This window comes from Hydra vulgaris, chromosome 13 (genome assembly GCF_038396675.1).
Source record: "Hydra vulgaris chromosome 13, alternate assembly HydraT2T_AEP".
In the NCBI taxonomy this organism is placed as follows: Eukaryota; Metazoa; Cnidaria; class Hydrozoa; order Anthoathecata; family Hydridae; genus Hydra; species Hydra vulgaris.
The window spans coordinates 30,948,162-31,018,085 of record NC_088932.1 but is presented as its reverse complement, the minus strand read 5'-3'; the positions used below and the strand labels follow the sequence as shown (position 1 = coordinate 31,018,085).

Sequence of the window (69,924 nt, the reverse complement as noted above, 5' to 3'; positions counted from 1 at the left end):
CATTTTTTTTTTCTTACTCATAAGTAGTGGCCAAATTAAGTCGGATTAACTTCAAATTTAATTTATTCATTTCAAACATTTTGTTTTGCTTTTTATATACTCTTAAGTTTCGGTGAACTCTTTTATTGCAACATAGTATCCAATTTTTAATAAATGGATGATAAGTTGTTTTATTTTCAGTGCAATGATCACGATGTTTTATTGCTTAAAAAAAACAAAAATATTATACCATTAACAAAAAAAAGATCACAACCTTCTGAGGTTTTCTTACCTCCTTCATTAAACGTGTGGATTTTATATCTTCATGATATCACACAAAAGTATTCATCCTATGATGATGATTCTATGAAAATTATTCTATGGGATAATAAGGGAAAAATAACAGAGGCTGACCTAAATATAGAAAAAATCATAAATGAAAAGCTAACTTAATCAAATAACTATCATTGTATTAGTAAAACATGCTATACAAATGTAAAAAGAATATTAGCAAAAATACAAAAAAATATAAATGCCATATCAAGAGGTCGTGAAATTCTTAAAGAAAACTCACAAAGAATATTGATATCTATACCAAAAGCAGAAGAAACGGATTGTAGAATATTTTCGAACAAACAAATGAAGCTTGATCAAAGAATATTTTTGAACAAACAAATTGAAGCTTGATCTTTGTACTATTATATTTTTCATCATTAAAATCATCATCTGTTTTGGAATGAAATTGACCATATTGTCTATCAGCTTTTATATTTTTCTCCTAGTTCTTTGTGAAAATACCAATAAATTGATCTCACATTAGTCATAGTTGTAGAAAAGACTAAAGTTCTTTTAGCTGAATAAGTATTCAAAAGAATATGTTGAACAACTGGGTTGAAAAATTTCTCTGGACCTCTTGAGTCAATACGTATTAGGCTGCATTTAATATTTCTTCTTTTTGGTGTAGATGATATAATAACCAAATTATGCATACAAAGATTATCAATAATAAAGTCAGCAGTACTTTTAGCTGCAACTGCTGTCGATGTTAATACTGGAATTCTTTTAGGGACAAGTGATAGCAACTCGAGAGTCTATTATAATGAGACCGAAATGCATCTGATTGTGTACTTGAACATCCCATATAACAATCACAGACAAATAAGGTATAAGTAAAATCATGTAAATGACAAGATTTTACTTATATAATGCTATAGGTAATGCATTTATCTTTTCTTACATTGAGTAAAATTTTTTTAATTTTAATTAAATTTAATGTATTACAAGAAGGGCTGACATTAAAGTTGTAAATATCAATGTTTACTTTAGGTAGAAAATTTATCTATATAACAAAATCACTTACCACTTTTTCGCACAATAATTTTCATCAATTGCAACTGCAACAAGTTTCTGATTAAAGGCAGAGTCATTGACAATTGATCTATAAGTTGTTAGAATGGCTTCAGGTGAACAAAATATTACATTTGCTTCATTGTAATTTATCTAAAAAAAACAGTATACTTTTAAACAATAAACAACACTCCACAATTCAAAAAAAAAAATTACTTGAAGCATGTCTATATTCAATATCAGAATAATATAATATTTTATAATAAATGCTTAACACATTTAGAATTAATGAAATATAATAATGCATTTCTAATCTTCAATGCAATTTCAATCTAAATGCATTTAGCATTAAAAATTTCTCAATAAATGATTAATTATTTGCATTTATTAAAAAATATTTTACGTTTTCTACAGAAAAATGAAATCAAAATTCCAAGATTTATGAACAATAATTCAGAAAAAAAATTTCTCAGGGTAATTACCAAGCAAAAACTAGACCTCTAGAGAAATGAAAAACTTTTTTTGGTGACTAAAATAATGTATAATAATGATAATTATTACCTCTGTTTGATCATTTTTTTTGATCATATTTTTTCTTTGTTAATTATGCTTTAAAAAAGCTACTTTGATTCCTTTTTTACTAAGTGTGTATATGTAACCCTAAATTATCTATCCCAAATCATTCTTCGGTTAAGTACGGTCATAAATCAATCACAAACCAATGCGTAAAATCTTGGAATAAATTACCTCTTCACCTTAAATCACTAAACTCTATTATACAATTTAAAACCTGTCTTCATGCTTTTTTTTTGGAGAGGTATTGTTGGTAAAATGTTGGAATTATTGTGGGTCTTTATTATTATTGCCTCTGTATTTCTATATGTGATATAAATATTATTATAACATTATTCTATATGTGTGTATGTATATGTATATGTATGTATATGCGCGTTTATATGTGTGTGTACATATATATGTAGGTGTCTATTTGTATATATGTATGTGAGTGCGTGTGTATGTGTGTATATGTATGTATGTATATATGTGTGTATGTGTATGTATTTATGTATGTGTATATGGGTATGTTGTATGTATGTGTATTTATATGTGTATGTGTGTGTGTGTGTGTTTATGTATATGTGTATGTCTGTGTGTATATGTATGTATGTATATGTGTATATATGTATATGTATACATATGTATATGTATGTGTATGAATATATATGTATATATAAATATGTGCGTGCATGTGTGTTTTTTTTTTGTGTATGTGTGTGTATATATATATATATATGTATATGTGTGTATGCATTTATGTGTATGTATGTATGTGTGTATATGTATATGTTTGTGTGTATGCACACATACATAAATATATATATGTGTGTGTGTGTGTGTGCATGTGTATATATATGTGTATGTATATATTTATATATATATATATATATATATATATATATATATATATATTTATATATATATATTTATATATATATGTATGTGTATATATATATATATATATATATATATATATATATATATATATATATATATATATATATATATATATATATATATATATATAAATGTGTGAGTGTATGTGTATATATGTGTATGTGTTTATGTATATGTGTGTATGTGTATATATTTATATATGTATGTATGCGTTCATGTGTTCGTATACATACGAACACATGAACTTTTTTTGGTGACTAAAATAATGTATAATAATGATAATTATTACCTCTGTTTGATCATTTTTTTTGATCATATTTTTTCTTTGTTAATTATGCTTTAAAAAAGCTACTTTGATTCCTTTTTTACTAAGTGTGTATATGTAACCCTAAATTATCTATCCCAAATCATTCTTCGGTTAAGTACGGTCATAAATCAATCACAAACCAATGCGTAAAATCTTGGAACAAATTACCTCTTCACCTTAAATCACTAAACTCTATTATACAATTTAAAACCTGTCTTCATGCTTTTTTTTTGGAGAGGTATTGTTGGTAAAATGTTGGAATTATTGTGGGTCTTTATTATTATTGCCTCTGTATTTCTATATGTGATATAAATATTATTATAACATTATTCTATATGTGTGTATGTATATGTATATGTATGTATATGCGCGTTTATATGTGTGTGTACATATATATGTAGGTGTCTATTTGTATATATGTGTGTGAGTGCGTGTGTATGTGTGTATATGTATGTATGTATATATGTGTGTATGTGTATGTATTTATGTATGTGTATATGGGTATGTTGTATGTATGTGTATTTATATGTGTATGTGTGTGTGTGTGTGTTTATGTATATGTGTATGTCTGTGTGTATATGTATGTATGTATATGTGTATATATGTATATGTATACATATGTATATGTATGTGTATGAATATATATGTATATATAAATATGTGCGTGCATGTGTGTTTTTTTTTGTGTATGTGTGTGTATATATATATATATGTATATGTGTGTATGCATTTATGTGTATGTATGTATGTGTGTATATGTATATGTTTGTGTGTATGCACACATACATAAATATATATATGTGTGTGTGTGTGTGTGCATGTGTATATATATGTGTATGTATATATTTATATATATATATATATATATATATATATATATATATTTATATATATATTTATGTGTATATATATATATATATATATATATATATATATATAAATGTGTGAGTGTATGTGTATATATGTGTATGTGTTTATGTATATGTGTGTATGTGTATATATTTATATATGTATGTATGCGTTCATGTGTTCGTATACATATATATATATATATATATATATATATATATATATATATATATATATATATATATATATATATATATATGTTATACATTTTTTGTAACAATGACTTTTATTATTATTATTATTGTTAAATTTTGATAAATACTAGTGTTGTTACTTATTATTATTGTTTTATATCATTTTATAAATTTATTCCTAATAATTACTACTATCATTCATATTTTATTACTATTAATATCAATTTAATTTGTATTTACTTTATACTATTATAATATCAGTTATTACTAATATTATTTTTATATTATTACTAATATTATTATTAACCTGTTATTATTACTGAAATTATTTTTATTTATAGTTATTATTTATATTATTGATGTTGGTATTTTTTTTGTGGTTAACATCGTTATACAACTTTTATTCAAAATAAATTTGATTTGATAAGAATGTCAGACCTTCCAACCTTTTTTTTTTAAAACCTTGAGATTCATTAAAAAAAACCTTGAGATTTACACAAAAACCTTGGGAAGCATAAAATTAAAAAAAAAGGGCTTTTTTTCAAACAAGAAAAATTAAAATAGAACGAAAAGTTGCATTTTATAAATAAATAAATAATATTTATTCATTATAATTAGCATTGTACATTTTTGTTGCTTTTTTTGATGTTTTTAACAGCTGTTCAGATGGTTTCCATTGAAAACACGGTATAGTAGCCTCGGGAAACATTGTTTTCATAGCTAAAATACTTGATAATGTCCCATTCAACTTTAATGCTGATCTCTCAAGACATTTGTTTTTTTTTACAATACTAAACAATCGTTCTAACTCAGCGTTACTGTGGGGAATAATGAGAACAATTTCAGCTAATTTTGGTAGCAGTTTAAAACGTTTAACTAAAGTGTTGGGAATAACCATTTTTGAAATATGGTACCATAAAATGTCAATTCTGTAGTGAAACAAAGGTTCACCTCCAATATCATCAAGAACCATTTCAGGTATCTTAGCTTCCTCAAAAACATTATCATCAAAATCATTGTTCTTTAAAATCTGATAATCGCTAAACTCCTCATACAATTCATCAGGTTTGATACCATTCATCAAGTGTGGGAACCGGTCATAAAAATAGTGAACTTGCTCCCACTTTGAGTTTTCACGGTCTAAAACATCCACCCAACCAGCATTAACAATTAAATTGTCATTAAGAGGAAATTTGTGCTTAATATATTTAAGAGACGACTTGAAAACATAGTAAGCAGCATCATGAAATTCTTTATATTGTTTTTGTGAAATATCTCCTGTTTCAAAGAGTTGCTTGAGTTTTTGTTTTGTTAGAACTCCAAGATAAATATCTTGAGTATCAATATAATTTTTTGAATCTTCTAAGTCTATTTCTAAAACCGTTGAAATGTTTTTCAGTTTGTTTGGTAGAATAATGCGCTTAGCCAGCTTTTTGCCTAGACTTTCCATTGCTTATTTTAGACAATGAATTGTTGGCTCTTCTCGCTGCAATAGTAGATTGAAATGTAAAAACAAAGGTAATGTTGAAGTTGGAAAAAGCATTGCTGGTTCCAAAATTGGATTATGAAATTTGTCATATAAACGTTTAAACCTTTCATCAGCAAAACTTTCACTTGAAAAATAAGCTTTCAGGCTTGTATACTTGACAATAGCTCTTGAAATACATTTCTCTAAAGATAGCCATCTAACTGATAGATGCTTTAGAATGCCTTGATATTCTTGATTACAAAATTCAAAGTACTCTCTCAATTTGCCTTTTCGTTTTGCACTCTTATCAAATCAATAGTACAAGTCAATCATAACATTTTCGACATTTAATGCAATATAATCACAAAAAACATCATGTGCTTTACCAGCAGCTAAGTGTGCAAGATGACAAGGGCAGCCACCAATAAAGATATTATTATTTTTTTCTAAAAACCTTGATGCAACTGAATTTCTTTTTCCAATCATAGAGTTTGTATTATCAACACTTAAACTTATGCAATTTTCCCATGGAATTTCATATACTTCAAATTTTTTTTCTATAGAAGAAAAGATAACAGCAGCCTTTGCACAATCAACTCCAGATGTTAAGCACATATCAAAGAAATTACATGTTATTGTTTTTGAGCCGTTAGCATCAAATATTTTGATACATATAGGATTCATTTTATCAAGGCCAGAGTCATTCGATCCATCTGTGGCTAAGGAATATGGATGAAATGTTCTACAATGTAATTTCGACAATGTGGAGCAAATGATTCGTTTATAATAGCCATTGTTTTAGTTCGACTTGCTGCATACCTCTTGGCAATTTTACTGTCTGGAAAACCTCTTTAAAAAGAGATGTAAGATGATCGGAGGTGGCTAAAGAAATGTTGTGCTGAACCAAAAAATTTGTTACCATGACCTCAGCATTAATTACTTGATTATCTAATGTTGTGTCAGTTTTTAAAAAGTTATTTAAAGAAGTTTGCTTTTTTAATGCAATAACATTTGCTTTGTGACTGTTTTTTTTGCAATGATCAGATACATCTTTAACTCCTTGATGATGACAAGTTAGTTTTTTAACACACGGAACACAGTAAAATTGGTAAATATTACTTTAACAGCCCTAACAGGGTAATCTTGGCACCATGTTGAGTTAAATTTGCATTTATATGTTAGCTTTGACGCCATTTTTGAAAATTCGGATTTGATTTATAATATAAAAAAACCACTGATCTCAAAATATAACTGGATAGCTGGTTCTATTTTTCTGGCTAAAATTGGCCTCCCAAGATGGCGGCGATTTTAGTTCCTAGCGGTGAAACCGATATACATTTTAAATGGCTATATCAAATTACAAAAAAAAATAATTAAATAAGCTTATAAATTTGTTAAAAATGAAAGAAAACAAATGAATTTTATAAATATTAGAGAAAAAAAGAAATTATTTTTTTGTATAATTGAATTTATTATTAAATGGCATTTACAAATTTAGTTAAGTCTTATGTATAAGTATTGGGAACTAAAAACTATAAGTCTTATAGTTTTTAGTTCCCAATGATGTATGCTAGAAGGTTAATAACATAACAGTATGATAAACGGCAATCATTTCTACCCTCTATATTCTCTATTTTTTGTAGCAAGATGCCATTTTGTACAAATTCTACATGAATTGTTAACTGAGTGCTGTGAGTATACAAAAACTTAGGGGTTCCTTCTATAATTATATTATACTTGAATTCTATTATTGCATAACCTATTTGAATAAAATAATATTAAGTGTCACTTATACTGGTAAAAAAAAACCAGGTCTGAATTATAGTTAATTATAACAACTTTTAAAACAAATAAAAAGTAAATAATAGTTTCTTATAGTTTGAAGGATAATCACTCAATACAATTGAAGAAACAAATGTATATAAAAATACATTTGTTTGAAAAAAATTTATTTATATCTTTATATAGAAATGTTCAAAACATTTCCTTCTCTTTGAAATATCTCCTTAACTTTAATTAAATATCCTGCTTGCCTTCTGTTAAGTATTATGGTTATATATTACAGCTTGCTGACTTTTTTATATTAATGAACTGTAAATAGCTGTTAAATAATTTTATAAATATGTTGTTGAGTTTATTTGCATAATAGATTGATTATATGACATTAAATTCAAGAAAATGATTTGCTAAAGAATATCATTAGTCTTAAAGAGATTACTGCTACACAAATGATCTTATATAATCGAAAAACATTGATCTTGTATAATCGAAAAACATTTCATTGGATATTTGGCAGCAATTAGATCTGCTAAAGGTATTTCTTGACTGGGTTGAAAAAGAAGGTTCACCATTATATTATTTATTATCATATAAGCTCAGTCAAAACCATCTAGAGCTCTTTTTTGGTGCTGTGAGATCTGCAGAAATGTTTAACAGCAATATCAATTGCCAACAATTCACATATAAATAACTTTTTACGCAAAGTACCGTTTAATTTTCAAATGAAAACTGCAGCATCAGAGATAAAACTCATATATATGTTTTAGATGATTCTTTTGGTGATTTTAGTTCTAAAATATCTTTTACTGAAATTGAATTAATAAGAAAATATGATTTGTTGGAGAGAGAACCAACAGTTAGTGATCACGATAATGCAGATATTCCAAACTGCAACAATCTATTTGAATACAAAAAAACTTTGATCCCATATATTGCTGGATAATATCCTCATTAAATGTCAGAATGCACTAGTACTCCCTTTTCATTTAAAACAAAATAGCTTTTTAAAATTCAAAGACATAGGAGGTTTGATTAAACCAACCATAAGTGTTATATGCAAAGAAACAGAAAGGTGTTTCCAAATTAATTGGTTGTTTTAATAGATTGCCTCTTTCCAAATGAAATTGGAATTCTAAATGCATTAGCAAGTGCTGCTTTGAGATCAGTCGATTTCTTGAAAATAATAATTGATCTAGCTCCTCATGTTTGACTCAACTATAAGTGATAACAATATATTTTCCTTGTTTCTTAGCTCATTTGGCAGTTTGGCTACCAAATTAACTAGAAAAATAAATAAATAAATAAATATATATATATATATATATATATATATATATATATATATATATATATATATATATATATATATATATATATATAATAATAATAATATAAGACACAAATAACTAAATTAAAAAATTCTAAAAGGAACCCCTGAGTTGTGTGTACTCACAGTGCTCAGCTAATAGTTCATGCAGCATTTGTAAATTTGTGATATCTATTTGAAAAACTAATTTCAAAATAGTTTATTTTAAAAAGATATTTAGCTGCCTACCATGCAGTTATGTTATTAACCTTCTAGCACACAGCATTGGGTAGTTAAGAACTAAAAGGTGCATAAAGTGTATTATAAACAATATTAAACAAATAATTTATAGTAAAACTAAAATTAAAAGAAAGTAGTTAAATGAAAAATAAACAAAATATGAATAAAATTATTTCAGTTTTTCAGACTTAAAATAATTATTCGAAAGTTGTTTGGAAATTGTTAACTTGTATAACTACTAGTTCCTTATTTGTTCTTACTAATGTTAAATAAACTAATTCTTAATTAAAAAAAACTAAAAATTTTTATCTTATTTAATAACATTTATTTATCTTTAAAAAAGCAAGATATTATTATAATATCTTATTTTTTTAATAATAATAATTATACAAACTTATTGTTTAGAATATATTTTGTTAAACAATAGAGAAATTTGCGTAAATATGTAATATTGCCTTTTTTTTTTAATTATAGTTATGTAAAACCAAAAATTATATTTGAGACATGTACATTTCATAATATTTATATATGTAAATGACATATAAGTTCGTAACAAAAATTTCTTCATTTGTAATCAACCGAAACCATCGCCATCTTGGGAGGCCAAAACTGGCTTCAAAAAATTTGCCGCATACGCTATCCAGTTATATTTTAAGATCAGTGAAAAAAACACATGTTTAAAGCTATTTATAAGTCGGAGCCGGTTTTATGATCTGTTTTGTTCACTTAATATTCATTAGTTTTTGATGTAATCACAATCTTTTTCAGAATATATATTGTTATTATTTTAAGCTAAAATATTAAGAGTAAATTGAAAAAAAAGTTCTTCGGAAAATTTTTAAAATTTACCGTGAGAATTTGGATCAACCGTGAGACCGTGAGGTTCGTTATAAAACCGTGAGTCTCTCGGTAAAACCGTGAGAGTTGGAAGGTCTGGAATGTTTTCTTGATCTTTCATTCAACTCAAAAGCGGAGAAACAACTAAAACTTTATTATTGCACATCTTAATACATATTCATATCGAATACTATCAGGTCCTTGCCTTTCTCTTAACAAGTTTAAAATGAAGGTAAAAAAGGATAGACATTGAAACACAATTGATTTTTCACTGCCTGTTGGTTGGCAAACGAAACAATCTACGCAATTGCTGAGAGCTATTAAAGATTATTTTTGGTAATCCTTCAAAGATTTAATACAAAATAACTCACGAACTATTTAAATGCATACTCTAAATTATCCTTTTCGCTTGTCATATAGCTTCTGAATAGCACTGATAACTTAATAAAATAAATTTTAGCGCATTTTTAAAATAAAACCCCCCAAAACATGACGATATTTCATAAAGATCAACGCAAAGCTGCAGGAACATATTTGTTCCAGTAGATGATAAATTGCATTAGCGCAAAAACCAAAGTTTTCTCGTCTGACTTCCCAAAGTTCAGTGGAAAAAAAAAGTCAGACGAAACATTGTCTAGTATTATCACTGTTCAAACTCCAGATTATATTTTATTTCAAAAAGGCTTTGAACAATTTGATCGCGTTACTTCTCCTGAGTGAGGCAATTTAGTAATTTCATTTCGTGTGAATTTAAAGCATGTTATTTAAATGATGCTATTTAGTGAAGTGCAGGGGCTTCAAGCCTTTTTGATTGGATGACTAAAGTTCAATTTTTGCAATTTTTCCATAATTTTGTCAATTATGCTAGAAATACATGTCTCTATTTAATAATTCTCACCTTTCAACGAAAGCTTTAGACTATTTTAAAGAAAAAAGTATAATGAGGTATTGGTTTGTTTATTACCTTATCATTGCAGTCGCAATGAGGTTTTAAAAAAACTGAACCAAGAAAAAATTTTAAATTAAAAAAATAAAACCACATTCCTGACAGATTTGCCAAATTTGAATGTGTTAAAAATAAGTTAGAAATGGAAGAAAGAAAAAAAAGCAAAAAATTGAAAGATAATATTATGTTGAAACTAGCAAAAGTTTATACGCAATAAAAGTTTGTACGCATTGAAAGTGAAACTAGCAAAAGTTTCTACGCAATAGAAAAAAGTTTAAATTGTGGAAATAGTTCCGCCAGTTTTTTTTTTGTTCGATTTGTGTCGAAATGTTTTCGAAAAGTAAACTAGAGGAAGCCAGGATTTAAAGCACCTAGTGTCAAATTGTAACTATTCATATAGTATAACTGTTAATGATTGCTTAAAAAATTTTTTTCGCTTTTATTTTTAATTACGATATTAAAATTTTTTTTAAATATAGTAATTAAAAGTAATTGAGAAAAAACAACATAAAAAATATTCGTTTTGAGTTCACAAAATATGATTTAAGTTTATTAGGCTCACTAACACGTAAATAATGGTCATTTTTCTTTTTAGTGCCGGCTGGTGCCTCAATAATATTTTTTTAATATAATGAATGGGACTTGAATATGCTACCTTCACTCATTTATTCAAATTAGCTGATATTTACACACAAAAAAAGTGTGCCATATTTGCAACAGAGCTCAAGAGTAATATAGCCAATTAGCCCCCGTCTCCCTTTAGTTTAAAAAGGTAGAGACTATGGTAGAATTTTGTAAATAGATAATTGGTTCATAAAACCAACGCCATCGTATATACATGATAGAAGGAAACGATTTCTCGTTATTGTAAAAAAATATACTTGTAAACAAAAGGAATATTTTTATCAATGGATTTATTATAATAAAGATGTCGATATTTTTCAAGTTTAAAAAAATAAAAATATAGTACTGCATTGTTCTCTTTTTATTTTTTGAATGTTATACAAATACTTTAGATAAGTAAAAGACTTTCATATGCCCAATTATAGCTAAAAAGAAAAAGAGAAATGGAAGTATTTAACAAACGCCTAAGCCTTTGATTGTAAAAAGATTATATTGCGAACTCGTATATTGTGTATCATAAAATGTAAACCATTCTAAAAATATTAAAAAAAAAGAAACTAAAAACAGCCTCACAAAAATAATAAATAAAAAATTCATAATTTAAATTCTTGACATTAAAGAAATCTAAAGATTTGAACTAAATAAACTATTACACATAGTAAAAGGTGAGAAAACTCAATACGTTCATATTCACATGTTTACTTCTTACAAATATCATTTAATTGAATTCTTGAAGCGAACGTCACTCAATAAAGGAAACTATTTGAAAACTCAATTGTCGTTTTTATAGTTGATTTCGAACAATAATCAGCATTTTAGCAACTACTACAGCCTAGAAAAAGCTTTATGAACCCAAAATTTGTCATTCAAAAATTACTTTCCATAGAACTTTTTATTTATTAAAAAAATTAGCAAATTGACGTTAATTTTGGCTTTTCCAAACATTTTCATAACAGCAACACCATCATACTGAAGCTGAAGTAAGTCCTAAACAAACAAAAATAATAAAAAAACAACACTTACACGAAGTGTTACTTTTATAAATATCACACACAAAAATTTTACAATAAAAACCATCTGATTAAAACTTACCATATATTATTTACATAAAATAAATTGTTTATAATTGTTATAAAAATTAAGTAAGTTCAAAAACATTTCCAACCTGAAAAACTAGTTCTACTTTTTCCATGGCAACACCCATAAATTTTGCTGAAACTTCAAAAACACCAACATCTTCAGATGATGTAATTTCAAACATAACATTTTTAAACCTAAAAAAAAAATAAAAAAAAAAAATTTAAGTACTATAATAGATACTACGAAATGCATTCTTATTTGTAAATAAAATCTTACTGAGGCTGTGGCAATCCCTCTATTTCCAAAACAACTTTCTTTTCAAACAACTTTTGTGCGCTATACTTTATTGTTCCAACAACAATGTTATCTGATTTCTTACCTTTCTTTACTTTACCTACTTTTCTGTAAAAATATAAACAAATTAATACAATAGCTCCAGTATAAGATTACAATAACCAGTGAAAAAACAACACATACTTCTTAGTAAGGTTATCAAGACAAACTTTAGTGTATTGATTGTAATAATTGACTTGTTCTTCATAAAATTTAGCCTTTCTATTTAAATTATCTAATGTTTGTTTCAATTTCTGCAACTCTTGTTTTCTTCTTTGACGATACTTGCGTTGATTTCGAATGTCCTAACATTACAAAGAAACAAAGAATTAAACTAAAATTAAGACATGAAATATTTAATTAAACTTGATTATTATATTAAAGAATTCATTTTATAGTAGTAGTTAAAGAGAATCCTAAATGAAAAAAAAAAAGTAAAAATAAAATAATTTTATGCATATAACCATTTTTTTTGGGTAACTTTTTTTTTTCAAGTAAAGAAAACACTATCAGCAACAAATATGAAAAATTGACTGTACAGTAGCTTCAATAAATATTAAATTAAAAGATTGTTATTTTCAAGAACAATTAAAATTTCTTTTCAAACTACAAAGAAAATCTAACGGTTTGAAATAACTATGAACTAAATGTTTAAATTAATAACTTCAGTTATTTGTTTATTTAAATTAATAACTTCAATTATTTGTATGTTGTTTATGAAAAATGTCTAAAGAGAATAAAAAAACAAAAAGAAAACAAGAAACAAAAAAAGAAAACAACAACTCAAAAAACCTGTTAAAACGTCCATAATAAACAATCGCTGACATTGTTTAGAGGTATTGCTTTAAAATAACTAATGATATAGAGAAATATGCTTATGACATAATAAACACTTGCTAAAGTAACTTTCATTAAATTCTAAAAATTTTTTTTTTTACTTTTTTGAAAAGTAAACTTTTTTGAAAGTAGACAAAAATAACAAAACATCAAGTCAATTATAGATATAAACTGCACATTCATTTCATTCAATATTTCATTCATTCATTTAGAATCAATATATTTAATACAAATTCAAAATATAAAATCAAATATTTAATAGCATATTTAATATATTATTTATTGTACTTTTTTTCTTTTAAATAAAACATTAAAAAAATGCTTCTAAAAAATCAAAAACCTTTTAAACACTTTTAATACTGTGTTTAATTGTAAACATATAAGCATTTAAGTTACTTTTTATCTACTTAGTCTTTTATGACATACCATCTTATTTATTTTAAGAGTATTTTAAGAATAAATAAACTTTTAAACCAAGAAACATTTTTAGATGATAAAAAGATGCTTATTTTTGAATACAAATTTAATAAACTTATAACTTTTTAAATATTCTTTTAAATAAATTTTTTTTTTTGTAACCCCATTTAGTAAACCCATTAAAAAACGTAATAAAACATTTTTAACACAAAATTCGCAAAGAATACCTTTGCAATGGCATTTACAATATCTTGGTAACGATTCTTAGAAGAAACAAGCCCTTGCTGCTCAAGAGTTTTTAAATTATGATAAATCTTCTTTTTAATTTCTTTTAAGGACATCCTGTTGAGAAAAAAAAGTGTTACATAAATATAAAAAATGAGGTAATCAGGATTCAAACAATAACATAGAGGATACAAGTTACCTGGATAAAAACTACCTGTATACCAAATTAATTTAAATTAACACAAAATAGTTTAAACTTACTTGCTATCACCAAGTGAAGATGCTGATCTTTTTACTCCACTAGACTTTTGTTTTCCTTCATGTTCATGCCTTTGTTTAACAATACGCGCGTGTTCACTTTCCTGCAATATCACAAAATTTACTAATATTTACTATTAAATATTTTGATTAAAAAGCTGCTGCAAAAATACAGCATCTTTGTAGAAAACAAAACACACAACTACCTGTTGTTTTGTAGCGGGTGTTTCTAATATTTGAATTAAATGTTCTCCTTGTTGCACGCGCATAATGTCAACTATAAGTTTTTTTGTTCTACAATGAAAAAAAAGTTTTCATTACATCAATGAAATAAATAAATGTAAAAAAGTGTTTTAAAAGAAAATAAATAATACTTCAAATCTATATATACACCTATATTTATGGACATATTTTTACAGTATTTTAGATGCATAGCACCTCCATTAGATTGATTTTTACAAGAACTAGAATAAATATTTTGTTTTAGCTAAAAACTCCTAAAATTTTTACCTACATACTTTTATTGTTAGATTTTATTTTCATTGCTTTAAGTAAAAGATGGTTGGAAATAAAGAGTTCACAAAAAAATATGTTCAAATAAAAATGCAAAATTATCACACTGAACCAATAAGAAACATTTCACCTAATTAACAAAATATATCTCACCTAACAAACAAAGCTTTCATATCTGAATCATCATCATCTGGAACTTCGAATTTATTTGTTAATGTTAGTGAAATTTCAGTTTGAGCCATTTTAGCAATTTGTTGTTCTTGCTCTTCTTTTACATCAGACTTAGGTATACCAACAACTTCTTCAACTGTAGGTACATCTCCAAGGTCATCCAATAGTTCTTTAAGAGGATCATGTTCATCACTTGTAATTTCATGTACATGTTCACTTAAAAGCTAGAATTTATTGTATTTCATTTTTATTTATTATTTTAATTGTATTTCAATTTATTTAAATTGTACAATTAATGAAGTGTTATTCAACTAATTTTAAATTAAAAAAATGCGTGCTTATCAATATAAACGATTATTAACAGGATAGTTATTTAATAACTATTATTATTACATCAATAATAGTAACTGAATATTTAAAAAACATTGCAATACTTGATGTGTATCAATGATTTCTTGAACAGTCATGTAAACAACTGGCTTTGTAACCATAGTAACATCAGAATATTGGTCAATATTAAAATGTGATTCAGCATCTTCAACGGTAGAAGCATCAGTAAAAAATTTTCTAAAAAGAAACTTAAATGTGAAAAGAAAATATATATTTCTAAATTTAAATGCACATATGTATATCACATTTATAAACATTAAATAAACTTTTATAGTTAAAATATTTTTGTTAAACTTGAACAGTTTAACAAAAATATTTTAACTATAAAAGAACCTATAATAAAATAAATTATAATAAAAAAAACTTCATAAAATTAAAATCTTATTTACTTAAGTCTAGCAAAAGATTCTGATATATAAGGGTTCAGTGAACTCATGTGAGCATTCTCAAGATCAAACTAAATATTAACAAAAAATTGTAGTAATATTAACAATAATAATCAGAATTATAATTAATAACAATAAGTCATAAGAGAAAAAATAAAACATAAAAAAATAGTAAACAAAAAATTTTTTTCTTTGCATAAAAAATACCATTTTATTTGAGGCTGCATACTGCAAAACTTTAGCTATCAATCCAAGATTTCGTCTCTAAACCAATTATTAATAATTTTTATTAAAACTTAGTTTATTTGTCCGTTTTTCAAAAGCAACAAATATATTTTACTATATAAATAAAAGAACTACCTGATCTTGAGAGAGACCTTTATCAATAGCTATATCTACAATATCAAAAGCATCTGGAGCAACAATAGCAGGATTCATATATCGATAGTATATAAGATTACCAACAACCTATTAGATTTTTCCAAAATAAAAATATCTTTAAATCAATGTTACCCCTCACAAAAAAAACAAGCCTAATATTGCAAAAAACACACACACATATATATATATATTTTTGCAATATTATATATATATATATATATATATGTATATATATATATATATATATATATATATATATATATATATATATATATATATATATATACACATATATACCTATTAGATTTTTCCAAAATAAAAATATCTTTAAATCAATGTGTTACCCTTCACAAAAAAAACAAGCCTAATATTGCAAAAAATACACACACACACACACACACACACACACACACACACACACACACACACACACACACACACACACACACACACACACACACACATATATATATATATTCATTGGCTACATAAAAAATTAAAGAAACTTTCTTAAAATTGAAATTTTATTACTTAAAATGCTTGGATCAAAAATTATCAGGAAACTAAAATAAAAGCACATGCAACCAAGGTTTCATTGTTTCATGTACATGCAACTAAGGTTTCATTGTAGGAAAAAGTTAATTTAATATGCTGGCTAACTCAATAAACAGATTGGAAAACAAGTCTATTAAAGTTTGTTCAGTTAAAGTTATTTAAAAATTTATCTACATTCCAGCTTTGATGAAAAAGAATTATTCATAATCTCTCAAATTTTCGAAAGTTCTACAAATAGGCTTAAATATTTGAAAAAAAAATTTACATTTCCTCCGGTCTGTTTAAAAAAGTTTGTATTTAACATTTTGAAAAAAAATAAACTACCTTTTTTGTGCACACTTATTACAAAAAAACATAGGAAGTATCTTTATTTTTTTGGATTGGTTTAATAAATCATTTGCTCATAATATATTTGTTGTAAAAAGCATAGAACAATAAATTGAACTCTTTTAACTCATATAAACAGTAAATACATATAAAAAGAAAAAGAGAAAAGAAGGTGATAAATGTTTGACATTTTGTAAACTAAAACTTTTTGTTTTGAAGTATCTATTGACAAATGACAGATAAAATTCATTCAAATTTCAAAGGTGACACTAAAAATTTTATACTTATTTTAAGCATAAAAAAAAACATATTAATATATTTCCATTCAGTAGATTCAAGCTATTATTTATTTATTTCGGCATTAAAAAAGAACACAATGTTGTTTTATATAAATAAAATCTACATGCCCGGGGCTAAAAAAAGACAATATTTGCCTTGTCACTATGCCCCGAACTTATTACAGATAAAACATTAACAAAAAAAGTTAGAGTCATCATTGAGTACAATTAAAACTTTCAGGTTATTTACAAGCTTACTAAGAGTTTAAAGTAAAAAAAAAGATATTTATTAATCGACTTTTACAATGAACTCATTTTACCATTTACAAACCAAGGAAGAACTTGCGTGATTCATGTCAAAAGTAAAAAAACAAAAAAGGTAAAAAAATTTTGCAGCATAGAAAGAGTAAGTTATAGGCAAGAAAAGAAAAAAAAATCTGCTGTACTTATGTAAGGACCCACTGTTAATTTAATAACAAAACTTATTGCAGAAAAAATGCATAAAAAAATGCATTAAAAAATTTCAAAAAAAAAGGCCTTTTTTAAAAGTAAAAATTATTAGCCATGAAAAACACCTCTACCTATTTGTAGCAAATTCAAACAATTTTTTTGAAGTCTGTTTTTTTTTTAATAGGATTTTAATTAATTTCTGTACTTTTCACAGACAAATTTGTTGGATGTATAAAATGATGCTCTTAAATAGTAAAATTTTAAATTAAACAATATGACACCTGTATGCTGGGCTAATGATTTGTAAAAAATTAAATAACAATTTTAAAACAAAACTAATTATGGATTATTCCCACTCACCTTCAAAATTTCATCATCCTTTGCATTAGGGAATTTTTCTCTTAGAGATTCCTTGAGTGTCATTGCAATATATCTCATCCCATAACTGAAGAAGAATATAATTAATAATAAAGTAAGTTTAAACAATAAATCTCAGTTTACGAAACTTATAAACAACTTACGGAATTTTGTCAATAGATTTGATAAAGTGATTTAAAAATTTGTCAGAAGCAACTTCAAGGGCTTTAACTGAAGCCTCAATGCGTCTTGCTACTTCTGGTTGTTTCATAGCAAACTCATTATCAACATCATAAGGAAGTTCACTTGGTTTACCAGTTTCACTCTCCATCTGATTTATCCATTGCTTGTACACTTCTGTTGGGTTAGTGTTAATAACTAGATTTTTGTCTGTAATAACTTCTTTCACAAGAGGACTTAAAATATCTCGAAGTGAAGTTTGACCTTTTGAACCTCTAAAAATATTTTAAATATAGTTATTAGTTTGATAAAGAAAATCTAAAGTGTAAAACTATGTAATAAACATCTCTCATTTAAAAGAGCATTTAAAATTATAAAGTGTCTATTATTAAGTTATTTATTATTCTTATCAAACTGTAATTTAAGTCTTCATACTAACAACAACTGTTACAGAAATAACTAAGAAGTGACACCATTTTTAATGGGTTTTTGATGAGTTAATATAACACATTAAAAAGTTAATAAAATAATTAAGAAACATACACAGTTTAATTTACAACTTTAAAACCTTTGAAACTTTTTTTTTTATCTTTTTATCAAAATAGAAACATTTATTTATAGTGAAATTGACAGAATATTTTTTTGCATGTACATTATTTATGAATAAATTTCTCAAGAGAATAAAAATAGTAAACATTAGATAAACTTAAAAACTTGTTTAAATTTCTTTAAGATTACATTTAGGACTTTATGCCAGTATTTAGTAAATAGGGAAAGATACAGTAAAAGGATGCAACTTGTTGAATAAGAAGCCAAGCAAGAACGAGTTTTAGTTTATTGTGATAAAGATGGTAGCTTGTTTGAGCATTGGCCGTGTTTAGAGAAATAGCATAAAAAAAGAAAGGCTAAAGCCTGCTGCTGCTGATGATGGAAATGATGATGGCAATGATGATGATGACAACAATGATGATGATGACAATAATGATGATAATGATGACAATTATTATGATGGTTATAATGATGATGATCATGTTGATCATAATGATGTTTATAAATGCATATATATACAAAATTAAACATAAGTTTTGAAAAAAAAAGTACTTTAGGATGTATAAATAATTATGCAGCCCCAGTCACAAACCTGGCTCTGACTATATTTTATCAAACCTGGCCCTGGTCAAATATCAACCTGGGTCATTTACCAATGCCTCATGACATTAACACAACTGTAATTTCAGCATTTTTTTATGACATTTTATCTTTCATATTTTTAGATAATCAATTGAATAAACTTTTTTACGACATTTTATCTTTCATATTTTGAGATAATCAATTGAATAAGCTTTTGGACAACAAGACACATTTATTATTGATTAAAAACAAGCTTTTTTTTTTGTTTTTGTTAGTATATCAACTTTCCTTACAAAAAGATTTGACTAATATAAATTAAACATGTTTCTTAAATATTTTTTAGATGAAAAAAATCTTTATTATGCATAAAAACCCTTTTGATATATATTTTTTCTTTTTAGATGCTGTTATTCAACAAAACTATGTCATAAAGGGATGCCTAACGGACGAAACATGTTGTCTTCATATGAAAGAAAATGTTTAAAAAAAAACAGGCTAAACCTATTTTCATTAAAACTAAATAATAAATGCATATCAATACAACAATAAAATTATTGTTTTAGTTAAAACTTTCCATTTTTTGTTGGTTCTCAGTGACAAAATTGCAATGATTATGGGTGAAAATAGAAAAAAGATTATTAATGTACAATTCCTATGTTGATAAAAATTTTATTGTTTTTATATACATTTTAAATATTATTTGCGCCTAACCCTATTTGAGTCTGTCTGAATATGTACACTTGACTGCTACTACCTAAATAAACTATAATTAACAACAATATAATGTAACTACAAATAAACAACAATTTAGTTAAAAAAACATACAACTACTTTGAATAAAACATTTAAAATCAAATAAAGTAGTTTCTATAGAGGATTCAAACCCGCTACTTAGACAGCAGCGCCTAAAATTAGAGCAATAAAACATCCACTGCACTACACTAATACAATGCCTAATAGGAAAAATTAATGTATTTAAACATATTTCAAACAATCAACAAATAATGCTTATTTTAAAAAAGACAAAGCAAATATATAAACTTATATATTCTTATAAAATCTTTTTCCTTATTTTTTATAAAATATCTTTTGTAAAAGATATATTAATTTAAAAATAATTCTAATGATTGACAAACCAAATATATTGTTTTATTTTTAATTGCATTTCAAAATGTTTTTGAAATTTAGTTAAAGATTATACAAATAAATATGATTTTTTTATTGTCAGAAAAAAATACTTCAATATCTTAAATGAAAAAAAAAATGAAGTCATGAACTGTTATAAATAAAATACACATGAAATAAACTATAAAGTCTGCAGCGTATATTATAAAAACTATGAGAACCAAGAAAAAATGGAGAAAGCTTCAACTAAAACAACAATTTTAGTTTTGTTGATATCCATTCATTATTCAGTTTTAATCAAAAAAATTTAGCCCAAATATTTTTTTAAAACATTTTCTTTAATAAAAATACAACTTTTCTTGGCAGTTGGGGATACCTTTAAGTCATTTAGTGCTTTTTTTTATTAAACTCATTGTTTAAGAAAAGATTACATAGCTTAAAAAACCATCAGTGTTTTTAAAGAAACTTTAATTTAAACAACTAGACTATTCACAAACAAAGTAAAAGAAAAAAAAATGTGGCTAACAAAAGCTAATGTAAAACTGGTTGTCCAACCTGACATCAAGGATTGGATTTAAATAATTACAGCCTGCAAAACTATTAAAATTAGACATTAAAAACAAATTATTTTTTAGTAATTTTTCTTTATATTCTTATTACGATTGTAAAAGCAATTGATACTGACATTTTATTTTATATTGATACAAGCAATCAATACAGGAAATTGATTTGAGTGTTTTCTTCTATTGCAAAATCTAAATACCTTGCCTAAAAACTATTTACCAGACAATATTTATTGTCTGCAAAAGTTTCATACTCACATTTATAGCATAAAGAATAACTGTATATAAATCATTTACCTATTAAAATGAACTATCATTTTAATTACAGTAGGGTTGCCTGTAACAATTTCAACAATTTGATCAATCTTATCTCTAAAAAAGAAAAAAATTAAAAATTAAATACAACAAAGATAATAAAATACTATATCTAATATCTAAAAACACTTACCCTATTTCTTCACGTAGAGCAGTTTCAAACATCTTTAATAGAAGATACTCTTCCCTTGCATTAGCTGCATAATTATATAGGGTTAAAATCACTGACTCCATAAATTTTGTTGTTTTGATTTGTGGCATTTTGAAAATAAGTCGTGCAAGATAATTTGGATTTGTCTGCAGAAGATAAAATAAATGCTGATAAGCTTCTAACTGTTCTCTTTTCTCTCGACTTAATCCTTTTATACCTTGAGTAGCTTGGGTTGCTGTTAAAGCATCAGAGCGATCTTTTTTGAGTTTTTTGTTGTGCATCACTACATCTTGTAAAGTAATTCGATTACGTACTAAAAGTCCAATTTTTATGTCCATTGTGTTCAAATCATTTTCAAGCTGAGAAAGTGAACGTATTTCCGTAACAACTTGGGCCTTAAGTTTCTGTAGTTCAAGTTCTTCTTGGAAATCAATATGGTCATGCTCAAGTAAATGTAAAAACTTGCGCACACTTTTTACAGGTGGTTGCGGTTTACTCAACATTTTGTAATCATGGTGTGCTAAATTAGCACGAAGAAAAGATTGAATTTGTACCACTTCTTTTATCTAAAAGAAGAAAAATAGCATAGAAAGATAGCATTAAAAAAAAAAAAGCATAGAAAAGGAATTGAATTCGTGAGACCTATTACTGATTTAAAATTAAAAAAGTATATATATAATTTAAAATAAGACAAAAAACACAACAGAAACATAACAATTTACATGATCTTTAAAGTATTTCAAACGATCATTATACTTTTTTTTTGCTAAAAACATTCTTGCAGTTGCTTGAATCTAAATCAAACAAAATGTCAGAAGCAATTTTTGAAAAATGATAACCTAAATAAATAATAATTGTACTATCTAATAAATAATAATTGTACTATCTAATGAACATGAAAACATGAAATATACAAATAGTGCGCATATTTGGACATATTTACCTTAATAACAGCATCTTCATTGCTATGTAACTGTGCTAGTCTATCTTGGTATGCCTTTTTAGCTTGGTAAGATTTCCATGTGGCCTAAAAACAAAAATCTTCAGTCAAGCATTGCAACTTTAAATAAAGTAAAGCATTATTGTATGTATGAATATATATATATATATATATATATATATATATATATATATATATATATATATATATACACATGGTGAAAAAATATTACCTGAATTTTAACAATTGCAGGAAGTTGTTTTTGAACAAAATTTTTCCTTTCTCTATATTCTTTCTTAGCTTTGTATCCACGAAATGCAGCTTGAATTTTTACTGCTGATGGTTCATTAGCATGCAAAAACAATTCATGGTCATGGTTTGCAGTAATTTTACTCAGAATATCCTAAAGTTATTAAGCTATGTTTAATCTCTAACTATTACCAACTAAACATCAATTACATATGTATGAAGTATGTCAACTGTTAAAACCTGTATTTCATCTTTATTAAGATAACCAATGCCAAATTGAAAATTTGGAGGAAGTGACCATCTAAACTCTTTTGACAAAACATTTAAGTAATAGGTGTAACCTTGTGGAACTCTAGTTTCAGTCCACCCAACCCAAGCTATATAACAAAATATATTTTTAAAAATTAATAAACATTTAAAACATATTTTTAAAAATGTTAGTTTTATTAATAAAACTTAAAAATAAACACAATGTATATATACTGTGTGTGTATATATACTTTATTATATCTCTGTATATCCATCTGTGTGTGTATATATACTTTTGCTGATTTATACCAACACTGTCCTAAAACAATTTTGTACATCTTAAGTTTTTCAGACAAAGTAGGAAAAAAAAGGAAAATGAAAAAAAAGATTGTACTTGTCTAAACCCTCTAAACCTTGTTATTTCTTGGTTTGAAAAAACATCCTTTCTTCACCAATCAACAACCTCTCTTGGTACCTTCTACGAAGTAACATGAGGTGGTGAGTTGGTGAAAAAAAGTAGCGGATTTCGAGATATTTATGGAATAAAAAATGACAATGTATGAAAATGTTAACAGTAATCAAAAGAAAAGATGGAGAGTTTTGAAGTAAATATTGATGTGCATCAAGGTTTAGTGCTCAGCCTTCAGCTTTTTATTACCGTCTTGAAGGCTCTCTCTAAATAGTTTAGCAATGCAGAGAGAAAATTGTTTGTATAGTTTGAAAGCAATTTATAAAAAATGCAGTGATATACAAAAAAAAAACTTTTTATGATAATCAGATGGATGTGTCATGATCTTAGACTTGAGATTCAAAATAGTGAATGTATATGATAAAGTGTGGCAAGGAAGATTAATGTTATTTTGATATTTGCACATAGAGTATAAAGTTAATAACTGGGTATCAACATTTAAAGGTATTAACATTAAAAGAGTTTCAGGGAAAAAAAGGAGATAAAAGTAGAAAAACTTGGAGAGCGCACCTTATATATGACATGAAGCTTAAGTTTAGAATAGCCTTGAAATATTTAACATAAGAACTATAAAATTGTATGGTCTTTACATAAGTCATAAAACCATAACAAACTTACATGAATCATTTTTCTGTCCTTTGGCAAATTTCAATTCTGCATGATATTGTTCAGTACATTCAGGTGTAATACTTCTAAGTGCAATACTTTTTGATTTTAATGCAAGTAAAAGATCTGCACTATCAGCATTATCAATTGCCTCATTCACATTGATGATTCCATTAGCCACTGAAAATTATATTTTGTAAGCTATTAAAACTCATGAAAAAATGTTTACTTTAAAAAAATGTTTTATAAACTAACATCGTTCAGCGTCATCAGCAATGCCATTAGCTTTATCAATGCAAAACTGGATTTCTTCATGCCACAGCTCTGAATTTTGATCACCAGAACGCTATAAGTATATAGATTAAAAAACTAAAAGTATATAGAATTAAAAAATTAAAAGTATATAGATTTAAAAAATCATTTTTTAAACTAAATAAAATAGTGCTAAAAAATTTTAAAAAATAAACTTTTAGTAGTTTAAGTTAAGTTCAATCTTATAAATTATCCTTATTTACATCTTGTAGTTCGATAATCCTAATAACCCTAGTTTTAATCCTATTTCTATAGTTATCCTTATTTATACACCCTATATATATATATATATATATATATATATATATATATATATATATATATATATGTATATATATATATATATATATATATATATATATATATATATATAAAATAAATATTTATATGATCATTGTAAGATGTTGTAACATTAAATGGTGATGTGGAAAAATTCTAATTCATTTGATTCAATAAATTTTAATTAAACCATTTTTTTATAGAACTAGATCTTATAGTAGATTGTATATTCTTTAAGAAATGTAAATCTCTAAGTATAATTACTTCATCATTGCACTCACAGCTATTCATAATCCCTTATGTATTTTTCGATGTTGTTTGATTATTTTTGAAGGCGTTAGATATATACCAAATACGATTATAATGGTACGAATTTTTGGGGGTAAAATTTTATTCTTGAATTATGATATATAAAAATAGATTTTTTTTTTAATAAAATATGGTCATATCTCATATTTATCTGCCTGTATAACATTTTAATATTGGTACTTTATATTTGAGACAAAAATTATATGATATAATATATGATTTATTATTGTATTCTTTTATATTTTGAACATTTTATCAACTGATTAATTAATTGGCATAAGCCTTTTTCTGTACATCATCAATGGTATCAGCCATTAATTGATATGCTACTAATATATATATATACATATATATATATACATATATATATATATATATATATATATATATATATATATATATATATATATATATATATATATATATATATATATATATATACAGGACAAAATTATAATTTTTAAGAATTTGTGCTAAAAATCAAAGAGAAACACTATCTTTTGAAATTTCATTTCTATAAACATGCTTTTGGTCAAAAAAATAATTATATTGAAAACAAAAAATTTTATTCAATAAAAAAATCTTATTTTCATAATAAATTAAAATCATATTTTCATTAAACATTAAAACCTTATTTTTATTATAAACTAAAATTTTATTTTCATTATACAATTAAATGTTTCCATAATCAGTATAGAAACTTGAAAAAATGATTTACTTAAAGTTGAACTAGGAAAAGATATTCGAGTTCAACTTTTTACTGCTTCAACTAAAAGGGTAGCAACATAATTTAGATTCACACTAAATCAAAACAGTACCTGAATTTTTTCTAGCTTTGCTTGTTTTAAAATAATAGTGTACAGTTCTGCATTTTTTGGACGAACATTGGTAAGTTTGGCTGTTGGCAGTTCAAGAGCTTTCAATATAATATGTGGATTAGCATTGGAGATAGCTTCATTTATCTTTGAGAGTGCTGCTAATACTAGAAGGTAATAATTTAATATATATATAATACATTTTATAAATAATATATATATAAGGTAAAAATTACATATATATATATATATTTTATAAATAATATATATATAATACATTTTATAAATAATATATATATATATATATATATATATATATATATATATATATATATATATATATATATACACACACACACACACACACACACACGCATCTGTGTGTGTGTGTGTGTGTATATATATATACCTTTCCTTACTTTTACTTAAGCAAACGTTGGCGTTCGCCTTTAAAAATTTTTAATAATTTTTTTGCCTTAAATTTTTAAATGTTTATTATAGTTTTCATTTTTTACTGTGCATTTAACAAAACCAATAATATGATATTTTATCATTAAATACTTAGAATTTTAAATATAGTAATATTATTTAAGTATTTAATAATAACTTTAAATAATAACTTATTAAATACTTAATATTATATTATTTTTAAATCTTTTAAAAAAGAAATGTCAAAACAACTTTTATTTTTTGTTCTTTTTTATTTAATTTTCTTCAAGTTAAAATGTTTTTTTTATAAGTAAATAAATTTAACAAGCTACATTGAGAAAAATTCACCTTTTTGTATTAATAGATAACAGTTGACAGTCATAAGGTTATTGCATATTAGTTTCATTAACTTGCACGCACTTTGCAAATGCGTAAAAAATTGTTTTGAATTAATCAAAAATGGATAAAATTCAATAAGCATCTTTGATAAATCTAACTATTATGTCTTATTAACTAGAATAAAAGTTATTTGAAAATAAAACTCCCTTATAATTGAATAAAAAATTATTTGAATAAAATAAATAAAAATTGAAAGAATTAAAAATAAAGGGCCTTTAGAAAAAAAAAAAACCGGGGCGGGGGGCCAAGTGTTGTTGGTCCTGTTATTTGATATTTCTCTCAAATTAGACGTTCGTCAATAAATAAAGAAACAAACCTCAAAGTTTATTTAAAAAAAAACAGGATTTGTCGCGCCCTGTATATATATATATATATATATATATATATATATATATATATATATATATATATATATATATATACACATATATTAAAGATTGTTTACAAAAACACAAATAAAATTATCAAACTTAAAGGTAAATTATTTTAAAAAGGTAACAAACTTTTTAAATTAAAAAATTACAATAAACTTTTGTTATCATTACTTCTACTATATTGTTAATTATTTTACAATATTATATTGTAAATATTAATATTATTAATACTACTACCATAAAATTTTATCATCACTATTTATTTCATAACAACAAAACTTTTTTTTTTAAGAATGACCAAAAAAATTTTCTCAGTCTAATTCGTCAATCAAACTCAACTGGCTTGCATAAACATAAATAGCCACATGAAGACAAACAGCAGAACATGAACTGCATGACAAATATTGCGGAACATGAACTGCATGTTAGCATTAGAACACTTTTAATGCAAACAATACAAAATTAATCAAATAATTGTAAAGGTTATAAAATGTTTAAGTAAAAAAAAAGGTTTTACATTGAAAATACTCTATATCTTCTGGATCATTTATAAGATCATCCTTTTCATTATTTTCATGAGGATCGCGAGGCGAAAAGCAAGTTTTCTTTATTTGAGTAGAATAATAACCAGCTGCAAATTGAACTTTATTTTTCATTGAGCCCCATATGGTTTTTTTTTCTTCTTTCTCATCATTAATGATGGGATCTTTTTTAAAACCAGGAGAATCCAGTTCAGAAAATAATGGTTAAAACATTTGTCATCAACTTGTTAATTTCTTATGTATTTTTAACTCTATTTTATTATACCAGCTATTAATTTGATAACCTAGAGGCATTATTTGCTGTTAATTTGTATCCACATTTTTTTCTTCCTAATAAGACTTTTAATCAAACAATCCAAAAATAAGATAAAAATGGACAAACTCACTTTGAATTAAATAATTGAGTATTTTAATAATACATAATTCATTCATTTTAAATCAAAAAATCAACTCATTCATTCAAATATTAATTGATTTTAAATCAAACATTTATCTATAGAAAAATTTAAAAATGAAAGAAACTTGTTAATCATATATAGCTGATGAAAATAAGAAAAAAAAAAAAGTTTTTTCTGTTTGCAACTTAAAAACTCTAAAAATTCATAATGGCAGAAATATGAGTCCTTATAAATATGATATGAAAAATTCACAAATCTATTTTAGATACAGAGTTTAAAATAAATAAATGTGAGATTAAAATAGTATTCTCACTTTGACAGCACATTTTGTTTATTTAAACACAAAACTTTTCATACCAGAAATTAAAATTGCACAGTAAATCAACTCAGCATTGAAACCCCTAAATCTCATGATTTGACATTAAAAAAAAAGTCATAAAAATGTTAATTTTTTGTGTTTGAAATCATTATAATTTGCTAAGAATATTTTCATTGGTTGGTAATATCTTTACAAATTGATTGCATGAAAAACACTAATAAAAAAAAAATAATCATATTTTAAAATTAGCTGATAAAAAAACTGTAATACCAATATTCAACCAATGAAATTATTCTTAGCAAATTTGTTTTAACCAATAAATATGTTCTTAGTGAATTTATTTCAACCATTGAAAATATTTGTACTAAACTTATTCAAATTTATTACGATATTATAAAAAATATATATAAAACATCTATTGAATATTGCAATTCAACATTACTTACTGTCAATTTAAAAAATTTTCAACTTACAGTCATTTTCCTCTTGAACTTCAGTGTTAACATACTCAATAAGAGCTTGAATTTCAACATGGTTCAAATCATCATGATCAACACCAACTTCCTAATACAAAACTTCATATATTATTTTTTTTAGGTTTGATTTTTAGAACTTTATAATCAAAAAAACATACATCTCTCTTTTCCTTTTTAACAGCAACAAAATGTGATAGGTATCTAGAAACTAGAGATTCATCCACACCATTAAGTCGCGCATCAGGATTCTCCAAAGTTGAAACTAATTTATTTTCATTATTCATGTCAATGGCTTGATTGACAGCAGAAACTGCCAGTAAAACTAGTAAAAATAAAAAATTATATTGAGAATTTTGTGAATCAATAAAAACCAGTCAAAAAAAGCTAATCTTTTAAAAACTCAATTCTACAACTTCAACACCTTCAATACAATGCTGTTCTGCAAAAAAAAATTTAATCAAAAAACACTGTAACAACAACTCAAGGTTTAAACTCCATGTTTAAACCTTGTCCTTTAAATCCTGTCCCAGGGAAAAAATATAACTAAATTTAATGATTATATTTTAGTTAAATTATTATAATAACATATTTAAAGTAGTTAAGTTAAATATATTAGAATAACTGATACTATTATTTATCAAAATAAATTGATTGTAAAATAAAAGAAATATCTACAAAAACTGGATTTCCAGTTTGCATTATTTTTTTTGACAGTTTGATTTAAAATGACAAAAGTGGTTGTGTTTTAAAGCTTTGTAAAATTTAAAATTATTCAAGAATTTCACAAGACAATTTAACTATTTTTTATTTACTATTTATTATTATTCCAAATAACTATTAGATATAATTATAAGATTATTTATAATAATAACATTTGTCATAAATAAACACTTAATATTGCTTTTAAAACATTTTGTTATATTCCTACTCCATTTAAAAACAAAATTTTAATTTAAAAATCCTTCTCCTATATGTGATTCATCACTCTAGTTTTCACTCAAAAAATGAAAATGAATAAAATATAATTTGATACATTAAAAAAAAAAAATCAAAATTAAAGTCTTACGCTTTAAACTTTCAGTGAGGTCATCATGAGTCAAATCCTTTTTAAAAAATAAAATTATAAACTTTATTATTGTTGACACAAACAAAAATACAAAAAAACATACAAAATATACTGACACCTAATTAACATAATAATGAAAAATAAAACACAAATATTTTTTTATTAAAAAAATGGATTTAATTTTTTTTTATAATAATAATAAAAATACTAAAAATAATAAAAACACTTTTTTGTTAATAATATTTGTAAATTGAAGTTATTGAATCGCTCACATCATGCCCCCTTTTTTTATGACCACACACACCATGCTAAAATTGTTAAAACTGTTTTAAAATAAAAAATTAAAACTTACTGATTGTTTTTCGTGCTTAAGTTTCTTTAGGTTGTCCATGTACAAATTAGGTCGAGATTTATCCACAACAGGTAATAAGCCTTCAGGACGCTGTAACCAGACCATTAATTCTTCAGGCGATCCTTTGTCTAACAGTCTATTGATTTGTATTACAGCTCCTTCCACTATATAAAAGTGTTATATATGTACATATATGTATGAGCATACATATATAATTTAAACTCAGAGTTTCATCGATGAGTTAAACTCAGATACACCTTTTTTCTATATTATATATAAGGTTTTTACTCATGAAAAGTTTTTACATAACATAGAATGAAAAATAAAAAAATTATTAAAAAAACAAATACAACGATGTGATGTCACATAAGCAGAATGAAATATTTACATAAATGTTGGTTCACTTTAATAAAGACTTTCAATATGAATTAGTTTAGAAAAGTAATTGGAAGATACCAAAATACCAAAAAAATTAAAACTTACTGATTGTTACTGTTGTAAATACATAAATTGACTGACTATCAAGAGTGCCACTACATTGACTAGGGGTTTGGGTTGGGACAGCAATCATTTTTTTCATTATTTTCTGTTTTTTTATTTCTTTATTATTTTCTTATTATCTATTATAACGTATATAGATCAGCAAATGCTTAATAGTTTGGCTTATCTTTATAGCATACAGCTTTTTCAGAAAAAGAAAAGACGAAATGAAAAGTTTGCAATCCTAAATCTGCAGTCGATATAGCAGCACTCCTTTAAGACAGCAGGCTACAAGAAAGTTGATAATTGTTCTGAAGCCCCCGGCAACAAGTTATTTCAATCTGATTCACAGTGTTTATATATATACAAAATTATAGCTGTAAATATATATATACATATATATAAATTTAAATATAAACACAAATATAATGCTTTTACAGGAAGCGCCTGCTGTTGCACACCTTGTCTGCCCACACATAAAGTATTTTCTCAAGACAACTTGATTATGGCTGCTTGTACATTTTGAAATATTAAATGTTTTAAAAATTAGGCTAAACTAAACATAAAAAACAAACAAAAAACAATCAGCTAAAAATAAAATAAAAACAAAACAAACTTAATAAACTAAAACTATAAAAAAAAAAAAAAAAATAACTAAAATAAAACTCAAAGGTTTTAAGGAAATTATTTTAAATGTTTATTATTTAAATTATTTTATTTGTTATTTTACATTTGGAATAAATAACTTCAAAACTTTGATCTTTTTAAGCAATTTTATATTACGCCAAACTTTTTTAAATAAAGTAAAAAATTACTTTGATTGATGTTAGTTGTTCATTTAAATATAAATAATATTATATATAATAACTTGATTTTTATTTAAAAAGTATGTATTTTTGATGATAAATAACTTCGATATTGCAAAATATCTTTTAATTAAATATTTTTATGCAAAACTCTTCTAAATAATAAATTACTTCTAACGAATATAATAAACACATTTTATTTAAAAAATATCTAAAATTAATTAATTTTATATAATTTTAGTATTTTATATAACTTTATAAATTTATATAAATATGTATTTTTTCTAATAAAATACACACTTAAATAATAACAAATTTTTTCTTACAAGTTTTTTCTTTACAAGTTTTTTTTTTTTTTAATGTTTCTTTGTAGTAAACAAAGGGGAAAAAAAATTAAACCTTAGCGATAATAATGTCTAGAATACGTAACTTTAAAACTTTGACCATTTCTACAGTTTTTTTAAATAAAAAAATTAAAAAAATAGAAATCTTTTAAATGATTTTTATTTTATTACTTTATTAATTTTTTTTATTTAATTCCTTTTTCAATAAAATTTCTTTTGAAAGTTATAGTACATTTTTCAGTCAAGTTGTCTAAAAAAACTTTTCTGTGTGTACAAATAAGGCGTGCGACTGCACATGTCTACTGTAAAAGCCTGATATATATATAAAGTATAAATTAATTTAATTTTTAAACTTAATTTATCAACATAAAAAAATAACATACTATTTCTAACACGGTCAGCAAGATAGTTAGCACCGTTAATTCCACTTTGAATTTCTTTATGTTCTAAACTAGCATACTCAAGTCCTTCTCTCTAAAAATATCATAAACATTTACTTTTATGTTAAATTTCTTTATCTCAATAAAAATGAATCAATCAAACCTTAGCTTTGTTTGCTTTCTCATCTCCAAGATTTTGCAAATACCATGCACTATTTTCAAGCTTGACATTATTTAAACTAGCAATTTTAGACAACAAGACATTGATTAAAGTCTTCTCGTCACGATGATTAATAGCTCTGTTTATTTCTTCAATACAATTTTTCACTAAAGAAGTTAATAACAAATTTATTTTAAAATTACTTCAGAAGTTATTTTAATACTGTGCCAGAGGTGGAAAGTAACAAACTACATTTACTCACATTACAGTAATTGAGTAGGTATTTTTTGAATTTCTACTTTTTAAGTATTTTTTTAAATGTGAATTTTTACTTTTACTTAAGTTTTTTTTTTCTAAAGTATTGTACTGCGTTACATTTAAAATCATATGCATTACTGAGTAAAAAAATTTATCATGTATTGTTTAATTTCACAAATACTATGATTTAACTCTTTTTTATAACTTTGATAAAAAATAGCACCTGTTTTATAACTTTGTTCCTTATAGTTTTCATTATGTTTTAAATGAAGTTATGAAGACATCAAACACGTGCACCGCTGTTGTTTCAAATTTATAATCGTTCTTTAATCATTTTTATTAGAATTTTAAAATAAAATTGAAATCGAAGTTTTAATATGTTTACATTTTGTACATTAAACTACGCACAAAATGTAAACAGTAAAGTACAAGTACTGTAAAAAACATGAAAACAAGAAGTTGTTATTTTCAATTAATTATATACTATAGTTTTTTATAAAATTATGCCTAATTTTAGCAAGATGGAAGAAATAACATGCTTTAATTGATGAAATAAATATTATATAATGACATATTTTAAAATCGTATAATTTGTATTAATAAACGCACACTTAAAAATATCAGTTAAATATAATAGTTCTAAATATATAGCTTTCTTTCTTTGTTTTTTAGAGTTTTGCTCACTTTAAAAGTCGACAAACTTGAAGTTTGTTTTTTGTCGATTTGAAGTAATGAGTAAAGTAATAATAGAGTTTGCATCTGACAAATCAGATGCAAACCCAGCTGAATTGGAATTGCAACCAACTTCTTTTGAAGCAAACTTGTAGCCATATTTAAGTGACCACTTTGACTTCAAGTGCAAGAAAGGCAACAGCTTTATTTATGCAGTGTAAACTGTGTTTGCCCAAGTTGACTGAAATATCAGCATATAAAAACTCTACCTCAAACCTCCACAAGCATGTTGAGGTAATTTAATATTAATTGTATACTTTTATAATATTTTAACACTTTTAACACTGAGCAATATTTGGTGTTAAAAGATTTCATGCAAACATTTTAAATTTAGCATGTTAAATGAATATGACAGTTAAAATGATAACAAACATTTTTTTAAAGCGAAAACATCCATCAAAGATGAAGGCCTTCAGTGACTTTGCGACAACAAGGAAGCGAAACCTGAAACTACCAAAAATCCCAGCAAAGCAAGAAGAAATAAGTGACATGTTTGCTATAGGTGCAAACAAATGTTTGTCACAGGAAAAGGTTGACAAGCTCATGATCCAATTTATTTGTGACGGTCATCCATTTTCTTTGGTTGAACAATCTGCTTTTAAAAAATTTTTACATGCACTAAATCTGCATTACAAAGTCATATCCAGACTGTCTCTTCGGATCAGAATTAATGATGCTAGCATTCAGTTAAAGAAGACTTTTGTGACAGCTCATAAGATTGATGAGGAAACCTTGGAAAGGAGATCCGCACTTGCTTGTCAGAGATTGAGGGGTCACACACCTTTGATGCCCTAGCAGGCACTCTTTATGACATCCATTATAAATACAGAATATGGGGAAAAGTGGTGAGAACCACAACAGACAGCGACTTTAACTTTATCAAAGCATTTAGTGTTTTTGGTGAGAAAAGCCAAAATCAGGAAGCAGATTCAGAATCAGAACAAGATGAGTACCTTGACACATTTGACATCCTGGGAAAGGACAGTAGTCTTGAGTACCAGCTTCCTCCACATCAAAGGTGTGCATGCCACTTGTTAAATATAGTCACCACAACTGATGCTGCCGTGGCAGAAAAAAACAATGACACATACAAAAGGCTATTACAAACTGCTTTTGGGAAATGCAAGCAATGTGGAACAAAGCAGGTCGGTCAGGCATACTTGGCAGCAGAAACTGTTGAAGAGAAATACAAGCTCCAGCTCATCAAGCCAAATCAGACTAGGTGGAACTAAACATACGTAGCTGTGAAGAGAATGTTAAGGATCATACAAGAAAAAGGCCCTGATTATATCAGAAATGTGTGTGAAGAATTCAAAGTAGCAATGTGAGTTTTTTAATATAATTTAATCAGTGTAATCAAGTAAGTATAAAATAATACTGATTGAAATAATTACTTGAAGTTCCTATTCTCATATTTTTTAAATACTTATTCCACACGTCTCTGTGCAAGAAATGTCTATAAAATTGCATTTGTTGTGGGTCCTACACGTTGAATCCACTTGAAATTGTTTTCCTGATGGAATGTTGCGCTTGTATGAAACCTGTTGTTAAAGGAATGGACATCCTTTAGTCTGAGACCAACACACAGATGGGATGGCTCCTGCTAGTGATCTTTTAGTTACAAACAAAATTCAGCTGCTTGAGACATCCTCCAAAATGTGTCCGCCCCTTATTAAAGCAATTCAGGATGGTGTCCAAAAACATTTTGGTAGAATGATGCAATACCCAGAACTGCGGGCTGCAGCAATTCTTCTGCCAAAAATTAAGAACACCTAGACTGATAGGACTGAAATTATAGGAGTAGGTATGATTTCCTTTTTTTATAACATAGTGTAATCTGTTTTGTCTACTTTTTTTACTAATTAATCATCCATTGTTAAGTATAGTAAAATGAACCTTTGCATTGCTAAAAATAAAATATCTATTATTTTGTTTTTAAACAGGTCTGGTCTATGTGAGACAACAGATTGACCAGATGGCCGAAATGGAGCAGGTTGGGCAACATTATTCAGATGAAGATTTCTTCTCATCAATGAAATCGAGAAGATCGCAAGGTACAGGGGAGGTTGATGGGTACCTTACTTGCAGTTCGAACAAAATGGATTTGTTGAACTCATTTCCACGCACCAAAAACCTTTCTCTTAAACTGAACACCGGTCTTCCTGCCTCTGCTGCTTGTGAGCATCTATTAAGCGGTGCTGGACTCTTAATCACTGCAAAGCGGGCAAGAATAAAATCAGCCAACTTTGAAAACCAACTGCTTCTCAAACTTAACAAAAAGTTTATAGTTTAAATTTATTCTGAAAAGAATAGACTACGTAATTTTTGTTTTTTTTATTCGACAGCTTTGTTATCTGACAGGATGTTAAAAAAGTAATGCAGTAACTTTTACTCTGAGTACATTTTTAAATAGCTACTTTTTACATTTACCTGAGTAAACTTTTCGACTGGTAACTTTTACTTGTATTTGAGTAAAATTTTACTCAAGTAATAGTACTTTCACTTGAGTACATTTTCTTTTATTTTTTCTACCTCTGTATTATGCAAACTATTATTATTACTATTATCATTATAAATTTATTTCAGATCACATAGATTCATAGAGTAAATAAAGAAATAACCACAACAAAAAGAGAAAAAAAAAACGATTAAAAAAAGCACAAACAGCTCTTAACTAAAATAATGATGAAAACCAAGAGTTTGAATTGTGTAGAATACTGTCAAATGTAGGTAAACCAAGTACAAAAAAAAAAAAAAAAGTAACGCCAAAGTTTATAACCAAAAAGTATTTTTACACACTTTATGTATGTATACATATATATACAGGCCTTGTTAAGAAGAGTTACGGTGTTGGCATTTTATGTACGACAATGGCAATTTTACCTACGCATTAAGCTTTTTATGTCACACCAAAACTTTTATTAATTGGAATATTTAAACAGTCTTTTGAAATAAAAACAATACATGTTTCGACTAATACTAGTCATTTTTGGTTAAAATTAAATATTTAAAAGTTTTTAACTACCTATAAAGGTATTAAAAAACAAAATGTTTTTACAAAAATACAATAAAATAAATTGTTAATTGTAAATGAACATGTTGTACTAAAGAAATAGGAAATAACAAAAGAATAAGTCAATAAGATACACAACATGTATAGAAAGTAATAGCTAAACAGAAAGTGAAAGAAACAGAAAATGTCATTTGTATGGTTAAATAAATTTTTTTCTACTTTCAGTTTTTTAATTAAAGTTTATTTTATTATACTTAAAATAAATTTATAATTAAATATTGTTAAACTTAAATCTATTTCATTAATTTTAATTTAAATTAAAAAAAAAAAAAAATTAAAATGCTCCATTCAACTATTTAGTTTATTTATTTATAGTTTCAAATCAATAAATTTTTTTTATCCCATTACAAAAGTACTAATATACAAAAGTAATTTATAACAGTATATTAGGGGGTTGACTTTTCAATTTTTTCACTTAAAAATGAATGGGTATATTTTTAAAAGCTGACATTAAATATGTTTATGGAAATACATGCTTTTAGATCTTTGGTTGCAAAAACATCTCCTTTAGAAACTTTTTTTTTTTTTTTTTAAACAAGCTAAAAAGGTAATCTTTTTTACGTTTTTTATACATTTTTTATTGTTTTGCATTATACGAGTAATGGTAATATATATATATATAATTTTATGGATATATTGTTTTAAATCAAGGTGGTTATTTTGTGTTTAATAAAATCTACAATTTATATAACAAAAAATGAGTTATTTATGTGTACTTAAAATGTAAAATAGATTTAATTTTAAGCTTCATATGTAACTTACAATTATAATTAACGTATACTTTACATTTTAGATATGTCAAGAATAAGCTCGCAGATAGCTGAAAAACCTGAAAATATCAAAGCTTGGTCTCAAATCTAGTCCATTTTGAGAAATCAAAATTAACAAGATCTCACATACCCAAAGTTTTAGAGCCACTTAATAATTTGAATAAAATACCAAAAGCTTATTCTGTTATTGCTCGGTTTATCTGTTTATCAAGTTTAGAGAAGTAGTTTATTCAAGAGGTAAGTGTTGGCGCAGAATTATCTGATTTTTGGCTCAAGCTTAGTTTGACAAAAATAAATGAAAGGTCTATAACAAAAAAAGTGGAAATTTTCATTAACAAATATCATTCAGTTCAAAAATCTAAACAATGTCTTGAAGAAAAGTGGGATTATTTATTTGATATAACTAAAGTAAATGGTAACTGGCTTAGCAACGAAGACAAAGCATTTTATTTTTTACAAGTGGATACTAATGGTCAAGTTAGTTATTGTACATCAAAAATTGTTAAAGTAGATCTATCTAAGGCTGGCAGGAAGAGACCTAGCATACCTGAAACAGAAACAGTAGAGGTCAGTGACAACAATGAAGAAGGAAATGAACAAAATGATGAACAAGATTCTAATTATATTCCTCCAGACAAAAAAGTTAAGAGAAAATATGAGAACACCACTGTGGCTGTTAATTTAGTTATGAAGTCAAAACTAAGTATTTAGAAATCAGCAGAAGTTTGCAAAAATTTATCTGAATGTGGTGTCAATGTACAAGCCCCATCTAAATCTGGGGTTTATAGAGCTACAATGTCAGCAACTCAAAAAATGAAAAAGCACATGATAAGTAATTTAAAAAATGAGAATTGGGTGTTGCATTTTGACGGTAAAGGAATGTCAGAGAAGGAGTATCAAGTCTTGGTTTTAAAAAATGCAGAAAAGGAGATGAAACTAGCCATTTTAAAACTAAATAATGGGAACGCTATTAGTATTTACAGTGGAATAGTTGAAGTGTTGGATAAATTTCAACTATGGAGTAGTATTAAAGTTATAATATCTTGTACTACAAGTGTGAATACTGGGAGTAGAAATCAAGTTGTAATTCAACTGCAAAGAGAGTTTGAAAGAAAAAATCTTGAAACATTTCAATTTATTAGTTGTCAGCATCATGTGTTGCCAGATGGAATTCAAGAGCAATCTATGTCCTTCTGCCTTTTGTTTTAACTGAATTGGATAATAATCAATTGATTTGCGACTTCATTACATTAACTTGGTCTGATATATGGTTTTCTGACATGCAATACTCAGAACATGATTTTAAAATTTAGAACAAGCAATAATTTCAACTTCAGCCATCAAGACCTTAAAAAGATTTTGGTCACAGGAGTCCAGCAGAATACAAGGAATTGAGAGATCCAATATTTGTGCTAAAAGAGTCATAAAAGTTATGCAAGAAATTCATGCCAGAGATATAGACAAAATGAACTACAGATTTATTCTGCAAAACAATTTTTAAATTGTATTTAACTGAAAGTTATTTTGTCAAAATAAATTGTTATTTATCTGCTAATTTGTCAATTTTTATGTATTTCTCAAACAAAAACATATTTTTCTAATTACGGGGGACGTTTCTGTAACTTGAGCCAATAAAACTTTAAAAATCGGTAATCTAATGCAGAATGTCATATTTTAGCACTTTACCCAAGTATAGTTGTGAAAAAGTCAACCCCCTACTGTATAGAAATGCATTACGGATAAACCATAATCAAGACTGAAGGCAAAATTATTTTAGAGAATTTTTTTAATAAACTTTATAAAACAAATTAGTGAAAAGATTATTTTTATAGTTTTGAAATTGATCTTTAAAAGTTTTTTCATTATCATTAATCTTTTAGATTGATTATATAATGAACGCCGATTAGAAATGATTAACTAGTTTATGAGTAGTAGGCGAAGATTTTGTTAAGGTCAAAATGTAAAAAAAAATTGTTGATAGTATTTTTTTTTTTTTGACTGTCAAGAAATTTACCTATAAACAATTACCCCTTAATTTAAATAAAAAAAACAACAACAACTAAATTGTGAGAAAGCAAACATAAGACGATAATGTTGTGTTATGAATGTTTTAAGAAATAAATAGCATAAATTTGAATAAGAAAAAGTTTTTTAAAACAAGGAAATTTTTTTTTTTCAAACAACATATTTGTTTTATTGATATATTTTTATATAACGATATTGTTTAATTTAAAGATATTTTTTTAAATATTTTCCAAAGATTAAGACTAATTTTTAATGTGGCTTATATATATATACATACATACATGTATATATATATATATATATATATATATATATATATATATATATATATATATATATATATATATATATATATATATATATATATATATATATATATATATGTATATATATATATATGTATATATATATGTATATATATATATATATGTATATATATATGTATATATATATATGTATATATATATGTATATATATATATATATATATATATATATATATATATATATATATATATATATATATATATATATATATATATATATATATATATATATATATATGCCTCAGCAGGAAATAGGTGCATGCATGAGCAGTGAATTGCTTTTTTCTGATATTTATGTATTTAAGCATCTTAAAGTTTTAGAAAAATTGCTTAAAACCAAATTTGTTAAACTGTTAACAGTCTAAAAATTTATTTTTAGATTAGGGTTCGCGAAATTAAACTTATAGCTATTTATATATATTGCACTGAAATAACTTCAAGCGAGAAAGCAAATAATTATAAGAAAAGATTTTTGTAATAAAAACTTGAATGAGTTTGACACTTTTAAAACTGTTTTTGTGTAATTCAAATTCAAACCAACAAATTTTTATTACTATTTATTTAAAAAGATTTAATTTAAGTTTTAAATAAGCGTCTATCTAATATTTTCACTTTGATTAAGTCATATTTTCGAAGTTAAAAATACAACTATAAAAATATAGTGTATTAAAAAGTAATTTTATTTTTAAGAAGTTTTTAAATAAAAAATAGAAAATTTAAATCTTGAAAAATCTTCAATTACGAATTTTTTTACCTTGACAACACTCACAAAAACCTAACAATGAATAAACCTTTTTTTGCTTTTTTTTTTTTTAAAACATTGTGTAATTATGTGATACTTATTAAAGCGATATTTGTTTTAAATGTGATTAAATTTTTTATTATTATTAACGGGTGGCTCAAGATAAATGGCATAGGTAGTACTTTTATGATAACTTTGTTATTTTTTTAGCTAGAACAGTGAATTTTTTTTTAAAAGATTTATTATTAAATTCTCTATAAATCTGTCTTGATGGCTTTGTTTTATGGTTTTTAATTTTATTTGTAGATAATGAAATCTAAAGATTGGCAAAAGCTTGTACTTTCTGAATACCAAAATGGTGATGGTCCATCAAAAATATTTGCTGATATTAAGGGTGTCATTGGGTTTTGTACAATAAATCGGTGGTGTCAAATGATAAGAGAGACAGGCTCTATCGAGTTGAAATGTCTATCAGGTGGTCCAAGATCAGTTCGAACAAATGCAAACATTAAAAAAATCAGAAGTGGTATAAAAAGTAAAAAGAGGATTTTATCTTGAAAATTAGCTAATGAACTCAATATCTCCAGAACAAGTGTTCAAAAAATACTTCAAAAGGATCTCAATTTTCAGGCATACAAACACAGAGTTGAACCACTGCTTACACTGTCGAAAATTCAAGAGAATTAAATTTGCAAATTAAATAAGAAACCATTTTCGAAAAGAACAAACACAGAAAATTATGTTTTCAGATGAAAATTTTTTCGATTTAAATGGTATGTACAATGCCCAAAATGATCACATATGGTCCACTAATTGTAATGAAGCTGATAAAGATGATGGTATTAAACAGAAACAAAAATTCCGTCAAAAGGTAATGGTTTGGTTGGGAGCTTGTTCAAAAGGTGTTACACCACTGGTTATTTTGGACAAAGATACAGTAAATCATGACTGGTATATAAAAAAAGTGTTGCCAGTGGCCTTGAAATATGGAAACGAGATGTTTGGACATTTCAACAAGATGGAGCAACCTCACATACGCATCATTAAACTCAACAATGGTGTCACAATAATTTTCCTGCTTTTATTGACAAAAACCACTGGCCTCCAAATTCCCCCAATCTCAATCCTTTAGATTACTCAATGTGGGATGAACTCATTCACCAAATGAAATGGAATAAAATTAAATCAAAATTAACATTAATTCAAGAACTTAAACGAGCTGTAAAAAACAGAGTAAATGTTGCTTTAGAAAGCTGTACTAGTTGACCAATCGCTTATATCCTATGTCAAAAAATAATGGAGAATATTTACATTAAATAAATCATGTCATTTTGTAGAGAATTTAATAACAAATCTTTTTTAAAAAAAATTCACTTTTCTAGCTTAAAAAATAACTAAGTTATAATACTACCTATGCCATCACATTACTGTAGTATTAAACTAATTGAATGTGCAAAACAAATAAACAATAACATTTAATAAAATACTTACAATTAACTTTATTGACGTGACCTTGAATTTCAGCCTGAGTTAAGTTGCGATCATATACATCAAGATCAGTCTCTTGTTTTTCTTTTATTTCATATTGAGCCAACTTTTGTTTTTTAAATTCGTATAATATGCTATGATAATCTGATGATAGACTTGTAGTCAAGTCAGAAAGCCGTGCATCAGGATTTTGGAGAGCTTTCATTGTTTCAGCTGGATTATTAGTCTCAAGAGCTTCATTTATGGCAATAATTGCAGCATGTAGTGCAGCATCATTATCAGACATCTCATTAGCTAAGATTCCACCAATTTTGCCAAAATGGGGCATCTGAATTCCATATTTATCCAATGCAAGTTTCATAGCATTAATTTCTTCAGCTAAAATTTTTCTTGTAACATTTATTTCATTACATAAATAAGTAATATTTACACTTTAGCATTTTTTTTTAGCTTGAAAACATATTTAGCTTTTATTTTTTATTTTTGAGCTCAATATTAAAAATAAAAAATAAAAAATTAATCTAGAATCAGAATTTTTTTTAGGGGAAAATATTAATTTCAAGAATTGATAAAACAAAAATCATTAAAAATATATATATAGTTTAACGTTTATTCTAGATCAAGGATAATAATAGAAACAAATTTGGTACTAGTAGAAGCAACTTTTCGCAAAAACCATTTTTTTAAATGTAATGGCAAGTTGATAATTTAAAGGAAAGCTTTAAAAGTAGAAATAATTACTAGCAGAACTAAAGTAAAGAAAAAATAATCATGAGCAGAAACAAAGTTAAAGTCCTTGATTAAGTGTACTAAAATGTTAATTCAATTTAACAGACAAAAAAAAACTGACAGAAAATCATTTCCATATTATTTTTTCATTGGAAAAATGTTTAAGCACATTAGTGACAAAAATAAAAAGTAAGCAACTAATAACCTGTAAAAGTAGCTTTTCCATACAAATCCTGAATTTGTGGCGCAACACCAAGTTTGTATAAATATAAACTAAATAAATTATATAAATTTATAAGAACCAAATAAAACTACACTATTTGACAAAAAACAATGAACTAGGCCAAATGCCCACAATATAATTACTATGAGATAATTTTAGGCTTTGAATCAAAATAGAAAAAAAAATTTACTCGCATGCTATTGTTTGTTTTAAAGATAAATATGCTATTTTTAAAATAAAAATCACAAAAATAATAAAATTATTAAAGAGGACTATATTTTCACTTAAAAGTATAATTTTAATATATATATATATATATATATATATATATATATATATATATATATATATATATATATATATATATATATATATATATAAATTTCATTATAACTTGCCTAAGTGCATGAATGCAGTATATTGCTCTTGGCATATTCTTCATATCATAAATATCTGTTGTTTCAGGGTAAAAAACCTAAAATAAAAATGAAAATTCAACAGCAAATTTATTAGGTTTAAAACCTTTGTATTTTGCTTGTTTTATGAATATTTTATGATAACACCAGTATAAGTGTTAATAAAAAGTGCAAAGAAGACTCACCGGTGGAAAACTAATCTTTTCCATGGCCCGTATAAAATACATAATATTATCTGTATGTCTGAAGTGCAAACCTCTCTCCTTAAAAATGAAAAACAACATTTAAATGATTATTATTTTGAATAAATATTTAACTTTTTGTTTAAATATTTATTTAATTTAATATATTTATAAAGATTTATTTATGTGTAAAAATGTGTATACGCTTGATTTATACATGCCATTTATATTCATCCATATCGTAAGTACCAATTAATAAAAATGTTTCCTTTCACTTAAAATATTTATGTTTCTTGTATCAACTTCAATTGATTGAGCATCTTGTCATTTATAAATATGTCTCAATGTTGTAAGATTGTTTAATTTTTCTACAAATAATACTAACAGTTAATGCTCTCCTCATCTTCTGCTCTAACTTATAATTGATTGTCAAAATTGATGTGATATAATTACCATTAAATTGCATCCTTTAACAGTGACATACAGTGACAAGTTTGCCAAATAATTAAAAAAAAGTGTGAAAAATCACCTGCAACTTTTATCTTTAAAAAAATATTCTACAGTAATTCATTTAATGTAATCTATAGGGCAACCATAAACATGCTCTGAAAAACGTTTTATATGTCCTGAAATACCAACAATAAGTTAAAATATAAAAAATATGCTGGTAAAACTTTATTTTTTTCCTATGCATTACCTTAATTGTATTACTTTATTTTAGCATGGTAATAAGCACAGAAAACACTTTCATTCATAAAAACAAGTAACTAACGTTGAGAATATAACTCTTTAAATTCTTGATTAAAATTTTTGTTACAGTAAATAATTTACATTTTGAAAAAAACAAAAAAACTTTGTCTGTACATAGAGAACCTTTGTTTAACATCTACAGATGTTATTGGGGCATATTTAAAAGCTAAGGTCTCTGCAATAGTATAATTTTAAGTTGAATCAATAGATAATCCACATAGCTCTAACCCACTTAACATATCATAAAATCCAATTCATAGATAATCCACATAGCTCTGAGGAAATTTTCTTTTAAATATCAAAACATACTTAAAATAAAATAGTTTTTTTCAATCGCATTTTTAATTCATTTTTAGTTAAATATGTTTTCCCTCCATTTATATTTAAAATGGTATCGACAGCATCAGTAACAGCTTTGATTTGCGTATAAAATGGTTCCCTATAAGACTTTAATTTTGTAATTGTTAATTCAAGAAACCCATAACTAGACCAAATAAACAGTAAATCAGCTCTTATTGACAGTTCAGCTAAAATATTGTTTGAGATTTTGATTCAAGCTGTATCTCCTCATTGAATGAATTAAGTATTTATGTAACTTTTTAAAAACTGTCTGCATAATATTTGCAGCTATCCAAGTTCTCCATCTTGTTAATATATATATATATATATATATATATATATATATATATATATATATATATATATATATATATATATATATATATATATATATATATATATATATATATATATATATATATATATATATATATTAAAAATATTACAATAAATTACAAACTTTATTTGATTTAATTTTAAAAATAAAAGTTTTCAATAAAAGTTTTTTTTTTGTATTTGTTTTTAAATTGTTGCACAAAACCGAAGTTATAAATCAAATTGTCAAATTTTATGAAGATGATAGTAATAGCAGATTATTGCCAAGTGCAAAGGCTAATATATACATAAAAACAGTAGTAGGTAAAAAGCACATTCAGAAGCAGCTCATATTATGCAATCTTTCAGAACTATACCAAAAATGGATAGAAGAAAGAATGGATAAAGAATAAGGTGGGATTTGCTCTTTTAAGGCCAAAACAGTATACTTGCTGGAAAATCTGGCAGCCATACCACCTGTGTTTGTTTACACCATCTAAATCCAAACATAATGGTAAAAGCATTGAAAAAAGAATTAAGGTTAAAAGAACTGATGGCCTTAACTGTATGCTCATTAGAAAATAAAGAATGTATGTTTTACAAGTGTAAAAAGTGTCCAGAAAAAGGAAGTATTGAAAAAAAAATTTAATGATCTAGTTGGTAATACGGCAAATGAAATAACTTATAAATAATGGTTGAAAACTAATAGATACTCCTTAGAAACAATAGTTAAAAACCTTGATGAGTTTAAAAACAACTTATATGAACTCATAAAACATCATTATGTCAGCAAATCTCAGACTTTTTAAAAGAGCTAAAAGAAAACCTAAATACAAATAAATGTATTAGACAAATGGATTTTGCTGAAAACTTTTTATTTGTCATACAAGGGGAAGTTTAGGTATCATATTTTTCTAAAAATCAGGCAACTATCCATCCATTTGTTGTATATATGAGATCTTAAATTAAAAACTGACCCTAGAAAGCAAATGTTAATGTGTTATATCAGACAATCTGATTCACAATACTGAGGCAGTCTTCAGTTATGTTTCAAAAATCATATTTATTATGAAAGAAAAACATCCAGAAGTTCAGAAGATTCATTATTTCACTGACGGTGCAGGCAGCCAGTATAAAAATAGGTAGGTTAATATTTTAATTCAGATCATTCAAAAAATTCTGATTAACCAATTTTAAACATTTTGCATAACAAGTTTTTAGCATTAAAAACTTGTTATGTAAAATCTAAATTATTGGATAGAGTAATTTCTTTATTTCAAATTATTCAAAATAAATAAATAAAAATGCTACCTTGTATCTAGTTAAGTCTTTATCAAATATTTTTCTAAGAGGAACAACATTAGGTGCAAAGAAATGTGCAAGTTTGGCTAAAATAACACCATTTGTGAGACCTTGTTCTAATTCTGTTGTAGGTGGCACCTCTTCATGTATACATCCTTCTAGCCATCTATAAAAGAAATTGAATTAAAAAATAAACCTATTGCAAGCATTTATAAAATCTGAATACTTATCAATAATTATCACTAAATTAGCTATAACTTATAAAAAAGCAAGACCTTTTTAATTCTTTTAAATAAATACATTATATAAGTCAAGTCTGTATATATATATATATATATATATATATATATATATATATATATATATATATATATATATATATATATATATATATATATATATATATATATATAACAAAATAAATGATACATACATTCTAGCTTCCTCAAGATGACAGAGATATTCATAAGCAATCTGTTCCCTTCTCCGCTCATCCATCTCCTCTCCTGACTGTCGCGATTCCTCACTTTCATAATCTAAGATTATAAGGGAAATAATTTTTCAGATTTTTGTGGCTTAATCTTGTGATTTAATTTAAAAAAACTCATGCAATGTTTTTAAACAAGTATGTGTTTGTATTTTTTATGATTTATTAAACCATCATAGTTGCCATTTTTTTTTTAAACTTTTCTTGGTTTTACTTAATTTGAATTTTGACTATTAAAAAAATGAAGGCGATAAACAAAACATATTAAAACTAAAAAAGCTGTTTTTATAGTAATAATAATTTAATAATATTATGAGAAATATTTAGAGTGGACTAACACGTTTATAAAATAAATATTATAAAACAACTTTATTTTCAGTAGTATTAAAGTACAAAACATTGTCTAGACTAACTTTAAGTTCGATTAAAAATTCAGAAAAAGTCGAAACTTTTATATTTTAATTTGCAACAACTTAAGACCAAATTGAAAATTTAGGCAACGTAAAACTTAACATTTAAAAAAGAATCTGAATTTTTATATCACATAATAAATAATACTGTTTTAGCGCAATAACGAGCTCAGCTATTTAACTAGTTTTAATAATTTTTAATAGTTTAAAAGTTTTAAGAACCTTTTTTTTAATAATTTAAAATATTTTAACCTCCGACATTCTTTCCCCAGTGACCAGGATCTTTCGTCAGATTGGGTGAAGGAACGCTCATTTTCAAACTCAATTAATCATTCATAGGAGAATTTAAAACATTTTGTTAATTAAACTTTTGATTCAGATTTGATATTATAACATTTTGTAAAAAGAGTCCTTGTTACGCGCAGTTATTACAATTACCACGCCTTAAACTAGGGCCGTCAATTCGCATAAACTTATAAGCTCCGTTTGTTTACAAAAAAGCATTTTTCCATATCAAGTAATAAAAAATCACGCAGAAAGTCAGCTTATCGAATGAATTTTAACAAATTACGGAATTTACTTATGGCCTAAAATAACAACTTTACTTAAGGATAACTGAGATAAACACCATGCATAAAGTCGTTTCTATTACGATATTTCCTTATTTTAATATAGGCTTATATAGGCTTGCTGCGAGACAAAAAAAATACATTCTGATAATTGTTTTTCTGATAGTTTTGTTATAACATAAAAGATAACAACGATAGAGATGAATTATTTAAATACTTAACTGATTTTGCTTTTTAAGTTTTGCAAAAAAGGTCTGCGTTTATTGCCAACTCGCGCATTGGAAAATTGATTTTTTTTTTTAAAGGAGGTTTTTATGTTACGTTTTTTATATAGCTGAAGATTAATGATTAAATGAAATTTAATTATTTAATTAAACTAAACCGCGAGTTTCTTTAATTTCAAAAATGGCATTAAATAAATTGTTTAATTAAAAATTTAATTTAGCAAATAATTTTATTAATTCTGAAAACAAAGACCATGAACATGATTAAACTCTGATTTTAAAAGCAAAAATATTTTAGAACTAGTTACAACAAAATTTTGTAAAAAGACCGTTTTACAAGTTTTTGTCATGTTTTCATCATTTTTTTCATGGCTGTAATTTTTTAACAAAAATATGTTTATGATAAATATTGCTCTTGAGAAATCATAACTTTATCAATAATTCAATGCAATTAAATATTAATATAAGCTTTTTATATAGAATCATATTTAATATCTCATTAATTCATTCTATTATAAATAATTCTTTGTTAAAACAAATAAACCTTTTCTTGAGCGCTCTACCATTTCTCATCATTTGAAATTTTCGTTCATCGTGTGCTAAAATTTGAATATTAGTAATCAATACATTTATCATTTGATTTTAGTTTTTAAAATTCGTTTACTTTGACTTCCGTTTTCACGGATTGTTTTTCTTTCAAAACAATTGAATGATTAATTATTTATTTACTATGAAAATCGTAAAAATTACGTCACAGGTGAAGTTAAAGTTGTATTCTAGGTCAACCTGTATGATGCATACAGGTTGACCTAAAATCTATGACCTGTATACACTTTATAGGTTGACCTAAAATACAACATTAAAATTCTTTGTTGAAATTACAAGCATTAGCTACATAGGTAATGGCTAATTAAAAACTCAATGATAAATAAAGAACTCGAAGTTCACTAAAAATTCAGCACTAAAAATCGTAGCGTATTCAGCAATTCTCTTTACTAGCAGAATCTTTACAAAGTCTATTTGATACAATTTATTTCGGTTTTTTACTAAGTTGCAAATGATATGGTTCCCTATCTTGACCACTAAAAAAATTTGTACGTTTAATAGGCAACATAATTAAATAAAAGTAGGTCGTAGAATTTTTATTCAAAACAGTTTAAAATATAATAGTTATTGGGATTTTAAATGAAAAATTTCTTAATTCATTAAAGAAATTTAATAAAAAATTTAATTATTATAGTTATAATAATTATTAGATTACTTTTTATTAATTTTTTTAAGACATGTTGTTTATTTTTAGGCGGTGGCGGCTATAACAGCTTTGTACCCAATGATAATAAAGCTTTAATTTTTTGATTCAGACATTGGATCAGTATATGCAAAGCCAAAGGGGCACGCATTGTCCGGGTGATGTCCGTTGGACGTTGGACAAAATCTTTAACTGCATGTTATTTTGCCAATTACACAAATACCGATTGTACACGAAACACAATTGTACACGACTGTTTATCATGTATTAAATTTTAGAAAAAAAAAAAAGCTCTGTCATTTTAACTAATAGGATTTTTGTAATTATCGAATTCCAAATTATATATAATGCAGATTATAAAGGTATGTAACTGTCTTAACCATTTAATAAAATACATTGAACAGATTAGTATAGTAAACTAATTTATTATGATGCAATTATTTAAAAGAAAAAAAAACTATAAAATCCGGATTTATTCAATTTGATTGAAAAAAATAAACCTCAATCAAATAAGTAAAAAGCTTATTTCTTAAAAACATTTTTTTCTTCCATATCATGGTTAATTTCTACATTTTTAATATCTGAACTCTAAGCTTTTTGTTGTGAGCCTCCTCAGATGTGAGAACAAAAACCTTTAATAAGAGTTTTTTAAGTAAATATGTTTTTGTTTAGTTTATGGTAAAAGATATGTAAGAACATTTTAATATTTGTTTCATGAACTTGATAAATTAAATGCTTGATAATTATTGACTTTATGACTTGACTTGATGACTTGATGAATTACTGACTTAATGACTTGACAAATGGAAGTGAAAATTTGAGATCTGTTGATGTGCTGCGAGAAGGTCTTTTATCATTTGAATCTGGGCGTTGTCAACATTCTATAACTGCATTTGAAAAACTACTTACAATCTGAACTCCATATAGCATTTGTAAACTATTAAAAAAAAATTTTGAGACTCAATGTTGAAGCATTTAAACAAAACAGAAAATGCTTCTCATGGAGAATATTTTGTATCAAAATCATATAAGGTGCGTATTGATTTTCCTTTAGCTATTAATTATGCAACTTGTAACAGTATTTTTGTTACCTAGCGTTTATCTCTAAATGTGTACAAATTTTTCCTTGCAACAACATGTCTTGATAAATGCTCTATTTGCACCCTTGTTTCACCCATGTTTTATATACGTTCTGGTTTTGGAAGATCTGGTTACTTTGCACCAGATCTTCCAAAGTTGTAATGTATTTTGAAATCTTTTTCAAGCATAAAAAATTTCCAGCATAATCAATTAGTTAATCTTCAAGATCACTTATAATTGATCTTTTCCTGGTTTTTTTTTTTTGACTTTAGTTGTTACTAAACCTTCCCTGATACCATTTACTGGCCGGTTATTATAACATGTGATCCAAAAAATCTGGACAAATTAAATTCTAAAATATTTTTAGAAAGATGACTTATTTTTTAAGTTTTGAACGATTTTTTAAAAAGAGCAATGTTCATAGAGTAATATTACAAAAAATTACAAATTTTCCATTCGTTGTCTGCGAACTGTATCAACTCTTGTAAAACTCTCCTTACCAAGTCGATGTACGCGCTCAATGTCGACATGTTTGAAGCAGTAGTTGATACGGTTCCTCAGTTGAATCAAATTTTTAGCTTCCCAGCAATTAGCATATACTGCTCTCTTGATTTCATTCCAAAAATCTTCAATAGGTTGCAATTCTGGTACGTTTGCAATATTTTGACTTCTGGGCACATATTCGACATTTTTGGACCTCAAAAATTCTTGAATTTTTTTTGAGTAGTGAGATGATGCAAGTTCAGGCCAAAAAACTATTTCATCATCTTTATGAACAGTCTTTATAAATGGGAGCAAACATTGACAGCTTGATCGGAAGGTGCAACATAATGCTTTGACAATCCCTTTGGAGAAATTGCAACCCAAACCAATAATTTTTGTTCAAATTTTGATTTTCTTTTTAATTTAACATCATTTGGTGTCGTAGTAACATGATGAATAAAATCCACTGTTTCCTGAAATATTACAATTACTTAATCCAAAATATGATTCATCGTCAATGATCACTTGTTTTTTTCGAAAAATTTCAACCAATTTAGAGCACTTTGGACGAACAAGAGATTGTTGTTCAGGATTTCTTTTTGGAGCCTTAATTTTTTTATGATAATGAATGATTGCCTTCTGCTTTAGCAAGAGAACGTTGACTGATTCCATGTTGATGGTCGATTTTTTTTTCCAATTGTTTGATCTTCTTTTTTGTCATCTTAACTGCTTTCCTACCGCTTCTAACTTGTCGTTCGGATAATATGTTGTTGTCTTTTCGTTTTAGAATATTGTAGAGCGTAGATCTTGGAATACTTTCCATCATAAAATGTTTTACAATTGCGTTTTTGGAAAGTTCTGGGTTAATTTCAATAAACTCGTACACTCGCTTTCTTACGTCATCTTGTTTCGAAGTAACTTTTTTCATCATTTCAAATTTGTTGCTCAGTATAAAATTAATAAAGTGGGAAACTTATTGAATGGGACAAAGTAATGATTATTGAATGGGACTTGTTCATGGCGATACTTATCGATAATTATCCAAAATACGGTATCCGTATTTTTGACTGGGGGCGGACAATCTTACGGAAAGATATATTTTAGTTTTTTAAAAGTTCGATTTATGAGTAGTTGATTGTTACAATAAATGGCTAAAAAGTGCTGTGCTCCTGGATTTAGAGGAAACTATGACGCTAAAAATAAAGTACGAGTTTTTAGGCTTCCCTCCAATGATGAAAAAAGAAATCGTTGGATAAATTCAATTCCAAGAAGTAATTTTCCAAATAAACCAGATACTGTTGTCTGTGAAAGACATTTTCCGGAAAATTTTTTAAAAACTATTGTCAATGGGAAAGTTAGACCAGTTGAACCTCCTTCAATTTTTCCAAACATTCCACCTAGTGTGGTACCAACTCAACCTTTAAAACCTAGGTCCTCTACTAAAGTGTTGTCTTCTATCAGAACTGAAAAGTGTGATGAGTTGTTCAAATATAACTATGTTTGCTGTTTATATCTCAAGCAATTTTAATCTTGAAAGTTTTTATGCTGGTGTTCGTTGTTTTATTTCTTCACTATCAAGAAATCGTATTACATATCTTGATCGCTGGTCAAGAGTTGAAGAAATAATTCGCTTCCTGAACAACAATGAAATTGATCACCAAAAGTTGGTATTACAAGATCTTATTACATCTATGAATGCATCAGAAGTAGGTAAAAAAATTTATAATGTAGAAACTATGATCAGATTGCATTGTTATTTTTCAACGTCTCGAAGCTTGTACAATCAGGTACGAAAAGATTTTGCCAAACTGCCAAGTGTAAAAACATTAACAAAAATTACATCTATGACAAAGAAAGTTTCAAATATTGACTTTATTAGTACCATTTTTTCAAATTTAGAGGAAAATCATAAAAATTGTACACTTTTGGTGGATGAAGTTTATGTAAAGTCTCTTCTTTATCATGGTGGTTTTCTTTTTCGAAAAGCGGAAAATAATCCAGAGTTGTTAGCAAATAGTGTTTTGGGTATTATGGTTAAATGTTTAAAAGGTGGACCATCTTTTTTATGCAAAATGATACCTGTCTGTCATTTGGATGCTTCTTTTTTGTTTGAGCAAGTATGCTATATCATTAATTCGATTAAGTCCAGCATTGAAAAAGTAATTTCAGTTATTGGTGATGGCATCTGAACAAATCAAGCTTTTTTTAAATTATTTGAGAGAGTTGAAGGAAAACCGTGGTTAACAAAATGTGGAATTTTTCTTCTTTTTGATTATGTATATCGACTAAAAAGTATTAGGAATAACTGGGTCACGAAAAAAATGCAGAAACTGCGACTTAAAAAGACCAAAATTTGACTGCCAAGTGAAGTGGCCTTAAATGTATTTTTGATTTTAAGAAAGATCAGCTAATTAAGTTATCAAGACTATAATTTGTAGCTATACATCCAAAACCCATTGAAAGACAAAAAGTATCACATTGTTTAAGAGTATTTTGCGATGAAACTATAGCTCCTTTTAAAACTTATTCAAAAGTTATCCACCTTTGCAATATGAATGAAACCATTTGTTTTTAGAAAAAACTAAATTTTGGAAAACTGTAAGTGTAAAAGAAATTTATGGTGATATAATATGCAATTTTTAGATTCTTGTAAGAGAGTTATTTCTGAAGAATTAGGCATAAATTTGCAGTACTTACTTGAATTTAGAGATTTGGCGTTTAAAATGAGTGGTAAACAAGGTCATAGAATGAAATCTTTAACTAAAGATACAGGTACTTCAATTTGGCATACATTTTGATTATGTTATGTTTGGAGAGTTTTCAACAGATTACATTAAAAAAGCATTTAGTAAGTTTAGGCATAGTTCAGGTGGAACATACTTTATAACAGTTCAAAATGTTGTTAGAAAGTTAAACATTGAGAAAGCAAAATGGAGACTATACAAAAACTATGGACCTACTATAAACAACCAGTTTTATAAATACTCCTTCAGAATTTTATCTTCAACCAGTGATCTCTTCTAATTTTAAAAGAAAGTACAGTTGAGTAGAAATTTACTTGCTTGGGTAGTTTGTTCAAGTATTTTGCTGATCTATTATATAGTTGGTTGTGTCTTGGAAGACAGTTTGGAGCATATTTACGCTTTATTTTAAAATGGTGACCACGTGACAAGGAGTTAATAAATTTTGAAAACTCATGTCTTTTTAGTCTTTCGTAGTATTGAAGATTTCTCAACTTTGAAGCCCATTTTTTTGCTTTACGCTGAACAGATTCAACCAAAGCTACGTCAGTTTTTAAATACGGGCCCAAACAGACACTGCATATCCAAGGTGTGGTCTTATAAACACTTTATATACTTTGAGAGCTATTTTTTCATCAATGATGGTGAATGTCGTTTTTAGCATACCAAGAATTTGGTATGCTAAAAACGACATTCACCATCATTCAACCTCAAGTGGAGCATACATGTTCAATCAGTAGACAACTGATTGAATATGTATGCTCCACTTGAGGTTAGATGTAAAAACGACTCCTAAATCACGCTCTTTAGTAAACCTTCTTAGGCTTTCATTTATACCTTGGTCATTTTGCAAAAAGTAACTGTACATAGGATTGGTTTTACAATAATGGATAAAACAATATTTTGAAATGTTTAATTTAAGTAACCAAGTGTTTGACCACACGTAAACTAAGCGTAGACGATCCTGCAGATCAACAAAATTAGTCTGCAATAAAGTTTTAGAAAAAAGTGTAGTATCGTTGACAAATAGTTTAGAAGTTTCAGTAAGTTGATTAAGATCGTTTGTGAAGAGAATAAAGAGGACACAGTGTCACGAAATGACTTTTAATTCGAACCTATTGTCCCGAGAAAACCCTTTGGAGGTTTGAGAGTACACATGTGTAGAATAACACTAGAGTTGGTTTTGAAATCTTTCATCATCGTCCGAGAAAGAAAAATCAGTTTAAAGTTTTTAAATTTATTGCTCAGAATAAAAATTTTACAAAAAAATAATTTCTTTAAAAAAATCTTCTTCTCTATTATAACATATAAATTTCTTCAACTTATAATGTGTTTGCAACTCTAAACAAAGCAAAACCAAAAAAAATACATACAAGCTATTCTTGAAAGACAAACAGTTTTCTACTTTTAGCTTTGAAATTCAAGCTGTGAAAAACATTAATGATTCTAGATACTTATACAAAATTATTCTACTCAATTGTTTAAGAAGCAAGCCTTTATTAAACTCTTACATAGCATATGTAGTTAATAACTCTAAATATCTCTTCCACAAATAGAAATCAAAATAAATGTTTACTGTTATACTCGATCAAACAGTTTCGAAGATTCCTGGGATAATACCGATAGATGGCTGGCCTCTTGAAACGTTGCCAATGAAGACTGAAGTTGTGGTGAAGTGACTCTGTGGCTTGCTCAGAAAAGATGCTCAGAGAGTGGTTGTGGCGATCAATAAACTGTGTCACATGGAAGAAAACAGTATGTGCTTTGGGGGTAACACTTGTGTTTGAGATAGGAAGCTTTAAACTCTTCAATAAGCTCACATTAGTTCTGTTGGAGTGTATTCCCAAAGCAGGCATGAACAACAGCATCAAATTTTCTGAGGGTTTCAATAAATGGAAATGCCAAAAAGCAAGCATGCTTCTCTGCAAGTTGTTGAAGTGAGTCAACATTTCTCAAAAGCTTTCTACACTCATTGCCAGCAAATTGTCCTCCATGAAAAGGTTGTTGTTGAATGTTGATCATCTTTGGCCACTCATCTGCATTTTGCCAAACCTGACAGAGGTTCTTAAACACCAATAAGAAGGTGAAGTTCCATAGGAGGAATAAAATCTAGGACAAGAGTATCATCAGAAAGTCTTATTATTGGCTGGTGAACAACATTTTTAAAGTCCCTTGCCTTTTTTGTTTGGGCACCGGCTGCTTGGAAGCCTTCAAAATCAGAACGAATGGAGCCAAATGTTCGAAGCTCACCACTGTGATGAAGATTCTTTGACTCAATGTCACACCAGGTGCAAGGGTGTGCACTAGAGTGAGATTGCAAGCCACAAATTATGTTAGCAAGCTTCATGTCGCATGACAACACAAAAGACATTCTCTCTAAACACAGTTTATCCAGGATTTGTTTGACATTGTCATAGTTTTCAGAGACATTTTCTGCAATGGCCACCAAAAGTTGACGCTTCACTCCTGAGTCTTTGAAATTTTTAAAGAGAGGTTTCTTTGATGGAGGAGAAGTATCTGGTGTTTCTAAGCTCATAATACCAAAAGAAACTTTCACGAACCCGCCTCCACCATTTATCCCCACCTTAATAAGCTGGTCTGACTGAGGGCCTCTGACTTCAGCAACAGTGTTTCTTAATGCCTCCATGTCATTGCAGTACACCAATAAATGTTTAGACTCTTGGCTAGTGCTTTTGGATGTATCAGTAATTTCTGAGGTGACAAAGAGGTCAGAAAGTTGCTTTCTAAGAGATTCAAACTTTTCTCTGAAATTTTTCTCCACAACACGCTGTGGAACTACTTTGTTTAGAGTTGAAGCAAGCATATTCATTCCCCTATTTGAAAGACCAATCTGGTTTTGAACTTGTACTAGATGTTGTGCAGTCAAGGTGGGTGTAGATGAAGGAAATAATTCTCTTTGTCGCGATGGACCTGCAAAAAATCACAGAAAGTTACCATTGTATCATTTCCGAAATTCATAGTGTATATTTTATTGCTATGCCCTTTGACAAAAGTTTTTTTTATTTAAAAAGTACAGTTTTTACCTGCAGTTACTGGAAAGGGTCTTCCTACTCCTTGATTGAGACGGACAGTGCCATGGGGGGAAGGAACTTTGTTGGCAATTACAGAAACAGCCACTCTTTCTGCTGCTTTTTTGTCCTTTTCTGCAACTTTGAGTAAGTTCTGTCGTAGCATTGCTTTAGTTCAGACATGAGGGATGCCTCTTCCTATCAATGAAAAGCATGCTGAACATCTTTTCTCAACAATTGGCTGTTCTATAAGCTGACTGGCAGTGTTTGTTGCTCCACTTATCTGAGGGCTTCTGAATTTTGCTTTTCCCACACTACAAATCAAGCAATCACATGCTGATTCTCTTGTTGCAGGACGGATCTTTATGTTTTGATAGTCTGGCAAGGAAGGAAGTTGGATATCTCTCCCTTCACCTTTTCTTCTGAGACTTACTCGACAGTTTTCACAGATTCTAATTGGTACTCTTTGGTCTTCAAAGTTAATTCTTTAGCCCAAAATTTCTTGACTGCGTTTAATCATAAAATCAGTCAGCTGCCTGTTAGCTTTGTTCATATAGAGAAAACAGACAGTTTTCCTGTTGTCTTCATGAGTTTTTGCTTGGTTAGGCATTTTGAAAAATGACGCACACCTTGTTCTTTTAAAACGGTTTCTAAACTGTTTGCAGGTTTTTCCCGGAATTTTTTAGTTAATTATTTTTTTGCTAAAATATTTTGTATGTACTATTTGTAAAACAAATAACCAAAATAGACAGTTTTTTTGAGAAAGAAAAAAAAACTCTTAGTTTATTGACCTTATTAAATAAGCATAAAATTAAAAACTTTAAACTGATTTTTCTTTCTCGGACGATGATGAAAGATTTCAAAATCAACTCTAGTGTAATTCTACACATGTGTACTCTCAAACCTCCAAAGGGTTTTCTCGGGACAAGAGGTTCGAATTAAAAGTCATTTCGTGACACAGTGAGGAGCAGGCCGAAAACAGAACCTTGATGAGCACCACTGAGTACATCTACCCAGACATAGCACTGAGTACATCTACCCAGACAGAGCTAGTATTGTTATTTGTAACGCATTGCTTTCTACAAACTAAAAAAGAATTAATTCGTTTTAGTAATTTACCGTTTATTCAAAATGATTTTAATTTTTACATAAGTCTGCTGTGAGGTACGGAATCAAAAGGTCTAGCAAATTCGAGTTTGATTACATCAATAAACTGATGCGATGCTGAGGAAGACGAAATAATATCGAAAGTCTCAAGATTTTATTCTTGACAACTTTTTCAAAGATTCTGCACGCAATAAAGGTCAGTGAAATAAGTCGATGGTTTTCTGGAAGTAGTTTGTCTCCTTTTTTTCATAGACCGGACTAATATAAGTTCATTAATAATGTCTGCAATAGAGAATCCCAAGTTGTTATTATAATTGCATTTAGATTTAACATCACCTTTATTTAACAATGGAAAATTTTCGGAGCTTTCAAGAGTAAACATAGATTTGAATTGAGTGTTCATAAGTTCAAGTATTTCGGAAAATGTTTCAGTACTTTCCCTTGAAGCATTTTTTAGAAAACGAATTTTATCTTTATTTTTAAGCTGGTTATTAAAGTTTTTGAAAAATTTGTTTTTGACAAATTTTATTAGTTGATCAAAGAAGTTTGCAGAAAGGGTAGAGGGGAGGGGGGGTAAGTAAAAGCATAAAAATTGTTAACCTAATTAATATAGGCCCTCTATTTGACGTAGAGAAAACCGGAGAACTTCGAAGAACCGGTTTTTGGTTTTTTTAAATCATAAAACTAGTTATAAAACTGGTTTTTCAACGGGTTTTTTATTATAAAACGATTTTTATTGCTGTAAAAGTTCAATTTAACTTGTTGAAGTTAACTGGAATTGGATGTAATGGATCTGTACATAAAACAAAAAAAAAGTTTAAGAAAGCAAAATATTTAACTCCTGATCATTTTTTGTTTATTATTAGGCTAAAATAAAAAATTTAATATTTAAACATTAATTTTTTTCAATGTAGACTTTAGCTAATTAAACAATAAACGATATTAAATATAGATTTGAACCAATTAAATAATAAATGACATTAAAGTAGTAAATAAAAGCATCACTTTAATTCAATTCTTTTGGATTGACTGCAAATTTTAATTAAATATAAAATGCTTAGATTTTAGAGGAATCGTGTCATTGAGTTAAAGTGGGAGAAGTGTGGGTGAAGTGGGACTATATAAAATCGACTCCAAAACGAGTTTTGGAGTCGTTTTAATTTATTATGAATATGAGAAAATCTTGATTTTAAAATGAAGTTTAATTTAAATAAAACAAAAATACTCAATTTTTTAATCAAAATTACATGTTTAGTGTCTATGATTATTTCACATTTAAAGTGTTAATGGTTTCAGCTTTTAATTTTGATGTTATTCCAGCAAGTGGTTGGCGCAGGACTGCTTTTATATCAGTAATATGTACACTGCAAATAATATTTTTTCTAAAATTGACAAACTTCAAAGTTCATTTATTCTGACATCTTTATAAGCTTAAAAAAAGATCTCCAATTCATCTATAAACTCACTACCGTAGGTTTCCCTTAATCCAAACATTCCCTAATTCCGAACAGCTTTAGTTCTCTTTTGCTGTTACCTCTTTTGTTTTTGTCGAGTTTTCAAAAGGAAAACTGATTAATGAATTGGAAGACAAGGCTAATGAGAATATGAAAAAAGTTTTAAAAATATATATTAATACTATGAAATTTTTTAATTGCAAGTAAAACACTTTTGAAATCCTGAAAAAACAACAATTTAAAACATACTTTAATAAAAAAAGCAAACTAAATTGCATGCTGTTCGATCTAGAATTTGACAATGACTGTTTATCTGAAATATATATATATATATATATATATATATATATATATATATATATATATATATATATATATATATATATATATATATATATATATATATATATATTATATATAGCGATACTTTGTAAGATATTTAAAAAACAGTATTTTTTCTGCAAAATTTTAACATTTTCCAAAGTTTAAATAGATTTGGACATAAAATCATCTAAAAAGTTTGGTTTACCATCTCCTCAGAAAAGTGCAGTTATAAAGTTATAGTTCTCTATTAGACCAAGTTTTGGCTATACTTGAAAATTAGAAGATTTAAAAAGAGGCAGCTCATCAATATTAACAGAATAGATAACTCAGTATATTGAGAACCATTTTTTGTATTCAATAAATAATTTAAGCCTTCAGCAATGGTAAAATATGCATCATTTCCACCACACTTCCTTGCTACTGTAAAAACATTAGAGGGTTTTAAAGGGGTACTTCTGTCTTTTGGCAGCTCTGTACGACCATGTTGTCTCAGAATATTCAAAAGTTCGTTTAAAATACTTTGAGAATTTTTGCTTTTTGACAAACACGTTGCCAAATATTCTAATTTTCTGTTGTCAACAGTGTTGGTGCATTAAATAATTCAAAATTGTCATGACTACAACTTGAAGATAAATTGTTTACTTCATCTTCTTAAATAACATTATTAGGGGCTTCAGATGGTGTTTCAGACTCATAAGAAGCATTAAGTTCGTGATTCAAATCAGTACTGTTATTATTAACTTCGTCATGTGTCATTATAAAATCGAACATACTTTTATTCAGGCGACGACGCTTCATTCGATTTTCATTTTTCATGTTATCTAAAAAAATCTTTTTGCAAGAATAATGTTAGAAAATATATTTTCTAAGTTTTCTAAGTTTAGAAAACAAACATTAGTCGAAGAAAACTTTATAAAAAAGCTTAATAATTTTTTTTTCCCGCCAAAACATTCTTTTTGAAGACGTCTTCAAGACGTTTTATAAAGGACTATATATAAAATAAATATAGACGTAATACAAAGACACAAAATAATTTATTGTCTTTAAAAAGACGTCTTTAAGACGTCTTTTTAAAGACAATAAAGTATTTAGCTGAATAGTGAACGTTTTGAAGACGTCATTCAAAGACAAGACCATTAAAAAATTTTTTTCAAATAGTTTTTGCCGCGAACGCACGTGTTTTTGACTGCTCTTTAAGAATATTAATTAAAAAAATGGAAATTACGATCAAAAATATCGAAAAAATTATTACAAACAAGTTTGTTAAATATTATTACTGATAGACTCGACGAAATAGAAAATAAATTAAATGTAAACAAAGTCAATATACGAAATATTGAAAAAGACTTAAACGATGCGAAAGAAAGTCTCAACATTCAAAAAGAAAAAATAAAGGAAGAATTAAAACAAATAAGGAAGAAATATGATCTTGAAATAAAAAATATAAATAAGAAAAATACTGACTTAGAAAACCGCTCTCGTCAAAACAACATTAGAGTCGATGGTCTGAAAGATTCACCAGGAGAAAGAGATTGTGAGAAATCTGTGTAAAAATTATTTACAAACAACCTTAAATTTCAACTGAAATTATTGTGGAACGAGTGCATCGAGTTGGGTCGTACAAAGAAGACAAAACACCAAGAACTATCATTGTTAAACTATTAAACTACCAAGATAAAATTCAGTTTACTTAAAAACCTTTAAGTTCAATTAAAAACCTAAAAGGAAGTAGAGCATATATAAATGAAGACTTTGCAAAAGAGACGATGAAAGAGAGAAAGAAACTTTGGGAAAAAGTTAAAAATCTTTGCAACCAAAGTAAATACACAACAATTAAATTTAATAAAGCTTTTTGTCGCGAATTTAGTAAATAAGAAATTTTTTTGCGTATAATTAAGAAAATTTTTTACGTAAGTTTGAGCGATCGAAGCAAAGTTAATTAATGGCTCTTAACTAATGGCTAAACAAACAATAAATAACGAAACGCAACACTTTAATGTTTTCAAATCGGCTAATAACCTTTTACTTGACTATTGGCTATTGTCTGAGAAATCTAGGCAAATTCTGGAAGTGGTGTCTTCAAATTGTCCTCATTTTCAGATATTTTGTGAAAAACAATAAAAGTAGGCCACTGCTAAACTTTTTTTCGAATATGCCCATTTATTTCGGAGATATTGGGTACCAAATATTGGCCCATTTTGAGAAAATTTTACGCATGGTGTGAAATTGCTACTTTTAGGAGCAGTTTTAGCAACATGAATATGATAGAAACATTTCTTTTTAATTTTTTTGCTAATCTGGATAGATTTCTACAGTAAAAGTAAAAATTCAACATGTTTACATTTTTGGTTGTCTAGAAATCATGGTCCAAAATCACAAAATTTGAAATTTAACCCTAACTTTGAGCTCTTATATCTCTTAAGGCCAATACTTGAACGTAGTTTTCTTAGGTGCATTTGAAAGACACTAAGGCATACATTATTATTATGGAACAAAAATCATGTGAATACAAAGACCTGGAAAGGAGTAACATGCTAAAAATCACTTTTTGCGTTCAACGCGCTTTGATATATTATCCATAACAACCGTGGCCTTAGGTCTGCCATGAACAGTATAAATTATTTAGTTTCCTTAAACACGCATCTTCCAATATCTGAAAAAAAATTCATGTGCTCGAGTGATAAAAAGTCTACAGAAGTCCAAGAAGTAGCCTTATTTTGCCACTTTTTAAACTGAAAATTATCCTAGCAACGGTATAAATATGCTTAGCAATGTTTTGTTTTGCGTTTCGTTATCTATTGTTTGTACAGCCTAAATAATTAGCACTGCAATTAAAAATTTTTATATATTACTTTTTTATAAGCGAACTGTATAAGAGTGCTTGATAAAAACTAGTTTTTTAACTTTATCAATGAAAGAGCCATTAAACTTCAAGATCAACGTTTGCTCTGTTTAAAATTGATGGGAAATACAGTTTTCTACGAATTACAATAAAAATATAAGATGTTAATAAATAGCCATTCTGAATTTTCACATTGTCAATATCGTCTTTTGAGAGTGAATAATCTCATCTTTGATTAGTTTGTGTTGGTGCATCAAGTTTACAAACAACATCAAGAGACGAGTATTGGAGAATATTTTCTTTGGTTGGCCACTTGAAGCAGTTCTCTCCGGGTGCAGCAGAATATTCCATACAAGAAACATAAATATCATCATTAACCTAATGGTTGAGGTAAAGATAAAGTAACGTCTAATCATTGCTGCTTCCTAAACATTCCTTGAATATAGTTAATATGGTTTAAAAACCAATAATTTTGTAATAGATCTCAATACACAAAAATACAATATTATAGTGTTATAACTTCTTACATTTTGAATTATTGCAGGATACCATTGCATAAAGTATGGAACAATAATCCAATCACCGATTTGAAAATCAGCTGCTAACTCTTTAGCAATCAACTAAATATCGTTGTTTAAATCATCTTCTTCGTTTTCAGGTGCATCTTTCACATCAACAATTTCATTAATCACATCACCAATCAAGATAAACTCTTCACAAAAAGTGGTTACCAACCTTCCTATTTTTTTTTGTTTACTCCATATATAAAATTAAATTTGAAGGATAAAGGAAATTGCCTGATATTTATCTAAAGCTCCAAGAAAAGAAAAAGTCACATTTTTTATCATACATACTTTGGGTATTTGTAAATATACAAGTTAATTTACTTGCCTACAGAATAATGATCAAATTTGTTGAGTTGTCACATATTTACTTGGCTTTAACATTATCCTCAGCTGCTGGTGAACTTGCTCTGGATTCATTTTCTTCCCACGCTTTTCATCAGCCATAAACATCTGCATTAGCAATGTTTTTTGCTTTGAAGAATATCTAAATACTTTTCTTTTTGGTAATGCCCATCCAGTGATGTTTTTAAAGTTTTCAATCCCTTGTTTAATGATAGAATGTGATAATAGCAGGTGATCAGAAGAATTAAGGCTCAAATTTAGGTTCATTTTGTTGACATAGGAAAGTCTTGCTCTGTCTACCATAGATTTTGCCACAGATCGAGAAGTGTGGTTTTCTGAAAGCATGTGTATTTCCACATTATCGTGTGATCTGAGAAAAACTGAAAAGAATAATAACTGTTTATATTGGGAATCAGATTTGTTCCTGATAAAGTAGAAGCTTTGGAGTCTATTGTAATTACAGCTACATCAGCATTTTGAATTCAATTACCATTATTAGGAGCCTCATAAATATCTTCTGCAGTCAATAAATTGTTTCCAGCATCAATAAAACTCCTTATGACACATTTTGCTCCTGCTGACTCTCTGTCACATTGATCTTTTGCACGTGAAGGCTCATTGTAATCATACCTTTTAAGAAAGAATTGTTTTGCTTTGCAAACTTTGTAAAGGGCTTCTAAGTAGAAGTTGCCATGATAAGATGATGCGTTATCTGACTTAGCATAAAGATTTTATAAACCTTTATGCTAAGTCAGAGTACATCGACAAGGCTTTTTTGACATCTATAGACAGCAGTGAAATATACTTTTTTTTTATTTGACCATTTTCATAGAAGAAAAAGACATCAACATGTAGAGTGATTCCTTTCTTTCCAAAATAATCCTTTTGGCTTTCACGGAATTTAGCTGGCAAAATTTTCTGACAAAAATCTTTCAGCCAAAAACCAGTTTCCTCATCAAGTTGCTCAAAAGCCATTTTTTGGCCATTATTTGCTGTGCATCACGGATTTGATGCTTCATATAGACTTCAACATCTTCTCTAGCCACATTTAAATCATGTAGAAGATCTTCATCTTTACTTTCTATAACTAACTCACGAACCTGGTTAGTTGCTGAAATGAGGTTAGCACAGTCAATACGTTGTTCATCGTTAGCAGCTATTGTGGGTTGATTCAAGTCTGGATCTATATCTGAAAGGGCAAAAGAAGTAGAGTGACTATGCAAAGTGGAAGTTTCACTACATTTGAAAGGATAATTACTCTTCCAATACCTTTTACCCTTTTCAAGGAACTTAGTAATATTTTTATACTTCCACTTTTCAGGTGCAATTGCTTCAGCAAATATCTTTTGAAGCTGCATTTTAAATTTTTCAAATTTCTTCTTAACTATCTATTTGGTTCCTGGGTTTAAGTCTTCTATTCGCTTTTGCTTTATCTGAAAGGACAGTGGACTTGCCCCAAACGATTCACACAAAGAGCTAGCTGCTTTTTTTGATTTTTCAATAGTTTCATCTGAAATGATTGTTATATTTGGAACATATATATCATTAGCAGGAAAGCAATACTTTATTGGTGTTGGAGCTGATTCTAACATGTCAATATTGTTATCTGTAGAAATATTTTTTAGGTGGCTGAAGCAAAATACAGCTCCAACAGGTAGTGGTGAGTTCTTTTTATTATAAGCAGCAAGGGTTTTTAAAGGGATGGATCTAATTTTTGGTGCTTTTTTACCGATTTGAAATTCATGTGTTGGGCATTGACAACTGTTTGGCTGCTTCCACCCAATACCCAGAGAAAAACGATGGTACGCACATATTGAGTCATAGCATGAAAGATTGTAATCGGCTTTCAACCAGGGTTTTTTCATTCCACTGGTTTGTCAGTGGTAGCTTTAAAACAGTGATGTAAGATTTTTCCCCTATGGAGTAGGAAATCCTGTTTCTTTTAATAAAAAAGCAAATAATATTATTATATTATTTATACCTTTAGAGCTTGTAAATGATTACTTATGTCAGCAGTCAATTCATTAACTTTAAAGATTCCATCTTTGTTCCAACGCTTAAACGGACCACAAGAACTCTTTTTTTTTATTAAAATATATGCATTTCTCATAAGGACTGACTTTATTTTCGCTCTCTGACATATTTTATTTATTGATAATTATTTATTTACTAAAATTAAACTAATGCAGTTTTTACTAAAAAATTTCAATTGTTCTACTAAAAACTGCTAAAGAAATTTATGTTGTGTAACTTAAGTAAAGCATGGTATGTACCAAGTAGTCATTAACACAAATATCACATCAAGTCGGCAGTCATTTTGTCCCCGCAGTATTATCTTGTTCTATCTGCAAATGTAATAAATAAAATGTTTAAATATATATATATATATATATTGTTCTACCTGATAAAATATACTATATTATATTAGACCGAACATTGTATTTATTTATATATAATTTTTATTTGTATTTATTTTAAGTGCTATATGTATTTTTTTCAAGTGTTCTTGTACAGTTCCGTTATAAAAAAAGTATTATAATGAAAATTTTATTTACAGTACTTTTTATTAAGGCTGTAAAGTAGCCGTTACTAAGCATATCTATACCGTTGCCATGGTATTTTTAAGTTAAAAAATCGGCAAAATAAAGCTACTTCTAGGACTTCTGTAGGCTTTTTATCACTTGACCACATGGATTTTTTTTCAGATATTGGAAGATGCATGTTTAAGGAAACTAAATAACTTATACTGTTCATGGCAGACCTAAGGCCAAGGTTGTTATGAGTAATCTATCAAAGCGCGTTGAACGCAAAAAGAGATTTTTGGCAGGTTATTCCTTCCTAGGTCCTGGTATTCACGTGATTTTTGTTCCATAAAATTAATTTATGTCTTAGTGTCTTTCAAAAACATCTAAGAAAACTACGTTCAAGCATTGGTCTTAAGAGATATGAGAGCTCAAAGTTAGGGTAAAATTCCAAATTTCGTGGTTTTGGACCATGACTTCTAGACAACCTAAAATGTAACCATGTTGAATTTTTATTTTTACTGTAGAAAGCTACCTAGATTAGAAAAAAAACAGTTTTTTCGAAAAACAAATTTTTGGGACCCAATATCTCCGAAATAAATAAGAGTTTTCGAAAAAAAATTTAGTAGTGGCCTACTTTTATTGTCTTTTACAAAATATCTAAAAATGAGAACAATTTCAAGACATCACTTCCAGAATTTGCTTACTTTGCCTAGATTTCTCAGACAATAGCTCTTAACAACTCTTACGATCCAGATTTGCATTTTTTTAATGAAAATAATTTTAACTCGCAGGTTTTTTGAATTGAATTTTTTAAAATGAATTAAAATCATTAAACAGTAACTTTACAGTGATACACATAAATATAAGAAGTATAATTAACAATATTGAGAAACTAAGACGTTTTCTTATAGAATGTAACTATTTGTTCAGTATGATTTGCTTAACAGAAACTTGGTGTTCTGGCAAATCATCCAAAATAAATTCAAAAATATTAATTCCGAATTACAAACCAACATCTTATGAGCAAAAAGTTCAAAAATGAGGAGGTGGAATTATGACATATATTCATAATGATCTGACTACTAAAATCAGAGACGATCTTTCGGTTTCTGATGCCGATGGTGAGATCTTTACAATTGAAATATAAGCAAAAAATTAAAAAACATACTGATGCCCACCTGTTGCAGACCACCTGAAGGTGATATAAAAAACTTTTCAAATCACCTAAAATAAATATTTCTAAAAAATAACAAAGACCACAAAATATTATTCTGTATTGGAGACATAAATATAAACTGTCTACAGTACAATTTTTATTTTTTTTTATTTATTTATTTTTGTCAAGCAACTATTTACAATTAATGATGATTTTCGACAAATAAAATATTTAAAAATATTAAAAAATATTAAATACAAAATACACTTTATCATATATAGTAGTTTCAAAACTGGAGAACCTGAAGAAGATAAAATCTTATCATCAGTAACGTTTGATAATAAAAAAGACAGTAAAAGTTTATTGTTAGAAAAAATCAAGTAAGGAATCTTGATTGACAATTAGTTCAGCTATGTTCTTTTTGAATTTTTGAGAGGTATTGGCTTCTCTTAGTTTACAACTCATGCTTGTAAAATGGTTCCATAGCATTGGGCCACCATAGGAAATGGCAAAGCTCGTAAGTTTTGATATAGGGAAAGGTTTTTTATAATTTCCTGTTGATCGTGTGTTGTATCGGTTTGATATTTTAGGAAAAATATTTGTGATTTTGAATACATTTATTTCATAAATATCAAGTGCCCTCATACTTCTTAGAAGAGGTTTAGCGTTTGTGAAGCGATTTTGAAAATAAATAATGCGTGCTGCATGATTTTGTTGTTTGAGGAGACATTTGAGTTTAGATTTGTTTGTACTACCCCAAACAATATTACCATACGATAAATAACTATGTACGAATGCAAAATATAGCTGAGTTAGGGTAGATTTGTCTAAGATTTGACGGGTTTTATATAAAATACCAATATTTCTTGAGATTTGATTGCTAATATATTTAATATGATCTCTCCAGGATAAGTTTTCATCTATTAAGACACCAAGTAATTTATTTGTGAAAAAGCGCTCAATTTCCATGTTATTTATATATAGCATTGGTAAGGATTTAGGAATATATTGAAACTTTCGTTTAGAATGGAATACGGAAAACTTAGTTTTAACAGTGTTTAAAGATAGGCTGTTTGCGTTAAGCCAGATTGATATTTGTTCAAGTTCATTGTTTGCAACTTGAAATAGAGAAATAATGTTATTGTGAGAATGAAATAAAGTGGTGTCATCTGCAAGCATGATGGTAGACTTAGTATTTGATGCTTTATATAGATTGTTGACGTATATTAGAAATAGTAGAGGACGCTCGAGGATTTTAGAAAAAACTGGTAACACTGAAATAGGTCGATAATTTGAAACCTTTCATCTCCTTTTTTAAAAATGGGTGTAATAATTGCAATTTTAAGTTTATCTGGAAAAACACCTGTATTAAGCGATTTGTCAAAAACATCTAATAAAACATCTTTAATAAATCCATAGCAATCTTTGATTATGCTTGCTGAAATAAAATCATAACCTGTTGCTTTATTAGTATTGAGTTTTTTCATCGAATCCTCAAGTTCTTTACTAGTGAATTTTTTAAATTCTAAGTTTTTATCAGACTTCGATAGATAGTTCGAGATTGAACAGGAGTGTGTTTAATTTTACTGGCTACAGTGAAGTTACAGAGATCTGAGTGTCGTCAACGGTAATTACGCTTGGTAAGACTTTATTGTGAATTTTTTGTTTACCGAGAATCTCTTTAATTGCATCTCATGTTTTTTTCCCGTTACCTTTTAGGCTCAATAGCTTGTTTTTGAAATATGTAATTCGGGCTATTTTTTTGGTTCTTTCATATAGACGTTTGTGGTTTAAGTAATTATGCTTGTCGCGATCTTTCTTTGATTTAATAAAACGTATATATAGCTTTTGTTTTCGCTTCGAACACTTTAAAAGGTTTTTTGAGAACCAAGGGTTGAGAAGTTTTTTAGTTTTAATTCGGTTAGTTTTGTTAGGAAAATGCTTGTCGTACAAATTAAGAAATTTATTTAGAAATAGGTTGTAGCTTTTGTTTGCGCATGTCTCGAGATATACAAAGTTCCAATATATAGAAGACAACTCTAGTTTGAACATATTTTTTGCTTGGGTGGTAAAGATTCTATTTTTTTAAGAATGAATTTTTCTTTTGTATACTTTTTCGTTTTTTGAAAATTGCAAAGACTGGAAAATGGTCACTTATGTCACTTCGAATAATGCCCGATTTAAATGTGGAATGGGAAAGAGTGTTTGTGAAAATATTGTCGATTGCAGAATAACAGTTTTGCGTGATTCTTGTTGGTTTCTTTGTTATAGGCACCATTCCAAACTCATTAAAGCGATTGTAAAATTGTTGTATTTTAATATTTTCACCATATTTGAGATGCTGTTGCATTTACAATGAAGATGCTGTTACGAAAACTTTTTTTGACGATATGTTTCAACACTACATCTTTCCTATAATAAACCAACGAACTCGGGTAACATTTAATTCAATCACTGTAAAAGACAACATATTGACTAATTCATTTTATGATTCTTCATTAAAAGCAGGTGTAATCAAAACGGATATATCCGATCACTTTCCGATATACTTTTCCTTTTTTCAAGATACAAAAAATAATAACTCTAAAATCAAAGTCTATAAACGAAAAATTAATAATTTTACTATTCAACAGTTTCAAGACTCACTATCGGCAGTAAGGTGGGATAGGATTAACCAAGAATGCAACCTGGGACATACCAAATCCGCTTATAATGAGTTTATAGAAATATTCTTAAAGCACTATGATCATCACTTCCCAATTATAGAACAAGAATTAAAACTAAAATACTTACAATGTCCATGGATTACTAGAGGTATATAAAGATCTTCAAAAAAAAAAAAAAATTTACATTAAGTATTTAAAAAATAGAAATGAAAAAAATCTAAATACTTAAAAACAATACAAAAATTTATTTGAAAAAATAAAAAAAAGTTCGAAGAAAAATTACTACTCGAACCAAATAAAAAATGCAACTGGTGACATTAAAAAAACATGGAATACTATAAAAAAAATAATTGGGAACAAAAAAGTTAAATCAAATAGTTTACCTGCTCAAATAGTCATAGATAATATAGAGTACAATGACAAAAATACGATTGCTGAAAAAATCAACGAATTTTTTGTTAACATTAGCCCTAATCTTGCCTCGAAAATTCAGT

At 26.9% G+C, this 69,924-nt stretch overlaps 1 protein-coding gene across 2 annotated transcripts; it reads right to left on the bottom strand.

Moving 5' to 3' along the window:
• Positions 1-11,606: 11,606 nt before the first annotated feature.
• Positions 11,607-48,569, bottom strand: LOC100200912 (ras GTPase-activating-like protein IQGAP1). Of its 2 annotated transcripts, none has more exons than XM_065815256.1 (36): positions 48,411-48,569; positions 46,610-46,712; positions 46,186-46,342; positions 43,474-43,551; positions 43,271-43,347; positions 42,855-42,922; positions 41,924-42,298; positions 32,511-32,674; positions 32,351-32,441; positions 30,338-30,501; positions 29,986-30,022; positions 29,078-29,241; positions 28,917-29,007; positions 25,986-26,149; positions 24,523-24,613; positions 24,280-24,447; positions 23,184-23,320; positions 22,927-23,097; positions 22,698-22,781; positions 22,477-22,548; positions 21,737-22,320; positions 21,586-21,660; positions 18,454-18,744; positions 18,293-18,377; positions 16,302-16,409; positions 16,149-16,205; positions 15,945-16,012; positions 15,600-15,732; positions 15,148-15,389; positions 14,688-14,775; positions 14,485-14,585; positions 14,226-14,340; positions 12,889-13,049; positions 12,688-12,813; positions 12,497-12,605; positions 11,607-12,318 (listed from the first exon to the last, which is right to left on the bottom strand). In XM_065815256.1, the coding sequence occupies exons 1-36, from the start codon at positions 48,430-48,432 to the stop codon at positions 12,205-12,207; spliced, it is 4,935 nt and encodes a 1,644-aa protein (XP_065671328.1). In that variant the 5' UTR covers positions 48,433-48,569; the 3' UTR covers positions 11,607-12,204. The 2 variants fall into 2 exon arrangements, with proteins under 2 accessions (XP_065671328.1, XP_065671327.1); XM_065815255.1 differs by lacking the exon at positions 48,411-48,569 and adding an exon at positions 47,326-47,642.
• Between the last annotated feature and the right edge of the window lie 21,355 nt (positions 48,570-69,924).

Coding starts and splice junctions, on each gene's coding strand:
- LOC100200912 (XM_065815255.1), bottom strand. CDS start 47,386: ATGAGCGTTCCTTCACCCAATCTGACGAAAGATCCTGGTCACTGGGGA. Junction 32,442..32,510: donor AGAAAGCAAACAAAGCTAAG/GTTTGATTGATT, acceptor TGATATTTTTAG/AGAGAAGGACTTGAGTATGC. Junction 24,614..25,985: donor CAAAGCTAGAAAAAATTCAG/GTACTGTTTTGA, acceptor ATATACTTATAG/CGTTCTGGTGATCAAAATTC.